This window comes from Staurois parvus, unplaced genomic scaffold, assembly GCF_062004578.1.
Source record: "Staurois parvus isolate SC_StPar_1 unplaced genomic scaffold, SC_StPar_1.0 ptg000708l, whole genome shotgun sequence".
Lineage (NCBI taxonomy): Eukaryota > Metazoa > Chordata > Amphibia > Anura > Ranidae > Staurois > Staurois parvus.
Window position 1 is genome coordinate 164,587 of NW_028318504.1, and position 60,948 is coordinate 225,534.

Consider the following 60,948-nt stretch of genomic DNA (forward strand, 5'->3'; position numbering starts at 1 on the left):
ATTTACCAGCCCCTTCCTTTCCTGAATGAACACAAGGAGTGATTGGTACTGATCACTCACTGTGTTCATTAATAACTGAAGCATAGTCAACTGTTTTGTTTTTTTTGTTTTTTTTTGAGGGGGGGCTGTCAGGTTGGCTATATGGAGTCCCGTGGCTTCTAACAGCAGCGCTGTCTAAATCACTGCTGAGACTTGTAGTGACACAGGGTTCCGAAGGAGGAGCCAGCACATGGCTGGGAACACAGACCTCCAACAGTTCCAGCACTGCCTAATGGTGAAGAGGCTGTTGGAGGCTGTAGTGCTATAATGGAAGAGGTTCAGGAGAATTGGTTTGCCGGAGAAGGGGGGTATACTCTGTCTTCTATTGCAGAGGAGTGCAGATCTTTAGAGACCTCAGAGGGTCAAAAAAACTATAGCATACACCTGTACGGGGGCCCTGATTGCCCATCTGGGGATGCTCAGGTGTTTTGTGCTTCCCCCATGCAGGCAGTCCAATTTATTTCAATTGGGACACAGAAAAAATGTCAAATCCTAGAAAGGCTTTAAGTTTAATCTGAACCGAATATCGGTGAACATGTTAAATTGTGGACCTTCGACTGTCCTTGAAGCTATAGTTCCCTAAAAATGCGAACAGAAATTTCCCTATTGATGATCTATGATGGCTATAAACCACTTTCACTTTCAAGGCATTTCCTGTTTGCTCGGCACGCAGACTCAGCCGGTTTGGCAAGAATAGGAAAGGGGAATTCTTTTGGAATTTCCTGCTGACAAAGCCACCTCTCTGGCACATCTTCAAGCTCCGGTTGCCTCATATGTCTCCGATCATTATAAGCTACAAATCACAGGAGTGCATTACCCAATGACCTCACTAGTTCAAGTACAATAGAAGATTTTTCCAAGAAAAAAAAAAAAAATGTTTCCAAGCCCTGTCTTGTAACCTAAAAGCTTACTTAAAGCTGTAAAATCAGTCTGTATATGCAGTAAAGCATGCTTGTTATACTCAATGTGGAACCTAAGGGGTTAATCCTCTGCATTATGTAAAAAGGCTGTTTGATCCTTTCTTATCTGCCCCTCCTCTTGCTCAAATGTGAGCACTGATAAGACAAACTAAACCTGTAGTCCTTCTGCACATGCTCAGTTTAGTGTGTATTGCTAGAGGGTTTTTTTTTTTCTTGGGAGAGTGCATGTGATTAGGACTGTCCGGACAGAGGTCAGGGGTTTCACATCCTCCTAGAGCAGAAAGAAAACTCCTCCTACAAGCTTTAACCACCGCTCTGCTGAAGTCACAAGACTGCTAAATAATGCTGATGAGAAAAGGTATTTAGCAGTTTATATTTACTAAAATAATTGCATTTCCATGTTCTGTGTACTGTGGGAGACCGGATCTAGTGAATGCCGGGTCCGGGGGGACCGGATCTAGTGAATGCCGGGTCCGGGGGGACCAGATCTAGTGAATGCCGGGTCCGGGGGGACCAGATCTAGTGAATGCCGGGTCCGGGGGGACCGGATCTAGTGAATGCCGGGTCCGGGGGGACCGGATCTAGTGAATGCCGGGTCCGGGGGGACCGGATCTAGTGAATGCCGGGTCCGGGGGGACCGGATCTAGTGAATGCCGGGTCCTGCGTTTAGTAACACTTTAAAGGTCACATGATTACTAGTGGATTTGTGGGTGTTTCCTGACATATAAGACTGCAGAACGATCTGTTGCTTTCAGTCAGACAGACTCGGTCTGCTAGGCTATCTGTAAGACCAGAAGGGTTATTTCTACAGGAGCTACTTTATTCCTGGGCATCTGTTCTATACTTTTTAAATGTTTCGGTTCTGTTCCTCATGCACAAACACATCAAAAACACATGTAAATTGGGTGCCGCATTTAGCACTTGGCCCTTTTATTTATTTCATTGGCCAGAGTACTTGCCATTGAAATAAATAAATGCCCAAGCCCTAAGCGCAGTTAGTGCTTAGGTGTGTTTTGACGCGTTAACATATTTTTAAAGCGTTTTTCCCAAAATGTTCCTCTCCTGAACTCGATTCTTCTGCATTCAGGGGAGGGACGTTTCTCTGGCTCTAAACTCTGCTCCTGTTAAACTCTGATAAAAGCCTATGTGGGCCTGGACACCTAGGCTTTCATTGACTTGTGTTCAGGGGCTTTGGCAAAAAAAAACGCCAAAACACACTTGAACTCGCGGTTATGAGCAGCAGGGTATGTGAGGCCTTAGTGTAGTTATATTCCTTGTGGTGGTTTTTTTCTTGCCTTGTAATGATGGGTTTTGCCCCCACAGGGCCCTGATCATATCTCGGAGTCTGTCTGGGATTACATGAAGAGACAGAAGGAATTGAGGCTTTGAGAAGATCTGTGGTTAGTCCTTCAAGATGTTTGGAACAACCTGCCTGCCGCGTTCCTATAAAAACTGGATAACTGTGTACAAGTGTACTTAGAGGAATTGATGCATTTTTGAAGGCATAGGGTGGTCACACCAAATATTGTTTTGGTTTGGATTTATTTACTTTCCATTTTGTTAACCACTTGCCCTCCAGAAGATTTCTCCCCCCCCCCCCCCCCCCTTCCTAAACAAGCAATTTTCTGCAATACGGCGTTGTGTTCCTTTAACTGCTAATTGCGTGGTCATGCAACGCTGCACCCAAATCAAAATTGCACCAGAAAATCAAATTTAGGCCAAAATGTATTCTGCTACGTCTTTGCTAAACAAATCCCAATACATGTAAATGAATTGGTTTACGTGAAAGTTATAGCATCTACAAATGACTGGGTATATACTGGAATTTTTTTTTAATACTAGTATTGGCGGCTATCATCAACTTATAGCGGGGCTGCGGTGGGCATTCTCACACTGGGGAGAACTGACTTGGTTCCACCAACATTCCCAGTGACACCAATACAATGATCAGTGCTAATAAAAAGCACTGACACTGTACTAATAGCACTGGGCAGAAAGGGGTTAACATCTGGGGTGATCAAAGGGTAAACTGTGTGCTGAGTTTCACTGTGTAAGCACATTGCTTTGTAGGGCTCTGCCTTGCAGAGCCCTACAAAGCAGTGTGCAGGAGCTACCTGCGTTCCTTTAACCTTCCTAGCGGTATGATTGTCAGTATTTCTGTGCTCAAAGTGGTACTTTTTCTTTGCATTGAAATATGTTCTTTTTTTTAATTGTAGGCCTGTAATTTTTAGGAATAACTCACTGAAATCTGTCCGAACAAGAGTCTAGTAAACATCCCTGGTATAAAAAAATTTGAAACTCAAAATCATAAATTATAATTTAATAAATAATATAATTTAATTCAATAATATAATCAAACCAAAAACACTGACATTTGAAATATAGCGCCAAGTTAGCACATCACTGAATAAAGTCGCAAAATCGTTTTCAGTGTCTGATGACGAGTTTTCCCCATGAATCATCACTCAATTCTGCAAGTGGTTCTGATTTACTATCGCTGTTCTCTAACCGGTCTATAACCACTTTTGACCTAAAGGGACGCTTTTTGGATGCCATGGACGTTTCTCAGTTTCTAGGCAGAAAGAACAGTAAAAATGCAGGCAGGGCGCAGGACAAAGCACTCGGGACAAAATGTATGTGAAATGGTTTGATACAGGAATGTTTTACTATGTGATTGTAGTGTATTTAGTGAATGTCACTTTTTAAATTTCCCGCCGGTTACGTCTCCCGTACGTCCCGACGTCGCAGAGAACGGAACCCAAAAGACGGATGCCGGCATCGGCTGGAGGAGATGGCCGGGGACACTGCAGGAGGGACATCGCGGGAGCGAAGGACAAGGTAAGTGCTGGAGGGATCCCGGAGCAACACTGCAGTGCATTCCTGAGTGTAGCTCGGGGTTACCTCTTGTGGTGCTGAAACTTTACCCCGAGCTACACTCAGGAATACCGCCAGGGAGGTTAACTGCCAATTGCGCGGTTATACAACACTGCACTCATATCAAAAATGCACCAAAAATTTAATTTAGGACAAAATGTAGTCTGCTACATGTCTTTGCTAAATAAAAATTTTTAAATCTCAATACATGTAAATGAATTGGTTTATGTGAAACTTACAGCGTCTACAAATGACTGTGTATATACTGGGATTTACACACACACACACACTTATAGTGAGGCTTTTGGGCATTCTGACACTGGGGAGAATTGACTTGGTGTCACTGACATCCCCAGTGACACCAATACAGTGATCAGTGCTAATAAAAAGCACTGACACTGTACTAATGGCACTGGGCAGGAAGGGATTAACATCTGGGGCGATCAAAGGATTAACTGTGCTGTGTGTTTCAGTTTCAGCACATTGCTTTGTGGGGCTCTGCCATGCAGAGCCCTACAAAGCAGCGTGCAGGAGCTGATAAGGGTGAGATCTGTATTGTTTACATAGTGTACTAAAAATACACTTTGCAAAGAATACCCAATCACATACAAGAAAAGGAAAAAAAAAACGTCTTTTTGCTTGCACACGTTTGGATGATGAAAGTCAGCAGAGCTTCACTTAATTCACTAAAGGAAACTTCCCTTGCAAAGCGAATCATCCTCAATGGTTGCAAGAGTTAACAGAGATGACTTTCACGCAGATGATGCAACAGCCAATGCAAAGCAGAGGGTTGGCCATGCAGGGCAGACTAACCAATCCACTGCCAGACTTGCATAGTTGTATAGATAGCTGTGCAGGAAGAGTGTTATTCACTTGGAGGAGGTCTGGACGGCAGGCGTGGTGTGTGACCCGGCTCAGCCAGAAACAAGTAGGTGCAGGAAATGTTTTTGCTATAAATTTGTTTTTCAGTACTCGTCACTGATTCTATGCTGCCCTTCCTCATACTGCCACTGACCTCAATCACCAGCCTCTTGAACAGACCGAAGGCTAGTTATGGACTGCCAATAGTTATGGTGGACGCTGAATTATAATACAGCCCAAGTGACACATAGGGAGTTGATAAAAAGCGGCCTTCCATCCATGGATTTTTAAAGGACATCTAATCTTACCCTAATGAATGTATAACAGTTGCAAAACGTTCCCACCGGAGATATTCTTCATTGTATCTCGTTTTCAGAGTATCTTTACATTTGAAAGGTCCCGTGAAAACGGCTAATATGTTCTGTGCTTCTGGTTTTTTTTCCGGGAGTAGCATTAGGCCAGCTGAAGCACTGTGTATCAACAATTACAATAGTGGCCAGGTTTCCAGATTCTTGTTTTCACCCTCCTTTTCATTCTTTGTTAATCTTAGTGCTGCTGATCTCCTGAAGCTGCTTTGCAGCCACATCCTGTTTACCAGCACTTGCGTTGATTGATAAAATGCTAAACCGTGTAGTTGGATGACATTTCTGCTAAGGCCATGGTGTTCTGATACACATACATGCCAGCCTGTGACACAACCACTATGGCCCTGTCTAACAGTTTGTGTTTTATTTGCAAATGCATTCATAAGCCACAGTCCCACGTCAAGGGTCCTCTGTATACTGTGGACCTAACTAAAATTTTCAAAGCCTCCATAGTAGGACCACATATATCAATGCATAGGTCAAGGGCATGTGTGCCTTGAGGAGCCCATCCATCCTTAACTGCCTCTCCCTGCCATAGGAGAAGTGATCTCAGAGTGCATGCGAAAGAGGACCAATTTGATGGAGAGTGTGCTGAGGCTGAATTATGGGTGGAACGGCACATGGGGGTTTGTACTACAAAGGTAATCAGTGGAGTTTGTTATAGGCCTCCCAGTGTTAATGAGGCGGTGAAGACTCAGCTCATTGCACAGATCGAAAGGTCTGGGACAGTGATAATAATGGGGAATTTTAACTACCCAGAGTAATGGTACTGCAGAAACAGTTAAAAGGCAAAAATGTATAAACCTACTACAGGACAATTTTATGGTACAGTTCATAGAGGCCACAACTAGGAATGATGCTGTGCTGGACCTGGTAATCTCAAACCATGCAGAGCTTATTATGAATGTCCATAGAAAAGAACATCTGGGTAGCAGTGACCATAACATGATTTAATTTATTGTTAGCTGTAAATATCAAGCCCATATGGGAAAAATAAAAATGCTCAATTTTAAGAGAGCTAATTTTACAAGGCTGAGAGCTGCTCTCCAAGACTTGGACTGGGAGGGAATATTGGCATTGATGAACACAACACAGAAATGGGAGTTCTTCAAAAAGACTATGTGAACACATTGCAAAACATATTCCCATGGGAAACAAGTTTAAAAGGCTAAAAATCAAACCTACAGTATGTGGCTTATGGCCAAAGTTAAAAAAGCTATAGATAATAAGAAAAGAGCATTTATTACATATAAAAATGAAGGAACACTATCATCGCTTAAACATTACAAAGAATATAACCGAATATGCAACAAGGAAATAAAGACTGCAAAAATTGAAAATAAACGACAGATTGCAAAAGATAGCAGGACCAACCCCAAAAAATTCTTCAAATCTATTAATAGTAAAAAGGTCCGGTCCGAGCATGTAGGCCCTTTACAAAATAATCTAGAGTGGGTGACTGGGGACAAAGAGAAGGCAAATTGTATTAAATACCTTCTTCAGCTCTGTGTATACAATGGAGCATGGGGGGGCTCTTGTCCATAATGGGCATGGTATTGACACAGCTCCAGATGATCCACATTGGCTCACAACTGATATGATCCAAAAATATTTAGACAGAATAAAGGTGAATAAAGCAGCTGAACCGGATGGCATCCACCCACGGGTCCTTAAAGAATTGAGCTCTGTCATTTCAAAGCCATTGTTTCTAATTTTTAGGGGCTCTTTAATGACTGGCATAGTACCACTGGATTGGCGTAAGGCCAATGCGGTGCCAATATTTAAAAAGGGGTCAAAATCTTTACCAAGTAATTATAGACCTGTTAGTTTAACTTCTATAGTTGGGAAGATACTGGAGAGTTTAATAAAAGACCACATAGATGAGTTCTTGCTGGAAAAAATATTTTAGGCAACAGACAGCATGGATTCATGAAAGACAGAAGTTGTCAGACAAATCTGATTTCTTTTTGAGGAGATGAGCAAAACCTTGGACAGAGGGGTGGCGGTGGACGTGGTATACTTGGACAGAGGGTGGCGGTGGACGTGGTATACTTGGATTTTGCAAAAGCATTTGACTCAGTTCTCCACACACAGCTAATGTGTAAGGTAAAGTCTACAGGCTTGGAAAAATCTGTATGTAAATGGATAGAAAACTGGATAAAAGATTGTATTCAGAGAGTAGTGGTTAATGATTCATACTCTGAATGGTCTGGGGTCATCAGTGGTGTACCCCAAGGTTCAGTGTTGGGACCCTTACTTTTTAATATATTTATAAATGATATAGGGTCTGGGATTAAATATCCCATTTCAGTCTTTGCAGATGACACCAAGCTGTGCTGTGAAATAACGTCCTTACAGGATGTCTCCAACTTACAAGCCGACCTCAATGCACCGTGTAATTGGGCAACTATGTGGCAAATGAGGTTTAATGTTGATAAATGTAAGGTTATGCACTTGGGGGCTAAGAATATGCATGCATCATACATACTGGGGGGGGGGTACAACTGGGGGAATCAATGGTGAAAGATCTGGGTGTTCTGGTAGATCACAAGCTTCATAATGGCATGCAATGCCAAGCTGTCCAGGTCCTACCTTTTCTCAGGGCTTGTGTTGCTCCATGTGCTGGCATCCATCTTAGGTGTCTGCAAAGCATTGTGGGATCTTTTACGCTTTCAGCCCTCTGCGGCTCCTCCCCCAGAAGGTGCGGCTTATCACATTTAAGTCTGCTGGTTGCAGCTGTCCATTGCATTCGTGTCCTGTTTGTTGCCCAGCAGCAAGCTCCTGTTTAGCTACTCATTGCTTTCCCGGATACCGACTCGGCTTTGGCTAAGACTCCTCCTGGCTCCTGATCCCGGCTCTGGCGACCATTCTTCCTGGCTCCTGATCCCGGCTCTGGCGACCATTCTTCCTGGCTCCTGATCCCGGCTCTGGCGACCATTCTTCCTGGCTCCTGATCCCGGCTCTGGCGACCATTCTTCCGGGCTCCTGATCCCGGCTCTGGCGACCATTCTTCCTGGCTCTTGATCCCGGCTTTGGCTACGATTTCCGCTGTTGGACTTGCATAGACTCTTGTCTTATTTTTATATTAATAAACCTACCTTTTAATTGCACCTCCTTGTGTGTCTGGCTCCTCACTCCCTGACACAAGCTGAGGCTTCTAAACCGAGCAAAATCCTCTCTTGTATTAAAAGAGGTATAGACTCCAGAGAGAGAGAGAGAGAGATAATTTCCCCCGGTACAAATCATTAGTAATACCTCATCTGGAATATGCAGTTCAGTTTTGGGCTCCAGTTCACAAAAAGAACATTGGGGAACTGGAGAAAGTACAGAGAAGGGAAACCAAACTGATAAGAGGCATGGAGGAGATCAGCTATGAGGAAAGATTAGAGGAACTGAAGAGGAGATTAAGGGGGGATATGATCTCCATGTATAATACATAAGGGGGGATATGATCTCCATGTATAATACATAAGGGGGGGGGGATATGATCTCCATGTATAAATACATCAGTGCTTCATATAGTGAACTCGGTGTAGAGTTATTCACCCTGAGGTCATCACAGAGGACAAGGGGGCGCTCTTTGCATGTTTGGAGATTAAATTTCTTTTTCCTCCAGACGTAAAGGGTTCTTCACAGTAAGAGCTGTGAGAATGTGGAATAGACTCACTCAAGAGTTGGTTCTGGCCAGCTCAGTGGATTGCTTTAAAGTCCTGGATTGTTTCTTAGATACACAGAATATAACTGGATACTAACATTTATAGGAAAAGTTGATCCAGGGAATATCCGATTGCCTCTCGGGGAATCGGGAAGGAATGTTTTTTTCCCCCTGCAGGAGCAAATTGGATCATGCTTTGCTGGGGTTTTTGCCTTCCTCTGGATCAACTCTGGGTGTAGGATTATTTTTATTTATATATATATATATATATATATATATATATATATATAATATTTTTTTTTTCAGCCAGACTATGTATATAAGGAAATGGCGGGCAGTGGCTCTCTTGTGCTGGGAGGCCATTATGATGCCCCCCCCCCACTCTAACTGCGCATGCGCTCCCCTGAGGATACGTGATGCGGCAATTGGTGGTGAGCTGTGTCCCTGGGACACAGTGGATCACCGATCACAGTAAAGAGCCGATGACACAGGCGCTGTCATGTGATCAGCTGTGCCCAATCACAGCTGATCACATGTAAACAAGGAAATGCTGGTTATCTGCAGTCCTCTCCTCAAACTGACAGTGTGTGAAGAGAGGAGAGCTGGTAAGCATCATTCCTCAGAGGAAACATCTACACCGATCATCAGGGCACTGATCAGTGCCCTGATGATCAGTGTAGCCTTATCAGTGCCACCTGTCAGTGGCCATCAATGCCACATACCAGTGCCTACCAGTGCACATCAATGCCACATAGTACCCATCAGAGCTGCTTTTCAATTCCACATATGAGTGCTGCCTTTCAGTGCCCACCAGTGATGCCTGTCAATGCCCATCAGTGCCGCCTATAAGTGCCCATCACTGCAGCCTCATTAGCGCACACCAGTGAAGGAGAATAATTACTTATTTACAAAATGTTATAACAGAAACTAAAACTTTTTTTTTTTTTTTTTTTCAAAATTTTCAGCCTTTTTTTTAGTTTGTTTAGCAAAAAATAAAAAACCCCAGTGGTGATTAAATACCACCAGAAGAAAGCTCAATATATCTAAAAAAAAAAAAAGATAAAAATTTGGGTGCAGTGTTGCATGACCGTGCAATTATCATTCAAAGTGCGACAGCACTGAAAGCCTAATATTGGCCTGGGCAGGAAGGAGGTAAAAGCGCCCGGTAGGCAAGTGGTACAGGGACAAACGTGACGCCCAGCTATAACAAAATAACAGAAAAGGCATGCAGTGCATCCCTGCTTCTAAGTTGGCCAACTACACAAAAAATGGCAACTGTCCCAGGCTTCGCAGTAAGATGCACATGGAAGGGCAATGCACATCGCAAACAAACAAAAGATTTCCCAGCAACACTTACCAGCCTGTTTTTAACGCAAACTGTTATACAGGGCCAAATTTGTTGATTCGCAGGCTGGCTGGTAAGTGTTGCTGGGAAATGTTTTGTTTGTTGGCGATGTGCATTGCCCTTCCATGTGCACCTTTACTGCTAAGGCTGGTTACACTGTTCAACAAATTTTTATTTTTTGCCAGTTTTGGAAACAAAAGGATCCATTTCTTAATGAATTTCACATTCTGAGTTCAAATATAACAATGAAATTTGTCAATTGGCTCTAGTTTTTCTGTAAACGGAAAGTTTTCTACTATAGGCGTAATGACTACATAATGCACAATAATTATATAGATAGATGTCTTTCCACAAATATAAAGCAAGTGATATTGACTACATAACAAAGCCTAAATGGCATAATATATTGCATAGGATTACCAAGAAAAATTATAGCCATAAGCTAAGTTGAATCATTTTAATACTTAGGATTCTCACTAGTTTTGTCTTCAGTTTGTGTCGGTTTTGCTTCTCTTGGCTTTTCTCTTGTATTCGAGGAAAGGGCTATCTCTTACAACTGCACGTGACTACACGCTTCAGGTTCTTCCTCACTTGACTCAACCACGAAGGATTCTGGCGCTTTAGGAATTGGTAGCCCCTCTCCATGAGGAACTGGACGTATTGCCGATGGAATATTTGGATAGTGCACAGATAACTTTTTCTTCTTATTTAGCCCTTTTACAATTGGAGGCACCATACAAAAGTAACAATTACTAACATGATCTGTTGGCTCTCTCCAAATCATTGGCACAGCGAAAGGCATAGATGCCTTTTTTCCATTCAACCATTGCTCCAGTGCCATCCCACAAGAATTGCAGCATATATGTGGTGCCCAGCTCTTGTCCTGGTCTCCTATCTTGCAGCCAAAATACAAGTTGTAGGCTTTCTTAATCATTCCTGTTATCCTCCTTTTTGTGAGATAAAAGTTATTTCACCGCAGATATAGCAGAAATTATCTGCTTTATTCACACAAGTTCGAGGCATTACTGAGTAGCCTATATAAGCATAAAACGAAATGTAAAGACGCTGTCGAACTACAATCAGCTACAGATACTGCAGCTTTTATGCAGTGAAGTGATGCAATTAAAGGCTAATATTGCATCATCTCAGTATACATGCAATTTTCTGTTGGTCACCAGTATCAATTGCGCAATATGCAGCTGAAGTTGCATCATAATTTTGAATGGCTTACGTCATTAGATGGGTGAATATATCATGGAAACTAGAGCCAATCAACATTTTTTAGGGTCATTTTCGTTTTCAGCACCCCAAAATTATGTAAGATTAGCTAATTTTATGCCCAAAACTTTTTACCTGTTGAACAGTGTTATCGGTTGCGTCGGTTGCCATTTTTTGGGTGGTTTTCTGACAGTTGGCACTGGCGGCTGTCAGAATACACTGGGCACTGTTTGACCAAGGACTATCCGCCTGGCTGTTTTGAATTTTGGATCAGATGTCAGGCTGTAGGGTGGGTGAGCCATTCGCTGCCTTAAACCAGCCATAGATGGGACCGGCTGAGATTTAAACCATCTATGGGCAATCTGAGTGTACCCAAGCCGATCCATCGATCATCTTTGGTACAACCAGCATGTTGGATATTTACATGCAATTATTTCCAATGGCTATAGCTGCTAGTAATAATCATGGGGGTGCACAAGCCCCTGGGAGAACACAATCGCTCTGAGGGAGGGATTCCTCCATCAACACTGACTGTTGATGAGGGAATCAAGCGATTATCTTTCCTGCAACCCATGGTTGCAGGGAAGAAAATCACATCCTCCATGGCCTACCTTAATTTCATCAGAAACCAGCCGAAATTGATCAGTGTATGGCCAAAGTAAGAATAGGCAGCAGGTAAAACTTATCCATGTAATGAAAAAGTATAACGCAGAGACCCAGATCCAGTGGTTGCTCCCCTAATAGAGAAGATATGGCTATAACCCAGTCCTAGACAAAGATTGAAGCAAATACCACAAACCAACAAACTGCAGGGTGAGTAAGCCTGTCCCATACTAAGGAATGGTATACTGTACTACCAAAAAATGTTCCTCCACAACGTGTCAGTGACCTAGCAGGTCATGCTGTCAACCTCCCGGGCCCTCTCTGCGGCAGAGGGAATCGATTGGGAAGCAGGACACTGGCGTGTCCACAAAACGTTGACCTGATTTAAGAGACACGCCATGTGTGTGGGTCTATTCCAGTTTATTGCACAAGTCGGCCTGCACTTGGCCCTATCTGGATGCAGTGGCCTAAATTCCAACTGACTTGACACCTGCCGGCCCCATTTCAAATACTGACCGTTGACTTTCTTACAGAGAACATGTCAGAAAAGGATTACCATCATATCCTAGGCATGGTGGACCAGTTTGCCAAGTTTGCAGTGGAAGTACCTACCCCTGTTCAGCCTGCTAAGACCGCCACTCAGATGGTGTTACTTCTTCCTTCCTCATGGCTGTCTGCAGAGGATACATTCAGGGATCCTGTTCTGAAAGCGAGGTTTTCCAAGAGTGGTGCCACACACTAGGCATACAGAAGTTGAACACTACGCCATACCGCTCACAAGGCAAGGGGGCTGTGAGAAGTTTAGTTGCACATTGATACAAGTGCTCAGAGGCTTAATTTGTGAGGAAAAGAAGTAAATGACCCCAGTACTAACCAAGAGTGATCTAGAATTACAACCATACAGTACATTTCTCAACAGGCTCTTCACCCTACTATACTGCTTTACTGTACTGTCGGGGGGGCCCACAGAGCTATGGGCCACAGTACCCACAGAAGAGCTTCAACATTCTCTGGCTTCCTGAATTCAGGAGTGGAATTATGACTATCTAATCACTTTTGTTAGACTTGTCATTGGTAGGGTAAAGATAATTGCTAGTCTGATGTAAAGGCACACACCAACAAGAATTGAAAACACCTGGAACAGCGTATCCCAGGTGATCCATTCAATATCCAGAGAGAAGGAACCCAAAAAAACTGAGCACCATAAATCCCTCAAACACGTTTAGACCCACAGAGAGAACCCTAATGGGATTTTCAATGCACCTGTCCAAGCCTGTGGACTACAAACGTCTCTGCTGCCAGTAGTTCCATGGTGGCTGTCTTTTTGGTCTTCCAAAATTATCTCCAAGACCCCCAAGAGAAGCCAATGATCCTGGTAATAATATTCATCCAAATGATCACTCATCTCAGGTCCTTGTTCCTCATGTGGAGCCCTCTGAACCACCATCTACGGATGCACCTCAAGACAGAGACCTAATGGGGTTTATTTACTAAAGCTGGTTCACTCAGAATCTCATGCACTTCTGCATAGAAACCCATCAGCTTCCAGGTTTTATTGCTAAAGTTTAATTGAACAAGCTGAGGTTAGAAGCTGATTTGCCACCATGCGCTGGTGCACAAGATTCTGAGTGAACCAGCTTTAATAAATAAACCCCAATGCCTAGGAGATGTAACTGAGGTGCTCCCAAAAACCTTACTTTGGGAGACCCCCTGTCCTTTTTGCACAGGATGAGCTTGAATGCTCTGCAGACTTACCAGGAGACAGCAAAATCAAGTGGGGTAGAGTGTAGTGGAGTGCCCACTTACCATGCTCCAGTGCAAGCACAGGACTCTATAACTTCTTTTTCCACAACTTCCTGTATTTCTGGGCACCCCCAGGGAAGATACAATTCTTGCCTTCTTTCCCGCAGCAGCTCAGGAAGGCCACACCTGATGTGGCAGAGGTTGCTGGGCAAGTGATCTGCAGCCAGGTGAGAGGCCCTCCACTGGTGTGTGGGCAGCCTGGCCAAAGCTTTATAGCATGCAGGTTCTCTAGAAGGCCCAGCTACTGCGGGGAGCATGATTGCTACTGCTGTTCCAGTGTTATGGCACTTCATCCTTGGGCTTTGGATCCTTCAGTTGGTCACTTGTGTTACCATAGCTACCCTGGACTTTCTTGTGCGGGTTGCTGGCTATAAGGATTCTCAGTTCTCATGTTAACCTGACTGAGTCACAGAGACATTGCAGTAAAGAGTCCATATTTGTGCAGCTTTCATAATGCTTGTCCCCAGTGGTTGCCCTGACCTTGCATGCCTCCCATCACCTCTGTCACTCAGACATATTTCAACAGTATAGAATATAAATGCAAAAGTCTATATTAGACTTGTTCAAATTCAATTGTTTAGCAACACATCTATATTACACTTGTTTAAAAGAGTAGGCTACAGGAAGAATGGGTTTAGGATATACAACCCCAGTTAATGAATAAGAGCAAAATGCTGGTAAAATATGAATATTCTTATTATATAGGATTTATATAGCGCCAACAGTTTGCGCAGCGCTTTACAATATAAGGGAGACAGTACAATTACAATACATTTCAGTACAGAAGGAATAGGAGGGGCCTGCTTGTGGAGCTTACAATCTAAAGGAAGGGGGAGGTGGTACAAAAGGTGATAGCTGCAGGGGATGAACTGGTGGAGGTGATTCAAGTACAGTTCTTAGGTGGAGATGGGGTTGGCTTCCCTGAATACGTGAGTTTTCAAAGATTGCCTAAAGGCACACAGGGTAGGCGCTGACCGGGCATGCTGTGGTAGGGAGTTCCAGAGGATGGGGGAGGCTCTGGAGAAGTCCTGGAGGTGAACGTGGGAGGAGGTGATGAGGGAGCTAGAAAGGAAGATATCATGGGAGGAGCGGAGTGGGCGATTTTGGCCGATATCTGCGGATGAGGTTGGTGATGTAGCTAAGGGCAGTGTTGTGGATGGCTTTGTAAGCTGTGGCTAGTATTTTTAATTTTTAAATTGAATAATCAATTTACAACGTTTAACAGGTTATACAATCATGAGTAGTAAGCTTCAACTATTTAATTGCACCACCAGCAGCAAGAGGGGAAAGAAAAGGTTTGTTGACTTATCAGCAAATTCCATACCACCAGCTCCGCAATGGGGCATGCAGAGATTTCTGTAAATGTATACTTCGGCATAAATAGGTATAAGTACCCTAAGTCGAATAACAATGGCCTTAGAAGAGGAAAGGTGCGATGTATAAAGTTCCTGATATGGTGGTATCAACTGTCTTTTGCTAGCAATAATGGAGCCCATAAGCATTAGCGAATACCTATAATTCAGTTAAGTTAAACAGATAAGTGTGGCACTGCTCAAAGCAAAGGTCTCCTAGTACTGAGGTGTAAAGGTGTTTACATGCAGTGTCTCTAGAGTGATGACAAAAAGAGGTTGGGCATCCACCTGCTCACCAATCCTATAGATAGCACAGCCTCCTAGGAACAAGAGTTCTTGCCCAGGCTCTTCGCTGGTTGCAGGCATTTGAAGAGTTACCGCCTGATGGCTTGTTGACGCGGTGAACTGAGATGTCTGTGTGAAGACAGTGACAGTCCCGATTCAGAAAAGCTGATGTGATCCCAGTGTGGCGATCGGTGTCACTGCTGTGCTGAAGTGATATGCAGAGTCCTGCAGCAGTAAGCCAACAATCTGTCTCTGGAAAAGAACAGTAGTCCCCCTCTGTTCAGCTCTGCATCTCGCACCAAGAGAGAGCCAGACCCCTGCTGTAGAATACAGTATATCTGTTTTCCTAGCATCCTCCTCGTTCGCCAGCTCTCTGGTAGTTGTAGTTCAATCAGCACTCAAAAATGCAGGATGTTATTGACTATAGGACTACAGGTCCCAAGATCCTCTACTGTCTGAAAAACTGGATCCACTCTACTAACAGGAAGTGATGTAGCAATGCCAGTGCTGGGCACTAGGGGGGGAAAGGAGCAACCATAGTCTCATCTGTAAATGTCCCTGAATGGCATAATGATATAGCCGGCACCTGGCTACACATAATACATATTTTGCAGAGTATGCATGTTTTTGGCATCCAGAACCTGTTTTGCATTATTGCTTCTAATATTGTACCTGTTTAGTAAAGTGCAAGTTATTTATTCTCTGATTACTTACCCACTCTGTTAGTCCCTTACAAGGACTGGACATAGCAGTTACTGGTCACCAAGCTTCTCCACACTGACTTATTTATCAGTTAGGTGTCCGCATAAGTTGGCTTCTGCTTTCTCTCACTCTGTGTCATGTGACTTGAAGGTTTGTATCTGGCTTCTGTAACAGTAGCATCTATGCAGATGACTGGTGTAGGCAATTGTGGAGGTCGAGGGGCTGATAATATGGTAGTGTAGAGCAGCGTTTTTCAACCACTGTGCCGCGGCACACTAGTGTGCCGTGAGATATTGTCTGGTGTGCCGTGGGAAAAATTCCAATTTCATCTGTAACATGTGGCTTCGGCTCACAAATAGACCAATCATTAGAATCTAATGATTCAGTGGTCGGCAAGCCGCGGCTCGCGAGCCACATGCGGCTCTTTACCCAGTCTAATGCGGCTCTTCTGTGTGCCGGGCGCCTGCTCCCCTCCCTCCTCTCGGTCGGCCGCTCCCCTGCCTCCTCTCGGTTGGCAGCCCCAAAAGTCCGCGCGGACCTTTTAATCCGGCTTGCGGATGTGGCTGTCAGGATGTGTGTAGGCGGGGCAGCGTGCCGAACGTGAGGGGAGGGGAGCTAGGCTCCTCTCACAGTCCGCCCTGAAGACCCGAACGGCGCGGGAAGACAGCGAGAGGAACGCAAAAGGTAAGTGAATTGACACGGGGGACTTGGCTTACTAGAAGGGGGGGGGGGAATAGTACTGTGGGGGATGAAATACTATATGAGGGATGAATTACTTTATGAGGGATGAAATACTATATGGGGGGATGAAATACTATATGGGGGATGAATTACTATATCAGGGATGAATTACTATATGAGGGATGAAATACTATATGGGGGGATGAAATACTATATGGGGGGATGAAATACTATATGGGGGGATGAATTACTATATGAGGGATGAAATACTATATGGGGGGATGAAATACTATATGAGGGATGAAATACTATATGGGGGATGAATTACTATATGAGGGATGAATTACTGTATGAGGGATGAAATACTATATGGGGGGATGAAATACTATATGAGGGATGAAATACTATATGAGGGGATGAAATACTATATGGGGGGATGAAATACTATATGGGGGATGAAATACTATATGAGGGATGAAATACTATATGAGGGATGAAATACTATATGAGGGATGAATTACTATATGAGGGATGAAATACTATATGGGGGGATGAAATACTATATGGGGGGATGAAATACTATATGGGGGGATGAAATACTATATGAGGGATGAATTACTATGGGGGATGAATTACTATATGGAGGATGAATTACTATATGGGGGATTAATTACTATGCTTACTATGGGGGAATATTACTATACTTACTATGGATGACACATACACATCATTCATCTACTCTTGGTCCGGCCCCCGGGTCCAATTATAAAATACTTTATTATTTCATAATAAAGTAATTATAAAATAATTTCTTTGTGTTTGATTCCTATTCAAGAGAATTACTTTATATATAGTCAATATAGGCACAGAGGTAAATTTTTTTAACATTTTCTAATGGTGGTGTGCCTCGTGATTTTTTTCATGAAAAAAGTGTGCCTTTGCACAAAAAAGGTTGAAAAACACTGGTGTAGAGAGACTCAATAAATTGCTGTGTGGAGCACAGTACAGTGGATATAAAAAGTCTACACACCCCTGTTAAAACGTCAGGTTTCGGTGATGTATAAAAAATTAGACAAAGATAAATAATTTCAGAACTTTTTTTCCATCTTTACTGTAACCTATAAACTGTACAACTCAATTGAATGACAAACCAAAATCTTTTGTAGGTGGAGGGAAGTAAAAATAAAAAACTAAAATAATATGGTTGCATAAGTCTGCACACCCTTAAACTAACACTTTGTTGAAGCACCTTTTGATTTGATTCCAGCACTGTCTTGTTGGGTATGAGTCTATCAGCATGGCACATCTTGACTTGGCAATATTTGACCACTCCTCCTTGCAAAAACACTCCTAATCTGTCAGATTGTGAGGACATCTCCTGTGCACAGCCCTCTTCAGATCACCCCACAGATTTTCGATTGGATTCAGGTCAGGGCTCTGGCTGGGCCATTCCAAACTTTTCATCTTCTTCTGGTGAAGCCATTCCTTTGTTGATTTGGATGAATGCTTTGGGTCGTTGTCATGCTGAAAGATGAAGTTCCTCTTCATGTTCAGCTTTCTAGCAGAAGCCTGAAGGTTTTGTGCCAATATTGACCGGTATCTGGAACTGTTCATAATTCCCTTTACCTTGACTAAGGCACCACTTCCTGCTGAAGAAAAACAGCCCCAAAGCATGATGCTGCCACCACCATGCTTCACAGTGGGTATGGCGTTCTTTTGCTGATGTGTAATGTTGTTTTTGCGCCAAACATGTCTTTTGGAATTTATGGGCAAAAATTTCAACTTTGGTTTCACCAGACCAGAACACATTTTCCCACATGCTTTTTGGGAGACTTCAGATGTGTTTTTGCAAAATTTAGCCGGACTGTTTTTCTTCATAAGAAAAGGCTTCCGTGTTGCCACTCTACCCCATAGCCCAAATATATGACGAATACGTGAGATTGTTGTTACATGTACCACACAGCATGTACTTGCCAGATATTCCTACAGCTATTCCTACAGCTCCTTTAATGTTGCTGTAGGTCTCTTGGGAGCCTCCCAGACCAGTTTTCTTCTTGTCTTTTCACAAATTTTGGAGGGATGTCCAGTTCTTAGTGATGTCACTGTTGTGCCATATTTCCTCCACTTGATGACTGTCTTCACTGTTTTCTGTGGTATATCTAATGCCTTGGAAATTATTTTGTACCCTTCTCCTGACAGATACCTTTTAACAATTAAATCCCTCTGATACTTTGCTCTCTGCGGACCATGGCGTTTGCTGTAGGATGTGACTAAGAAAATGTCAGGAAAGACCTACTAGAACAGCTCAACTTTATTTGGGGTTAATCAGAGGCACTTTAAATGGTGGCAGGTGTGTACTGACTCCTATTTAACATGATTTGAATGTGATTGCTTAATTCTGAACACAGCTACATCCCCAGTTGTAAGAGGGTGTGCACACTTATGCAACCACTATTATTCACATTATTTTAGTTTGTTTACCTATCCCCCCCCCCCCCCCCCCCAAAAAAAAAATTTTTTCAGTTTTTCAATTGAGTTGTACAGTTTATAGGTAATGTTTAAAGGTGGAAAAAGTTCTGAAATGATTTATCTTTGTCTCATTTTTTTACATCACAGAAACCTGACCTTTTAACAGGGGTGTGTAGATTTTTTTAATCCTCTGTATATATGGCTGCTGTGGGAATGGAGAGTGTATGTATTATAAGGCTCTGTTACAGGACAGGCAGTGGTTTTTGTGTAAATTAAAGAATGAAAGCAGTGTTTTCAGACTTTTTTGATAAATGTATTTTAACGATATTATTGCTAAAGTGTATTTAGATTAGTCCTTTTATGTGCAGATCATTTTACCTCTACATAACAGTATATTTTTAAATCCCTTTTGGCCGGTTTTAACTACTAATTAACCATGATAAGCCCCAGTCAATTCTTTCCTCTTCTATTCTATTCTACATTGCTATTACTGTTAGTATTTTTTGTTTTAACCTTTTTTTTTAACCAGTTATATGCAAACTTATCTTTTGTATATGTTCAATTATGTGTTCATTTTTGAAGCATCACAATAAAAAAAAATATACTAAACCAAGCAGACCAACCCCGGGCCCCATATCCGTTGACACCCTCCATGATTACCACCCTATGGTTTGACCTGTGAACATTACTCCAAGCTACCTGTCTCTCCGAATGCCCCTGTCACGGATTCACCCACACGCCACGCCCACAGCGACTAGCTAACCGAGGCGCACGTGCGGCCGTGACTTGGGGTACGAGGGAATAAAGGGGACTCAACTTTGAATATATAAAACCGTATATAAGCTCAGCTGTGATACTTTCACAGCCCGCACTACCTCTGGCCACCACCAGAGGGAGACTCCACTCCAATCCAGCTGGTCGACCACACACACTGGCAGATACAAATCTTATATCCAATCTGGTGTACTGATTAGAGTTGAGGACCAGCTTAGTAATGACACACTCTTATAGAGTCCCTCCAGCTATCCTACAGTTTGAACCCCGGTGTTAATCACTCTTCCACTGTCCACACACCCCCACACCAAACACACCACAAAAGGTAGCCTGCCACCGCCCAACAATTTATCCGCAGAATGGTCTGCTGGGACACCACACACACACACACAGATCTCCATCTGGCCGTTCTGTTACCTTTTACAATCTGCACGCAATCTGCCCACAGATTGGCAGTGAGCTTGACCAAGCGTTTAAAGGCACTTAAATACAATACAATCGAATCTCTCCGAAGATATGAGCACGTGCTTAAATACACAGAAGTCACTAATTAATTTTAAGATTTAATTTCCCGAAAGTGGGCAGTGCATAAAATATGTACAAAATATAAAAAGATACAGAAATACAAGAAGACACACAAATGACTATTCACTATAAAATAAAAAGGGAATAAAAGACAGAATAAGACTTTACCAGGATTTACCCTGCGACTGGAGCAAGTCAGAAAAGTCAGCAATCCGTTGGTCGATCAACCAGCTCCATACGAATCACCATGTCCCAATGTCCGGGTACTCCATTTATGGGGATATGGACGTAGGCGGGACATTAGTCTTTGGCCAATTGACCCTGGGGGGTGTTCCTGTACCTGCCCACAGGATGTTCTGGGTGCTGACCTGCCCAAGTTCAATCGGGCCAAACTGGCTTGAATCACCAAGTCAGGGATTGGATTTCCGGCACCAGCGCATCAGTCCAATCGCAACAGTACCAAACACTGTTCAACTGTCGCACTCCAGCGCCACCTAACCATTTCCTGCCTTTTCCTGCCATTCTACCTAATCCACAAATATGGTTTTCATACGCCGGTGTGGCGCACAGCGTGCACTATTGGAAGAAAGCATTTCTATCTCTCTTCAACTAATATTTTAGCTTTTATGAGAGATGAAACATACCCCTTTGATGTATGTATATTCCTTAAAGCCCCCAAACAGATCGAAGCCCCCCTGCTGTCATGAAGCCGAAATGGCTGGAGCCATTTCCTCTAAACCAGTTCCCCCAGAAGGTGACAAAATCTTATTAGCACTCAGGTGTCCCATCCAGAGGAAGCTGGCTTTTCAGACGCTAATTGATGAGCTAATTGATGACCCTCTGTGTCTGAGTACCTATAACTGAATACATCCTTAATGACAATGGAATGCAACTATGGTTATGATTACATATTGCTACTGATCACATCTTATCTACTCAAATCTGTACGTTACATCATGTCACATGTACGTTACAGCCCCATTATGGCTTAATCCTACCCTGCCCCATATATTCATGTTACCTGAGTCCCACGCCTGGACCAAATTTCATATAAAATTAATCTCACAAATTGTCACTGGATCCACCCTTTCTCCTCTGTCTTCCCTTTCTTCTACTTATAATGCTCCTGCCTCCTATTTATTCAGATATATATTTATTCTACCCTTCGGCTAACTCAATCGGCCCTAGAAGAGGTTCTGCTGTCTGATTGTTCAGTGAAACCTACTTCCCCTCTGTACTCACACCTGTTATGGGTTTCCTTACCTGCTCTTGGCGGCCTGCGGGTGAGGTGGTTGCGGGATGTCCCGGAATTGGATGATGAGGACTACGATGTCAGGAATAGGCTCAGCACAGGTGGTGCTGGGGCTCACCTGCCTTGTGGGCTGCAGTACCAGTGCTGGCCAGCGGGTGCTCTCAGCAGCCAGAATCTCACTCCTGCAATCAAGCCATCACCTGAGGCTGAGTGCAGGAGGTGTATTTAAGCAGGACCAGGCCTGCAGTCAGTGCCTTGGTGTTTGTTTCCCATGAGCCCTTGTACCTGTTCCTGTCGTCTGCCTGCCTGCCTGTTTCCCCTGTTTGACTCTGACACTGATCGAACTCCACCTGCACTGATCTCGGCTATTCCTGACCTTTCTCCTGCCTGCTCCGTTTGTACCTTGTCTGCCCGATTGTTCCTGACCCGGCCTGCCTGACCACTCTACCTCTCCAGCCTGACTATGCCTGTCTGTGTTCCTGAACATACTGACATTAGTTGGAGGTTTGGTTTTGTTTGTACTGTGCGTTGTATACTTGTGTAGTTCCTAATAAATTATATTCTTATACATCACTCCTGAAGCCTGCGTTTCCCTGTGTCAGTCCACACACCTCTGGTCATACCTGGGGCCCCGACAGATGATATTTGAAATTTTGCCTTTTCCGTTCTCTGGTCTCTCTGTGGGACCATTTGATCCAATTCAAGATAGTAGTACATCAGGCCTATTACACCCCATATAGGCTTCACAAAATGAGTTTGACACGCTCCCCTGAATGCTGGTGTTGTGGGGGCTCACCGGGAGATTTTGCCCATGTGTTTTGGCACTGTTCTGCGTTGTCTGATTTCTGGAAGGAGGTAATATCCTTGTGCAATAAGTTGACCTCGGTTCCCTTACACCCTTGCATGTTGGTTTGCTTTTTAGGTCTGGTTAGTGATCTCCTGCCCACTGTAACTGAACGTACCATGATTAGCTTATTATTGTTCTATGGTAGAAAGGCTATAACTCTGAACTGGAAATAACCTGCCCCTCCATCTATTATGTCATGGAAGCCGATAATTCATGATAATTTATCACTTTATAAGGATACTTGTATGCACAGAGGATGCCCCAAAAAATATGATTAGAGTATGGTCCAAATGGCTGGCCAAACCCTCCACTGCCTCTGACTTGTCGTCATAACCTGAGTAATATTGTATTTCACGCCATTTCTGTATTTCCTACTGGTCTTTGGGACATGATATTGGCTATAATGTGCACTAGTATGGGACAATTAATGTTCACACATTTATTTCTTAGTTGGTAGTGATGACCATGTGGACGTCTCAGAGCTTCTTTAGATGCAGCCTTGCTATATTTTCTTTGAATGTTTGATTTTAGCTTCTCTACCCCTGCGAGGGTTGGACACATGTGAACCAATGTTTTATGTTCTTGTGAATGTGTTCTTTGTTTGTCAAAAAGTTAATAAAAAGATTTAAAAAAACAAAACAAAACCAAGCACACCATCTTTCTTTTGCCCTTTTTTGTAACAGAAATGTAAATTTTGGTGTCATTACAAAATGTAATATCCACACTAAACAAGGTCTTGGGGGTAGCTAGTAATATATAATCAAATTCACTTAGACTTGCTCTTATAATGTGGAAGATGTTTCATTTCTAATTCTAGTAGCTTCCTTGGTTCTATTGAGAGTGCGAAACATACTCCAATATTTATAGTAACTCAGTCTTTTTATACTAGTTGCCATGGAATTTGTCAAGACAGATGTTGATTGTCTAAAAATAAGATGGGGGTACGAAAATGCATGAAACCGTCTTGTACTAAATCCATAACCCAATCCCATGGTGCCATGAACTCTGGGGCAGATATTAATTGTTTGAGTTACATAACTGAGGCTGTGAATTGTCAGATCATTGAGGTAGAGATGTTAAAATACCCAGCTGTATTTTCTGTCTGAAATGCGCACCTCACTAGCAATGCCATCTTAATAGCATCATGGGCCCTTGGTCAAAGTAATGCACTTGGTCCCATACCAGCTTCCATCCGGTGTCCCTTCACAGCACCCCCATGCATCAGGTGTCCCTATTGCAGTGTCCCTCTCAATCAGGTGTTCCCATCACAGTGATCCCATTACAGTGTCCCTAGACATCAGGTGTCCCCCATCAGTGTCTCCATACATCAGGGGTCTCCCTCACAGTGTCCCTATATACATCAGGTAACCCCATCACACTGTCCCCATACATCAGGTGTCTCCATTAGAGGGAAAAGAAAAGGCTTGTTGACTTATCAGCAAATTCCATACCACTGGCTTTGCAACAAGGCATGCAGAGATTTATGTAAATGTATACTCTGGCATAAATAGATATAAGTACCCTAAGTTGAATAACAATGGCCTGAATGAAGAGGAAATGTGCGATGGACAGTGGATACCACAATATCAGGAACTTTATGATGGACAGTGGATACCACAATATCAGGAACTTTATGATGGACAGTGGATACCACAATATCAGGAACTTTATGATGGACAGTGGATACCACAATATCAGGAACTTTATGATGGACAGTGGATACCACAATATCAGGAACTTTATGATGGACAGTGGATACCACAATATCAGGAACTTTAAACATCACACCAGCCAGCTGCTGCTGCTTCTGACAGGAGTGACTTTGCAGTTACTCTTGTCAAAGAGCGGTACAGGCAACCCCCCCCCCCCCCACCACCACCACACACACACACACACAAGGTCCCCCCTTGTGTGTGTCCTGATCATGGGGGACCTCCTGCACCTGGGATCCCAGGTGTGCCCACTCATTAAGATGGCCCGGTTTAATAGTCTAAAAATTTCTATTTTACTTAAAGTACTGTATATGTGCAGGCATAACTTAAATGTAATCTTCAAACCTCCCTCTCTACCTCTAAATCATATAAATCATACCCCAAAATGATTATCTCTTTGCTTTGTTCCTGTAGCAAGAAACCTCTTTAGTTACTCCCTGTGACAATATCACCAGGCTTGTATAATTTGGGCAAGGGCAGGCAGCTCAGTTCCTATTAAACTCCCCCAGAACTACATCTTCTGAAAATCCTTTCACTATGTGGAGTGTGTGGGTAGATTCTTGGGAGTCAAGGCAGCAATAGGTGGACTTGTAGTCCAGTAGGCAGGTCTGACAACACTGGCTGGAAATTTTTGTGCAGCAGTGGCATTGTCAGCCCAAACAAGAAGTCAAGAACACAGATTTCTGGCAGAGCAACAATTTTTTTTAGTACATATAATGTTTTTAAATCGGTGAACATGGAAAAATATCAGTGTACTTAAGAGATGCCAGGGAAAAAAAACAAGTTCTAGAAAAATATCTTGAGGGTTAAGTGAGGAACTCATGATTAAGATGACAGCAAGTGCCTTGCTTTGCGTATTGCTTCCAGATGGTGGACAAGAGGCAATGAATAAGAGCTCTGATTCTGTTTAAATGGAAACCCTGATGGACACATGACTGCAATCCTTCACCTGGCCCCTCAAGTCCAGAACAGATGCTCCTTCTGGAACAATCACATAATTTACAGTGAAGACAAACAGTTGATTTGGTGTCCCAGCTGCTACCAGTGGAGGTGGCTTAGTTAAGTACATAGGCAGGCTGTTCCTTACAATACACATGACCAACACGTGGAACCAAGCATCCTCCCCTACATCCAGAGCTTCAAGCCAATGATTGGTTCCTGCTCCAATTTCACACCTTGTCCATGTACACAGATGCAGGCCATAGGCCACATTCTCTCTCATTCTTCTGGTCACCAGTACATTAACCCCATAATGCCCGGAGTACCTCTACACACAGGCCTGTGTTTTCTGTGGTCCAGGTTAGGGCTTTGGGAACCCATCTGACCACCCGGGGCCCATGTTACACAGGGACCTGGATCACCTGATACACGGTACCTGAGGGGGTCTTCTCACGGTCAGGAGGTTGGTTCTGGTTCTCAGACCACCACGCACACCTGAGCCAACCAGGTTTGCACAAACTGTTCAGTTTATCTCTTCTCCACCCTAAGTTTGTTTTGCTTAAACTATACTGAAATTCTTTGTAAATTAACAACTTACAATGGTCCACAGTTTGGAATTTCTTTAGTGCAACAACATGTTAACAGTCCAGAGCATTTGGTAAAGGCAATTACATCTCCTCCTCATCTAGAATTCTGAGTAACCATTTCAAAGGATGGCTGCTATGGTGCTACTTACATTTCAGGGCACACTGCTTTTTTCTATTTAGGCCATACGCCTATACTGGTCACACATGGCTTCCCCCAGGGGAAGGGGTGCCAACCTTCATTGCCGAAAAACACTTCACCTCACACTGGTGGCATTCCCCAAAAGACCCTGGGATGACTTCTTCCAATCCTTCAAGTCAAAGTCCAGTCCAATACTGTCTAAGCTTAAACTTACTCCCACCCCATTCTAAGTCCTGTACTAACTACCCTGTAAAGGAAAGATGTCTATACTTACTTATTCTGTGGGCACTCTTGTAGGCAGGTGTAGTCAATTTTCTGCACTGCAGGTGGCGCTCTGCTGCAGCGGCACTGCAGTTGGAGAGGAAACCAAGAGGAACAGGGTTCCTCTATGGACTTCTGGGTCACTGGGGAAGCTATCCCATTGGATGCTGCTGCCCCATGTGACTCTAGCAGCCATCATGGGTCAGGCATAACATTTTAAGCCCTGGTTTAAACTTGTGCGGACCATGCAGCCCACATTTGCACGGGTAGGCCGCCCATTCATCTGTATGGGCTACTGTTTCTGCAAAAAAAGGTGTATGCACCTTCTTAAAACAAGGCCACAGGGAAATCATATGGTCTTTTTGACCATGGGATTTCCCTATGGTCCCTGCATTAGCAAACGCGCTGCACGCTTAGATGCATTGGGGTGTCATTCAGAATATAAGAGCAGCACACTTTGACTGCAGGTGTGGGAAGAGATGTGATTCCTGCACAGTATGAACCGGGGCTTAAAGGGTAACTTCACTTTTGTGGGAAAAAATGTACAAATAAAAATTGAATGTTAATAACTGAATGTTATTGAAAATTATGTTTTTTCTCAATCTGCAGTGCATTAATTTTATGTAAAATGAAATAAATATGGCTTCCTGGAGGCATTCTGTAAACAGATGGAATATGTACCGCCCCCCAGAATTGTCATTTCCTGCTTGTGTGATTGGCCTACTGATTTTTGCAGAAGTCTGCGCTAAGATACAAATCAGATTCTGAGCATCCCCTGCAACAATAATTTCATTTTTGGTGAGATACTCCCAAAGCATATCTAAAGAGATGCAAACCCTGCCACTTTCCTCATTAGAGCCCTGCATGTGCAGCAGCTAACTGATCATTTTAAAACCACTCCCATACAGATTCAGTGACTGCACATGAACACAGGCAAACAAACAGCTATTTCTTCAGAATAACAAAAGCTATGAATCTGCAACAACATTTGTTAGAATCCTTGTAAAGTACATAGATCAGCCAGAGGGAATATTTTTTCTCAACAAAAGTGGAGTTACACTTTAAGGCCCTGGCTTTCAGGTTGGGCGTGTATTCTGAAAATTGGTAGAGTAGAGACAGGTGGCCAGCCTGGGCAGAACATGTTATGGGGCGATAAAAAAGTGACAAATGAACCACGCATACAAGTGATTGTGGCTGAGATTTTAAAGCCCAACACTGGGACAATTGAAGGGATGCAAGGGTTAACACCTTGTGTTGGCTAGGGCAGGGTAAAACCTGCATTTATTTACCTGATCCTCCTGTTTTCCAGGGGTGGACAGTTCCTCAGCATTAGCATGTCCAGTGCAGTGCTATGGACCCTGCATCATTCTTGATGTCAGAACCGTGGACCACTGCATCTTGGGTAAGAAGATGCTGATTTAGCAAAGCGGAGGATAGGTTCATCTACTTTCCCAAGACCAAATGAAGCAATTAAAGTGGTTGTAGTGGTAAAAGGTTTTTTTTTTTTCCTTAATGAATTCTCTGCCTTAAGATAAAACTTCTTTCAATAGTAGCCCCCCCCCCTAAATACTAACCTGAGGTCAATCTGGATCTAGCACTGTGCACTTCTTCAGCAGCTCTTCTCCCCTCTCCTGGTTCTACCAGGCTTGGCTGAAAGTAGTGGGAGCCACTGCTGTCAGTCGAAACCTGTGAGTAGAGAGCGGGTGGTGAGGCTATGTGTCTGAATAGACGCAAGCAACCCAACTCAAGATCAAGCATGTATGAGTGCCCCCATAGGAAGCGTATGTTGACCCATGTCCACAACCAAAAGCCCCTACAATGGGCACGTGAGTATGAGAACCAGACCACAGAGCAATGGAAAAAGGCGGCCTGGTCTGATGGATTAAATTATGGTTTGAGGAACACAACAATGAGTTTGAGGTGTTGATTTGGCCTTCAATTTCTCCAGATATCAAACCAATTGAGCATCTGTTGGATGTGTTGGAAAACAAATCTGACCCATGGAGGTCCCACCTCGCAACTTACAGGACCTAAAGGATCTGCTACTGACAGCTTGCTGCCAGATGCCCCAGTATACCTTCAGAGTTCTAGTGGGGTCCGTACCTTGACGGGTTATGCTGGGTGGTCATATTGTTATGGCGGATCGGTGTTTATCGTATAAATTCATTTGTGTAAATGAAGTTCTCATTTAATTAGATATGTACAGTGCCCAAAGGTTCTTACACACAGGCTGTCTGAGCGTGTTCAGTGTAATTTCTGGCGAATTTCCTCCACTCAGACAGCCCAGTTGCCGTGTACAGCCTGTCATTGACATGAATAGCTGTGGGCTGCTGTACTCCTGTATATGTCGGCACTTTTGCCAACACGAGTTCAGCGTAAGGGTGTAAGCAAAAAAAAAAGGAAGTTTTGTAGAATTTTTTTTTTTTTTCCTTCAAACTAGGGATGCACAGATACCTGTTTTTTATCAGCGAGTGCAAGTACTGACACTTGCACTCAAGTACTCGCTGATACCAATTACTATAGTAGCAACTTTGGGAATATCAAGTAAAACTCCGGACATGAACTTGAGGAAAACAAACCTTTTATTAATCAGCGCTGAGTGACCTAGCAAGGACTCATGTCAACAAGCTAAGTGGCTTGAAAAACATCTCATAGAGTATACATATTAGCAATTACGTCACAATACATATATTTCCTCTTTCACTTTCTGTACATTCAAAAGACTTTCTAAGTAATTCAGAATATGGCCTTGCTAGATAATTTATCTTCAGCTACAGATAAAAATACCAGCTACAGACTGGAACACATTACTTCACAGGAACTAAGAGGGGGGGGGGGGGAGTGAGCTGATGCTTTTCAAAAAGATGCTGTTGGAAATGTTAAAACAGAAAGGGAACTCTACAATATTTGGGTGCTGCCACATTACCAATACCTTTGCATTGCAATTTAAGCCCATATAAAATGAATGGGCTCAAACTGCACTGCAAAGAATCCCATGCGATTTGAACAGGAATGCAGTGCAATTCCTGCTCAAATCACATGTGATTTCCCTCTCTGCTCCTGTGGGAACCCAGGCTGAAGTCACAGAAAACAAAAACAGGGCGCACTCTTTGTGCATTACCGTGGTGAAACATGAGTTTATTAAAATGCTAAAAGTGCATACTCACAAACCAAGCAGATGTAAAAACAGAGACAGAGAGCCAGTGGGATCAGTCCCAAATTCCTTGCGGCTTCACAGCCGGGTGCCCACTGAGCATGCGCGAGAAGTGGTGTGCTTTGTGAATAGCACCTTAGTCTTGTGGGACCTGTCATGTGTCCCGGAAGACTATGGGGAGGGAGGGGGGAGGACAACTCCGGACGTGGGAGAGGGTACCTATAAAATTCAGGTACCTGCCCCCCTCCCCAAAGGTCTGCAGTCTCTGGTCATCTCCTGTAGTCTGTCCGCAGTCTGGTCATCTCCTGTACTGTGTCTGCAGTCTCTGGTCATCTCCTGTACTGTGTCCGCAGTCTCTGGTCATCTCCTGTACTGTGTCCGCAGTCTCTGGTCATCTCCTGTACTGTGTCCGCAGTCTCTGGTCATCTCCTGTACTGTGTCCGCAGTCTCTGGTCATCTCCTGTACTGTGTCCGCAGTCTCTGGTCATCTCCTGTACTATGTCTGCAGTCTCTGGTCACCTCCTGTCCTATGTCTGCAGTCTCTGGTCATCTCCTGTAGTCTGTCCGCAGTCTCTGGTCATCTCCTGTACTGTGTCCGCAGTCTCCGGTCATCTCCTACACTGTGCCTGCACTCTCCGGTCATCTCCTGTACTGTGTCCGCAGTCTTCGGTCATCTCCTGTACTATGTCTGCAGTCTCTGGTCATCTCCTGTACTGTGTCCGTAGTCTCTGGTCATCTCCTGTACTGTGTCCGCAGTCTCCGGTCATCTCCTGTACTGTGTCTGCAGTCTCCGGTCATCTCCTGTACTGTGTCCGCAGTCTCCGGTCATCTCCTTTACTGTGTCCGCAGTCTCCGGTCATCTCCTTTACTGTGTCCGCAGTCTCCGGTCATCTCCTGTACTGTGTCCGCAGTCTCCGGTCATCTCCTGTACTGTGTCCGCAGTCTCCGGTCATCTCCTGTACTGTGTCCGCAGTCTTCGGTCATCTCCTGTACTGAGTCTGCAATCTCTGGTCATCTCCTGTACTGTGTCCGCAGTCTGGTCATATCCGGTACTGTGTCCGCAGTCTCTGGTCATCTCCTGTACTGTGTCTGCAGTCTCTGGTCATCTCCTGTACTGTGTCCGCAGTCTCTGGTCATCTCCTGTACTGTGTCTGCAGTCTGGTCATATCCTGTACTGTGTCCGCAGTCTCTGGTCATCTCCTGTACTGTGTCCGCAGTCTCTGGTCATCTCCTGTACTGTGTCCGCAGTCTCTGGTCATCTCCTGTACTGTGTCTGCAGTCCAATGGTTCAGAATTTTTTTTCTTGTTTTCCTCCTATAAAATCTAGGTGTGTCTTATGGTCAGGTGCGTCTTATGTAGTGAAAAATACAGTAATTAGCCCTGGTGCATGGAGCTCTGGTGTTTAGGTTGCGAAGCGGAAGGTACAGGCGCACCACCCAGCTCTGCTGCCGGCAGCCAGTAAAAGTCATTGAGTGGCTGACAGCTGCTGCGGCTGAATGGGGCTGTAGTAAATCAGGCCCAATGGGGTGCATTTACTAAAACTGGTGCGCTCAGAATCTGGTTCATCTATCCATGGTAGCCAATCCGCTTCTAACTTGTTTCTTTTTCGTTTCCTTTTTGTTCATCTCAGCAGTACAAATATGTCCTGATTTCCTGATCTCTGCCCCATGCCCTGTAAATGAAAGTCTGGAAATACTAAAAGTGTTTGCAGGTATGTGGAGAGTCATAAAGATAAGGATTGATTGACTATACAATGAGGGTGTGGTAAGAATCAAACGTAAAGCAGATCTAGAAATCCAGCCATTATGGAAACTCGGTGGTTAGCACTGTTGTTGTAGCACTGATGTCCTAGCACATTCATCAATGCCCGGTAACAGGTGGAGACTGTGGTCATGTGAAAGTCTAACATTAAGGCAATTGCCTAACTTAGAGACAAGCTTATATTGTGTGCAATGAATTATAGAGTTCCTCTGAAATGTGGTGTCCCATATCACTACACACTTTCCTTCCATAATTGTATTAGGAGGGATACAGTGAGCCTGCACCCGCTCCACCTGTCTAGCGAACCTCTGTTGCCTCGATCCTAGTAACAGAATGGAGTCCCAACAAGCCCATAGCGTGGACCTCATCCATACTCACTGTTAACTCCTCACTTCCTATACCTTGTGGCCAGGTCATGGATGTCTTCAACGCTGGTCTGCTCACAGTTGCTGTGGGAGGAAGACAGACCGCTCGGGAAGGAGACAAATAGCAACCCCCTCGTTACCGAAGAAACTGCCACCTTACCAGTTACCACACCTACAACTAATTGCTTCATGCCTTGAACCTGTGCTTGGTTACTCTTAGCAGTGGAATTACTCTTACTTGACTTGCTGAGTTAAACCTCTGATGTAGTGTAATTTCATATAGTGCGACTTCATACCCCATATGTGCTTTTCATACCCTGGTTCTTTTGGATATGCCAGAACCAACATGCAGCCCTTTTAATAACTTAAGACCTGGCTCAGAACAGCTAATGGAATTACAGTCCAATATGAACAGTTTTCCCTAATGCTACCTATACATGTGTGTGGCTGCCCAGGCATACCTCAGGTGCTAGTCCATGTAGGTAAAGCACATTGCTGCAGAACCATTGGTGTCTTCAGCGGACTACAAGCCGCAGCAGTCCTTCTCCAAGTTGAATCAAGAGTGGGAAAAGGAACTCTCGGACCTCAGTCTTCCCCTTTTTTTGTATCACAGATGGGACAGCTAAGACCCAAAAGCCTGGAAACTGAGAATAGGTTGCTTAACCTTTACTTCTCCAACCTGGGCCAGCCACTAGCTACCTACAGCAGTGTTACAACCTGCTTACAAATATGCAGTAATCTTCATATAAAATCCATTGGACTGGGTACATTACAGCAAAGTAACATTAGTACAAGAATGTACAAGATATGTGGACATCTTATCACATCTATATGTTCTTGTTAAATAACAGGAAGTAGTAGAGGCACATACAGGTCTTGAGCAGGAATATGTGTCTAAAGAAGAGGAGTATATTCTGTCCAAGTTTCTATGGATCGCAGTCCATCTTTGTCGTCATCAAGGCCAATTGCAATCCATCATATGTTTAGACAGAATGTACTTCTTTTGTTTTGACACCTACTCCTGTTGAAGACCTGTGAGTGCCTCTATTATTTTCTATTTTTCCAGTGATGTTATTTGCCGGAATGCACCTGGACCAGTGGATTTTATATAGAGGTCACTGCACATTGTCCAGGGAGTACTTGTTTCAGTGCATAGCAGCAAAGTAGCATCAGTAGATAAATAGAAAGTCGTAGAGGTACTCAAGGGTCTTGAGCAAGAATACATGTCCAAACAGGAGAAGTATATCCTGTCCAAGTTTGTATGGATCACAGTCCATCTTCGTCAAAGTCATCAAGGTGGACCGCGATCTAGCAAAACATTGGGCAAAATAAACTTCTCTTGTTTGGACACACGATGAATGCAGTAGAGGCAATCACAGGTCTTGAGCAGAAGTGTGTGTCCAAAGAAGAGGAGCTTATTCTGTCCAAGTTTCTATGGATCACAGTCCAGGGGCGGACTGACAACTCATGGGGCCCCCGGGCAATAGGGGATCTTGGGGCCCGTGTCCTTGCCCAAACTCAAAAAAGCCTATGAAAAAGGTACCAGGGGCATCTCATGGGGCCCCCTACTGACCCAAGGCCCTCAGGCAGTGCCCAAGTTTCCAAATGGTCAGTCCGCCCCTGTCACAGTCCATCTTTGTCAAGGTCATTAGGGCAAACTGCAATCCATCAAAATGTTGGACAGAATGAACTTCTCTTGTTTGAGAACATACTTCTGCCCAAGACCTGTGAGTGCCTCTATTACTTTCTATTTATCTACTGCTGTCACTTTGCTGCAATGGGTCAATGGATTTTACACGGAGGTCTCTATATTTTCTGTAGTTCTCCATGGGCTTCCCCTTGCTTCACCCCGCAGCCAGGCACACACACACTTTTTGGCTAGTTATCTTCAATGACAAGTCTAGAGGATGTTATGTTTTTGGAGTTTTATTGTAGAACTGGGGATAGGGATAGGGTAATTGTAGTAGGATACTCCAAAATCAGAACTATTCACACTGAGGACATCTGAACGTATCTCTCTGTTGAACAAGGCAGGAGTCCTGGCTAAGAATAGATAGCAGACTTCTCTGTAACATATAGCAGCAAGTAATTTTATGAGTGAGCCAAATCCCTTTAGCTGTAGTAGTAGTAACAGGGTTGAGCTCCTCGGGTACAGGCCTGTTACAGCAGACTGCAACAGTCTAGAAGTAATAGCAACTGAGCAAAGTCCTTTGCAGTAGCATTAATTGGACAGGCTCCTCCCTTTCCTTTTTAGACCCATGCTGACTTTAAGCCCCAGAGGGGTAGGAAAGCACACAAGTTCCCAAGATCTCTCAGCCTGTATTCACAAATCCAAGGACAGAATAGTTGCCTCCTTCCAATCTTCCAAGCGACTCTCTCCAGTGATGGCAGACAGCTCCCCTCAGTCAGCTTACTGAAGAACCAGGGTTACCCTCTCTAACTTCAGGCCATCAGGTTGACCCACGTGAGGCCGCATGGCAGCAAGTGCCAGGCGAGGCAGCCTGCCTCCAACCTTGGTTGGTGCAATCCACTCCTAGGAAAGACACTAAACCCATGTGCTCTCAGAATATAAATACCACTCCCAGCATGCAATGGGACTGCACTCCCCTGCAATTGACCAGGGCTGTGTCCATATTCATGCTGTGCATTTGCCTAGCCCCTACCCATGTTCTGGATTGCTCTCATAGCTTCCTGAAGGTGGGCAGAACTCAAACCCTAACACACCAGAGCAGCATGAGCAGACCTGACTAACCAACCACATCGCTCTGTTAAGCAGAATACCACACTGAAACACAGCTATGCTTAACCAAACTATACACATCCTAGCACCTAATTAGGGGGGTGCTACATATGGAAGTCACTGCACACTCTCCAGGGAGTAACTATCTGGATGCATTGCAATGGAGTAACATCCGTGGATAAATAGAAAGTAGTAGAGGCACTCATTGGTATTGAGAAGGAGTATGTGTCCAAAGAAGAGAAGTTTATTTGGTCCAAGCTTTTATGGATCGCAGTCCATCTTCATTAAGGTCATTACGGCAAATTGCAATCTATCAAAATTGTGGACGGTATGAACTTTTCTTGTTTGGACACATACTTCTGCCCAAGTAATAATGAAATAAATAGAAAGCAGTAGAGGCACTAACAGATCTTGAGCAGAAGTACGTGTCCAAACAAGAGAAGTTTATCACAGTGCACAACAGGATCATATGCATCCAACACAACCAGTCAATTGTTTATGATCCTTCGCCTAGTGTAGAGTGCAGATGAGTCATTTGCAGTAATATGAAAAATTTTGATGATTATTATTATTAATATTATTATTATTATACAGGAGTAATATATTTCCAACAGTTTACAAAATGAGGGAGACAGTACAGTTACCATACAATTCAATAAAGGAGGGTTAGGAGGGCCATGCTTAGGAGAGCTTACAATCTAAATGGTAAATAAAACACTATTATAGACAGCCAAACAAAATACAGGGAGGATATTAATGACATATTTCTCTTTCCTATTAGATAAGAATGGGGTTTGCTGAGGATAAGTTTTTCGATTTCTTGAGGAAAAACATGGATTTGCTGGGGTGTATAAATGTCAATGAGATGCTAAATCATCTAAGAGGAGTCTTTACCATCCCCACTGGGGTAAGAACCATTTCTACTTACAATGCCATTGCTATATATCATGCTGGATTGTTCGAACTGCAATGAGGAGAACAATTTCTTATAAACAATCAGCACTGCTCTTAATCAAAATCCATACTCTTCCACCGTGTCCCCTCCAGTGGCTCACTTACCTGGACTTCAGAAGGTTATAATGCTCTTCCAAGCTCTCAATGCTCTCTGTGTTTCGACACTTGTGGCACCATCCAAACCTATGTCCTCCAAGACAGTTGACAGCTGTTGCAAACAGGGAGTCTCTCTGTATTCACAACTTAGTTGCAGGAAAGATAGATACAGAAAGAGCTACTTTGTGTAGCATTTTTTTTAATCATGGCAAAAAAAAAAATCTTAACAGTGGATAAAATTACACCCAGAAAACATGGGAAGAATGCTGAGAGAACAGTGATCTATGTGCAATAAGCAGCTATCATTGATAAATCAACTAATGATCAGGAACCAATAAGCTTGGTTCCCCATCATGTGATCACCATGACAGCCAATTATGGCTATCAAATGATATTTGTTTACAAACAAACCATTCAGCATTATCGCACTTTGCAAACTGGGCAGGACAGGAAGGCACAGACATTCAACGTATTTCATTGCAAGAACGCTGGAAGAACCTTTGTTTGTTTGGTTTGTTCTAATTATTAGTGGGGTCAATTCAACGTTCATTTTCGACTGCAGTGACAAAAAAATTTGAAGCAGAATGGAAAATTTTTCTCAAACGTACACATTTGTTACATTAAATGTGGTTTTCGTTCAGTAAAGTCCATTCATTCCAAAACGGAATGTTAAAAGCAAACAAAATCTTTCAAATGACATTCAAATGTACTGAGACTTTTCTTACAAAATTTCTTTAAAATTTCTGTTTGAAATTTTTTTAGTGTATTCCCAGCTTTCTAACCCTTTCTTATTCTACTTTCTGTCTATGTCTCCATTGAGGAGATCCTGAATATATCCTCTGCTAGAATCCAGTAGCAACGAGTGGATGGAGCTAAAGGAACAGAAGAAAAAAATGTCACCAGCATACCATATCTTGAAGTAAAACTGCCTTTATTGGCATTAGAACAGCATGTCACAAACAGAAGTGGAACCATACAGGGTCCCTTCATCATTTCACTTTGCCTGATGAAGGGACCCTCTGTGGGATGGAGAGACCCTCTGTGGGATGAAGGGACCCTCTGTGGGATGAAGGGACCCTCTGTGGGAGGGAGAGACCCTCTGTGGGATGGAGGGGCCCTCTGTGGGATGGAGGGGCCCTCTGTGGGATGAAGGGACCCTTTGTGGGATGAAGGAGCCCTCTATGTGATAAAGAGACCCTCTGTGGTTCCGAAGCATCTCCACTTCTTTTGGTGCCATGCAATTCTAGTTGGATTATTTCGAGAAGCTCTTTGTGGGCTGACAACATATTTTTCTTCCATTGGAGATATTTCCATTCACTTTCAGAGCTGACAGGAAGTGAATGGAATCCCCCAATAGTTCCACAGATAACAATAAAAACTGAACCTTCTCTTCTCTATCCAAAAACGTTTGGCTTGAGTTGGACTTTAATCACATTTGTTATGCTTTTTTTACCCACTTAATGTAGAAATGGAAAGTATCAACTGAGTTTACAGATCAAATAAAGGTTCTTTTTTTTGTAAACAAACCTCATGTAATCACCATGATTGGCTGTCATAGTGATCACATGATTAGGAGCCATGCTGGTTGGGGTGTGACTGCGGGGGTCTCAAAACTAGGAGCGCACACAAGCGAGTGCTGATAGTTCTCACATGCTGCATAGATTAACATTCTGTTAGCATGGGGGGGTTGTACCCAAGAACATTAATCTCTGGCCGGTGGGGTAGGGCTCGTTCACACAAGGTGTTCTAAAGTGTATATCTGTAAAGGGCGTTGTGTACCGTGTGGGCGGGATGGACGAGTGTTCATCCCCAGGGTGCGTTCAGGGCCATGCAACCGCACCCACCCCACACGGGTGTCACATTGAGAGCGCTGCCTGTGCAGCCATACAGATGGTGAGTCCCAACTGACATGAAGAGGACTGCCTACATGGGGATGCACTTGTGTATCCCTGTGTGGGTAAATACGGCCCTCCGCAGGTGTACACTTTAGTATGCCCAGTGTGAATGAGGCTTTAGAGTGAATCTGTACTTGGTGCATACAGGGAAAAGCAGCAGGTGCATTGAAATTCTGTCCCAACTGCTATGTCTTTATACTATCTGTCTATACTCACCTAAAGCAGCCCATAGATGACTTGAGTTTCTTTCCTTTCCACAAGGATAGGAGCAAAGACAATAGCTCAATTCCCCCATCAACACGGTCAGTTTTGATGGGGGTATGCCTCCCGCAGTGCTTTTTGTGTTCTGCTGGCAGGGGGGTGCGTGGAGCCTTCCAAACTGGCAGAACACAATGACTACTGTTAGCAACTATTGCCGCCGAAATTAGTCGAATGTAAAAAATCCAACATGCTGGCTGTACCTAAGTTAAATGATGGATCAATTTAGGTACAATCAGCCTGCCCATATATTGATCAAACCCATGTATGGTCGGATTTACTTCTGCCGGAGCAAACAGGCAATACCCTATGCAAGCTCCATGTCAAGTTGGCTGAAGCTAACACTGGGCCCAAGACCTACATGGCAGCGATCACACTTATGGATTGATTTACTAAAAACAGACTGCGCACTTTGCAAATTGCAGTTGCTCCAGAGCTTTGTAAATAAGCAGCAGCTCTGCTGACCTCCATCATCCAATCGCGTGCAAAAATGCTGTTTTTTCTACTTTCCTTGCACGTGATTGGGTGTTCTTTGCCAAGTGAAGCTTCACCTCATTTACTAAGCTCTGGAGCAACTGTAATTGCATAGTGCAACTATACTTTGCAAAGTACACAGTCTATTTGCCTTTTGTACATCGACCCCTTAGTGTGTTGCACTGCATCGGTGAGACAGTCACATGATTGCCCCTAGTAGCCAATTAGAGAGGTGGGAGAGCAAATGCAATTTGGAATAAAACCTGTCTGATTATACTTTCTCTTCAAGGAGCAACTAGAGAGAAATTTGGATAGAGAAGGCAATACAAACGCGGTGTTTCATTTTCTGAATAACCTGAGGAAGAGAGATAATTGGGTGAACCATTTATTACAAGCACTGTGGAAGTGTGAGCATTTTGAACTGTATGGTACGCTTCGGGATGAGTACAGATTGCACAGACCTAAAGGAGGTGAGTAAAACCTATTCAAATAACATCATCCTATGAGGTATACTGGATATGATGCTAAAATATAACTATAGGGGGTGTTCAGAGTGCAGCTACTTCTGGGCCCATGAGGATATGGGGCCCACCATCACTGTTCCTTCGCTTGTTTACTGTCCATTCACACTGCATTCTGCTAGGTGGGTGGACCAAATGTCCAGAACAGGTAAGAGAGGGAAGCAAAGTTAAGAAAAACGCCATCTTCTGGGGATGATTTGCTAAAGGAAAATAGACTGCGCACTTTGCAAAGTGCAGTTGCTCCAGAGCTTAGTAAATGAGCAGAAGTTCTGCTAACTTCCATCATCCAATCATGTGCAAGCAAAAATGTTTTTTTTTTTCCTTTTACGTCACTGGGTATTCTTTGCAAAGTGGACCTCATTTACTAAGCTCTGGAGCAACTTTGCAAAGTGCACAGTCTATTTGCCTTTAGTAAATCAACCCCTCTGTCTGAAAGTATGTGCTGCCCCCTCTAAATCTTCCTTTCTAAGCACTGGCCCACAAGTGCCATTATAATAAATACAGCCCTTACTACTACTGCTAACCTCCATTTGAAAATACTACGGGGTTGATTTGCTAAAACTAGAAAGTGTTTTAGTGTTTTGAAAGTAGTGCATGCCCTACTTTTTGCAAGTTCAGGTACAACTTGCATAGACATCTGTGTCCTGCAAGTCGCAGATGTCTTGCAAGTCGCACCTGAAGTCGGATTGACATCCGACTTTGCAATCGTGCGACTTCACTTGAATTGGATTAGTGTGACCGGAGACTAATAGTTAACCACTTCCAGACCGGACACTTTTACCCCCTTCCTGACCAGGGCAATTTTCAGCTTTCAGCGCTATCACACTTTGAATGACAATTGCGCGGTCATGCAACACTGTACCCTAATGAATTTTTTACCATTTTTTTTGAGACAGATAAAGATTTTGGTGGTATTTATTCACCACTGGGATTTTTATTTTTTTTGCTATGTAAATGAAAATGTCCAAAAATTTTGAAAAAAAAGTGTTTTTTTAAATAAAATTTTGCAAATAAATAATATTTCATCATAAATCTTTGCCAAAATGTATTCCGTTATCTTTTTAGTAAAAAAAAAAATCCAAATTAGTTTATAACCAAAAATTATAATTTTTAAACATTTTTTTTTTACATTTTTATTTTATTTTTTTATATTATTTTTTTATTTTCATTTTTTTTTTACATACTGTCACCTTAGCAGTACAGTGTCACCATGGTGACACTGTACTACTAGTGGGGGGTGATGAAGATTTTTTTTTTTTTACACTGATTGCTTTTACACCCATATAGGATGTAAAAGCAATCATTTCTCTTTCTCTCTGTGTGCATTCTTGCACTCATTGAGAAGCACTGAGTGAGCTGTGATTGGTCACAGCTTGTCACATGGTACAAGGCTGTTGTGAATAGCCTTGTACCATGTGACCTCTGTGATCATTCACAGATTTCACACGTAGTAAGCAATGATGTCACAAGTGACATCTTGCTTACTACTTTGCATGTGATGACTGAGTGGCCAATCAGTGATCACATGATTGGGACCTCGTACAGAGGTCCCGTCCGACGATCGGTGTTTCACTGTGTCCGGAGGACACAGCGGGCACCGGATCGCGGTGCTGCGCGCTCCAAGGGAACGGCCGGTCGGGAAGTGGTTAAAACTGGCAACTTTTTGTTGATGATTGTAACGGACCCCAGACACCTATGGCTGGGTATCTCTGTCAAGGCTCTGGAACACGAGAGCACTGACTCTCGTTATTGTTACCCCAATATCCAGACGACACCAGATTTGAAGTAAGCCAGAGGTAGGCTAGTTTATTTGAACACAGATACAAAATACTAGAAGGCAATCCGCACATGCTTTATGTGCATAGCTCCCAACTGTCCTTGATTTCGAGGGACTGTCCTTGATTTGGAACAAAGTCCCTCTGTCCTTTCCTCTTCATTTGTCCCTCATTTTGGTCTGATCTGTAACAAAATTTACTTTTTTTCTTTCAAACAATGTTTCACAGTGCTAAACCTTTCATTCAAATTCTAAATTGCTACATCTGTAAATTTCAAAAGATAATAATGAATAGTAGTGATAAAAAAGAACTTGTGGGTTTAATTAATATTTTTTTTGTAGAATGCTCCCTTAAGGGGGCGTGGCAGAGGGTGTGTCCTCTGCCTACATACTTTTGCTAATAGGTGTCCCTCTTTCCCATCTCAAAAAGTTGAGAGGTATGTGTTTGGTGTGTTTTGCTAAAGAGTTTTTTTTTTCGTTTTTATTTGGAGAGTGCATGTGACAGAGAGCCTATCAGCACAGTCCAGACAGAAGTTCAGGGTCCATGCAGCCTCATAGGACAGTTGGAGGAGAATGAAAATTCCTCCTACAAAATTAACCATTGCTCAGGTGACACTGATAGAAGGCATAAGACTGCTATATAATGCTGATGAGAAAAGGTATTTAGCAGTTTATATTTACAAAAATAATTGCATTTCCATGTTCTGTGAACTGTGGAAGACTAAACATAGTGAATGCAGGGTTCAGGGAGACCAGATATAGTGAATGCAGGGTCTGTGGAGACTGGATATAGTGAATGCAGGGTCCAGGGAGACCAGATATAGTGAATGCAGGGTCCGGGGAGAGCGGATATAGTGAATACTGGGTCCGGGGAGACCAGATATAGTGAATGCGGGGTCCTGGCAGACCAGAAATAGTGAATGCAGGGTCCGGGGAGACCAGATATAGTGAATGCAGGGTCCTGGCAGACCAGATATAGTGAATGCAGGGGCTGGGGAGACCAGATATAGTGAATGCGGGGTCTGGGGAGACCAGATATGGTGAATGCGGGGTCTGGGGAGCCCAGATATAGTGAATGCAGGGTCCGGGGAGACCAGATATAGTGAATGCGGGGTCCGGGGAGACCAGATATAGTGAATGCGGGGTCCGGGGAGACCAGATATAGTGAATGCAGGGTCCGGGAAGACCAGATATAGTGAATGCGGGGTCCGGGGAGACCAGATATAGTGAATGCGGGGTCCGGGGAGACCAGATATAGTGAATGCAGGGTCCGGGGAGACCAGATATAGTGAATGCAGGGTTCCAGGTTTAGTAACCCTTTAAGCATCAACTATACCTAAAAAGTGTATAGAAAACCTTACAAGGTGCTATGAGGAAGGCTGTAGTAGCCGAAACGCATTAGTAAACTGTACACTGTGTTATTGGATATGTAGCCAATAAAGATTTAGATCATATAGTTTACTGAGTGGCTGGCTTTACTTTTTATTGAAAACTCTATAGGTTGTGCTGCAACGTGTCTATTAAAGGTTCTGCCTTGCTCTAGCTCACCCAAGATTTTCATGTAATGCTAGTATTTTGGCAAAGGTTTGAACTCAATTGAATTTTTTTTAGTTTCTCCAGCCAAGTTTGTACATTTGTATACTTTCAGTAGTTTGGGAACCTGATCCTCCTCCCTACTCACCTCCTTCTCTACCACCCAATCCTTGTGACAATTCTCAATTGGACAGTCTACGAGGTTGCATAAGTCTTCCAATTCAGCTGAATCCCAGCTCCCCGGAACCACTGCCAGTTCCTCCAGTAGCTCCATCTCCCAGCCAGGTCCAGCCTGAACAAGTGTCAAGAAGGAGTCATCAGCCCCAAGAAAGTGGTGATCCATCCACCCAACCTAGGGCTCCAACTTCACAAAGCCTTCCAGCAGCACGTGATGTTGCACTGCCTGATGAAGTGGACACCAAGACATCAGCAGATAGCATATCTAAGGCACCGGTACCAGAAACTTCACCATTTCCATCAGTTGTGGACAGCAATGGAGTTTTAAGTGAGGTGAGTGCTTTTTGAGCTCCTTTTGCCTGTTTAAGTTAAAACCTCCAATGCATTTTTTGTTCCTGTATTTTTTTTCTCTGTGTCTGATTGGGGAGGTTTTCCTTCACTTCTCTCTAGACACAACAGGGTTTGAGTGGAGGTCATTCCGCGTAATGGAAATCCCCTAAACAGTTGTCACCTTAACAAGAGTCCCCATTAAAACATTTCCCTACAACTGAGCCAGTGACTTGGATTTTTCCTTCCCTTTTAGTTCTGTGACCATGGTTTTTAGGACAAATAAAGAGCACAAGTCTACCAAGCAGAGACATGGAGATCAATATAAACCTGACCAAGGTTCTAACTCATCCTGACTCCAAAACTAAATTAAAATGTTTGGTTTTATATACAATGCCATTAAAGAATATCCATGCTCCGCCAAACTCTCGTCCTTCCCCTTGACTGTGGGCCCAACAACCTCAGAAGCCTGTCCCCGCGCCTTTTGAACTCCACACAAGTGGCGAAAAGTTGGACTCCATTAACATCTTTTTTTTTAAAAAAACTTCAGCTCTTGCAAAACCCCATGTCCCTGCCTTGAAATCCCCACTTCTAATGTATTTAACCCATCTTTGGGCTTAACTGTTGAACCTCAAGGAGGGTAAAACGTGATAGGGGAGCAATCTCAAGGTATTGGCTTGCAGCATGCAAGAACTCAAACGTTTTTTGAAAGGACTGTGATGTTGATGGAGCGTTACTTTTTATTGCTGATGACGCCCATGGCATTTCAGGTGAAGGTTCATAGATTCATGCATTGCCCTTATCTCCTTGTAGTCTGTGCTGAGATCATGCATGCACTCTGGTTATAGAGAATAATCAAGTAGGAAATAGATCTTGTTGGCATAGGAGGTCTGCTTATCTACATACAGTTTTCATCAATAGGGTAAATGGGGTAGTCAAAGGGTTTTTTAGTGCCGATTGGTTTGTCAATGTGCTTTGTGTGTTAATGTGTATTGCAATCAGGAAGCCCGTTCATTATGGATTGCACAAGACCCTTTTTTTTTTCTTTTTTTTTTTTTTTTTTTTTTTTTTTTAGCAATGCAGCGCACCACAGCACATGGTATGTGCTTAGTAGTGCATCATTTGTTGTGTCTTCAGTACAATGCATTGGGGTGCAAATCACAATGAATAGCACTGCCACACCACACATAGGGATGATTTACTAAAGGCAAATAGACTGTGCACTCTGCAAGTGCACTTTCTCCAGAATTTAGTAAATGAGGTAAAGCTTCACTTTGCAAAGAATACCCAATTAAATGCAAGGAAAATAAAAACATAACCACAATTTTTGCTTGCACATGATTGGATGATAGAAGTCAGCAGAAATTTTGCTCATTTACTAAGCTCTGGGGCAACTGCTCTTGCAGAGTGCACAGTCTACTTGCCTTTAGTAAATCAACCCCATTGAACGGGTGCACTGTGGGAACAGAATTTTTAATGGGCTCTTAATTATTTAAGTTTTACTTTAAATGAATGTGTGTTCTTTTTAAGTCATTTTCATATTTTAATTTCGGCTACTAATCCTCAAAAACAGTATCCACCTGTTGCATCCTCCTTCCCTGCAAGAGAGGACATTGCAATGACACTCCAGGAAAAGGCAGAGAATCCAGAGGTAAGAGAAGATAACAGGACATATCAAAGCTGAATCCTAGGCAGATAGAAAAACATTTTTAATGCAGTTATTTATACATTCTAAAACCATTAAATATATTTTCACATGAAACTTAGCTTAAAGTGGAACTGCACCGCATCTGATCTCCACAAATTTTATTTTTATTTTGCTGACAATTCATTTTGCATCCCCCCCCCCCCCCCCGGTATTTCTGGCCATGGCTATCCTCCTGACTAAGGGCGGATGGTTCATGTAGCATTTACTTCCTGGAATCCATCAGCCCTTATGTCAGGCATTGGCTGAGCTGAGAACCCTCCCTCCCCTCCAGGGATGTATGACATCATTTGCCTAGGCATGGAAACCAGGAGGTAACTGAAGAAATGTAACAAAAAAGTTTAAAACAAGTAAATATGATATACTATCCATTTACTAATGCTAGCAGCATAAGGATTAAATTTAGTCGATATTGATTGAGAGAGTGAAGTTCCACTTTAGGTGCTTAAATCTGTATACTCCAGAGCTCAAAAACATACAGAATAGTCACAAGTATTACCTGCAGTCTCCTTGAAGCTGATCTTTAACCATTACTGACTGTGTAATGGGTGTAATGAGTGTGGCCATTTTGGTAGAAGCAGGGCTCTACTTTCTCATGTCAGCGCCTCCAGCAAGTAAAACAGTGAACAGTACAGTAGTGACCAAATCTCAATCCTAGTCTCCTGGGAATAGCAGTCAGAGACAGCAGTGCCATAGGTCATTAAGGCAGGCTGCCTACTGCAAGTTAGTTATTACGGCTGCCGTAGCCCCAGAGAATGAGGTTCATGTTTTTGTCGCTGTTTCCAAGTCTAAGTTGGCTGGCTTTTTGGGTCCGTCCCCCATGGTCCTGTGATCTTATAAAAAGGAACAGGGGTCTTGGTTGCGAGAGGAGTAAGAGAAGGAGGAGGGGGGAAGCCTGCTGCAGTTGAGGCTTTGTAGCCATAAGTTCCTGTCATTAGGGTCTGCTGCTGAACTCTGCAACCACCACCATGTAGGGGGACTGCCAGGAAGACACCAGCATCTGGGATACCACTGCCATGGCGCTATGCAGCGTTGGGGGCTCAGTACTTTCCTGCTACAGAGAGGTTTATGTAGGTAGCAAAGGAATTTGGCAAGTACATTTGGAAAAGCTGAATGAACTGTATTTATGATTTAAAAATCAGAATGCATTTAGCATAGTTATATCACTCGCAGAGCTCATAGGACTTGATGTTTCAATGATAAGTCTGCACTCTTGATGTAATTATTAGTGTGGTACATCATTGGGGTCAACATTTCATTGATGGAACAACAGGGCTAGCATGTAAGCAAGGTGCAGTGTGGTGTAGCAGGCAGTAAACTCACAGAGTCCAGTTAGTTATTCATGATATATTATAGAAAGGTCCAACACAACTCAACTAGGCCTGGCCTGTAGGCACACCCATCTGAAGCCACTTACAAACTTCAACAGCGGTCTGTAGACTTAGATGCTGACAGCATCTGCAATGAGGAGCAGAATGCGGCCTGGCTGGTCTACACCCAAATGTGAAGGCTTCCTGAAGCAAGGAAGTCCCTACATTGTCTCCACTTCTCCAGATCCTTTCCCTATCTTTAAATACTGTTCCTGCCAGACAGGTAATCTTTTCCCATGCTAGCCACTCACATAAAGTGCTCCAAACCCGGAAGCTGGAGTCTTAAATAGACTATGCCTGACCAAAGATGGCCACTGCAGTCACGTGGCATGCGAGTGTCTAATTTGACAGCTGTCTCTTTGTAACCGCAGGAAGTCATAGAGGAACCACATTCCTCACAACCTCCTTCCCCTTCTGCAATGCCACTTCGGTTGAGCGCCACCTGCACTGGGGAGTACAGACTGCACCTGCCTACAAGCAGAACACTGCAGGTCAGGGTTAAGGGCCTTTTACTAAAACCAGGAAAAGATACACATATAAAAGGGGTAAACCACTATAAGGAAGTTCCATCCCTAGGAGCCCCTCTGCTCACCTGCATCCTGTTGCTGTAGCACCCATCTTTGGTGACAGTCCAAGTAAAAAAAGCCCTATTAGTGTTTGTGTGAGCAAAAATAAGCCCCATTGTTGGTGTCAGTAGGCATTAACATGTCTCATCATTGGTGGCATTAAAATAAGTTCCATCATTGGTGGCAGTGTAAGTAGAATAAGCACCGTATTATTGGTGTCAGTGGAAAATGAGTCCCCTTGTTGGTGACATTAAAATAAGTTCCATCATAGGTGGCAATGTAAGTAGAATAAGCACCATATTATTGGTATCAGTGGAAGTAAAATGAGTCCCATTGTTGGTGGCATTAAAATAAGTTCCATAATAGGTGGCAATGTAAGTAGAATAAGCACCATATTATTGGTATCAGTGGAAGTAAACTGAGTCTTATTGTTGGTGGCAGTAAAATAAGCTCTGTCATTGGTGTCAGTGAGAGAGATATAAGCCCTATTTTTTGCCAGTGGAAGTAAAGCCCCATCTTTATTGTCAGGGGGAGTAAAAATAAGACCCTCATGGGAGTAAAATAAGCCTAATGTTGGTGTCAGTGGGAGTAAAATCAGCCTAATATTGGTGTCAGTGGGTCCTATGATTTCAAGGTGTTCAGTATTTACTTACTTGATTACATGCCCCTGAGGATCTGTAGTTGGAGGTGGAACTATGCTGTCACTGTTGGGCAGGAGATCACTCTGGCTTACAGTGCTGTGATAATCTGGAGTGTCTGACACTGGAGCATGAAACATTCCAGCACTTGGCACTCCGCAACCACTCTGAGGGCCACAAGAGGAGGTTCTGTGGGCTGCCTGTTGGAAATCCCTGCACTAGAGACTGCCATAGAGAAGGGTAATACACGAGGAGAGGCCTGAATGCTTTTGATATGGGTCCATCACACATAGTTACGCCCTTGGCGCCACACATGCACTCCTGAAGGTTTGTTTTGCTGGGGTGCAAAAAGCTACGAATGGTAATTTGCCCATGTTACATAATGAGAACTATGATACGTACATTCTTGGCTGTGCTAAACTGTTCACCCACTATCATTTTTCTGAATAGAAGTTATATGCTGTCATTTCGTTCTAGGTGGTTCATTCTGTGGAGCAGTATACCTCCGTGGTAAATGCCGTCAATGATCTACCGCACACTCCTATGAATCGAAAAGTAAGATATTGTTACCTCTCTCTGTAAGGCAAGCCAGAGATGATGCAATTTTTTTTCCTGCAACCACGAGTTGCAGAAAAGAAAATCACTTGATTCCCCCATAAACACAGCCAATGTTTATAAGGTATTCGATGAAGAAATTAGCGAGCGCTCAAGATTAAGATTAAGAGTCAGCAGAAAATGCACTAAAAAAGAACCCAAAACACCTTCAATAACCTATGCGATCAATAAGTGCAGTGCTATAAGGTTAATGATGTGCCAAATATAACATAAATTAAATTCAAAAACAATAATAACTGTGTAAAGTCCTTTGTAAAGATACTAGGCACTGTAGGTTAAGTGCAACTATAAAAGTCAATCCACGCAAAATAAAAGTTCATGTGTTGGTGAAAATCTGACATCAGTCAGATAATGGTGCTATGTGAAAATCCCGTGCTCAAGTGATTTCAAATGAATTCCATGTGATATTAATCCGTTCAGCAAAGTGCAGGGGATATGATAAAAATGCGCACTCACCAGATGCACATAATAAATGCACAATATGTATAGGTGGTATGATCTGCCAGAGGTCCCCTCTCTGGATCTGGGGCTGCCCTGCAGTTGTCCTCCAAATGGGGTCCTGAAAGTTATGTTGAACACTCTTGAACATGACAGAAAAAAGAAAGTCCCGTGGAGTCATGTAATACTCTCCATCATACTCCAGCGAAGCAAACTGCAAGAAACGTAATTTCCAGAGTGACTCGTGAAGAGTGCAGGTCGCTTGGCCGGAGTGGCGGTGACTGGAGCGGTGTGTGGAAGGCTGTGGCTGCTGAAGGGAAGAGGAGAGCCGACAGCCAGGCTAATGACAGTCTGTGCTCAGAAAGAAGAAATTGTAGATGAGGTGCAAGAAATTTCCGGAGTGACTGCTTTTCTTGCACCTCATCTACAATTTCTTCTTTCTGAGCACAGACTGTCATTAGCCTGGCTGTTGGCTCCCCTCTTCCCTTCAGCAGCCACAGCCTTCCCATCCCATGATCCCGCGTTGCCCCCGCCGCAGCCCGTTTAATCGGCCATCCTGTATTCCAGGCTCCAGCATCTTCAGTGTGGACACCTGGATGTGACAGCTTGCAGCTTCACAGCCGGGTGCCCACTGCGCATGCGTGAGTTGCGCTTAATTTCCTGAATGGCCCTGTCGTCTTCGGGGACCTATCACGTGTCCCACAAGACTTTGGGGAGGGAAGGGAGTCAACTTTCACTTCCGATCACCTAGGCAGAACCTGTGGGAGCGGGTACCTGTCAAATTCTAGTACCCGTTCCTCCCCCACTCCCCAAAGGTGCCAATCCTTAAGGGGGAGCGGGGGACCAATCTTTAAAGCAGAACTTCCCTTTTTGGGTGGAACTCCGCTTTAATGTATTTTTTTGTTCCAACTGAAATCAGTAGAGCAGAATGAGGAGAAATGATTATGTGCTAAGAAGGGAGACCCCCCTAACAAACAGGAGGGGCCAGTAGGAGGGCCAAGGTTGATTGCCACGGATATAATTTGATAATGACATCATTATTCTTTCTATAAAGGTGGTTGGAAGTGATGCATCCAGTCCATCCAGGTCTCTGAGTGAAGATGACAAAGCATGGACAGCACCGCAGCAAAGAGAAGTGCCCGGGTACTCACAGGTAAGACCTGCAACATGAGAGAGCCTACAAACCTCTGAATAATTCCTTCTTCTACAAGGTGCTACAACTCAGGGCTGTGCCATGCATGAGCCGTTCCCCGGTGCTTCCCCACGTCTTCTTAACCCCTTTACATCTGCGTCATGTTACATTGTTTTTCTATCAATAAGTAACTACTGTACACAAATGTCTCTATTGGTTCTACTTGCAGGATACCTCTAACCCTCCTCCAGGCCAGCAGTATGCCGCAAACGCCATTAACAAACACTACCCCAAGGAATCTGTCCCAAATCCGGTAAGATCAGTGTCATTTCTGCAATCATTTACTGCAAAACAGCCAATGCCACATTATAGTTTTGTTAATGCAAATGTAGATCCTTTTCACCTTTCCTTGCTGCTCTTATGCATCCTCTTTGCAGCCACTTCCTGTCTGCATGCAGCAAACGTCAGTCTCCCCCCTCGGTGCCACCATCATGGCGAATGCACAGATGTGCGGAAGGGATCTGCACACCCTTCAGGTTGTGAAAGATTCCTTTGGCAAATCTGTGCATGCACAGGTGATTTTCCGTGTATGCACAAAGATGGCGGAGGTTTGGGACTGTCCTAAGCATCTCCGCATGCATGGGGTTTCTTTGCACCTTTTATTGCTGCTTTTATACATCCTCTTCGCAGCCACTTCCTGTCTACATGCAGCAAACGGCAGTCTCCCCCCTCGGTGCCACCATCAGGGAAAATGCACAGATGTGCGGCAGGGCTCTGCCCACCCTTCAGGTCCTGGAAGATTCCTTCGGCAAATCTGTGCATGCACAGGTGATTTTCCGTGTATGCACAAAGATGGCGGAGGTTTGGGACCGCCCTAACAGCCATCTTTGCGCATGCTCGAGGAACCCCATGCATGCAGAGATGCTTAGGGAAACCTGATTTGCCACAGGGCTCACTCGGGACCTGAAGCTCTGCAGCACATCTGTGCATGGGATGCGGGACAAAAACATAATTCTCGACTATGCAAGAAATGATGAAGTGCCAACTACAGCAGAAATAAATAACATCAATTTTAAAAAAACGTATGTCTAATTGTAAGAGAGAGAGGCGGGAGGATGCAGGGCAACAGGACATACTTTAGGGTAAGGTCTGCTTTAAAGTGGCCGCTTGTAATCTTCATCAGAAGCACATGTAATAAGATGACAACGCAGGTGTACAAATGGGAGACAGAGACAAAGGGTTGTCATTCTATAACAGGAAGTGCCTGAACAAGGACCTTCAGATATTATTTGTTTATCAAAACTGCAGATTTACAAAAATTAAAAATTATTTGAAATTATTTTACCCTGTTAAGGCTCATAGAATCACAAATTTGGGAACAGAAGCACACTTTTATTTAACCACTTGCCTACCAGGCACTCATACCCCCTTATTTACCAGGCCAATTTTCAGCTTTCAGCGCTGCCGCACTTTGATTGACAATTGTGCGGTCATGCAACATTGTACCCATATGAAATTTTGATAATTTTTTTCTCACAAATAGAGCTTTCTTTTGGTGGTATTTAATCGCCACTGGGCGCTTTACTTTTTGCGCTATAAATTAAAAAAGTGCAAAAAATTTGAAAAAAAAAAAAAGTTTCTTTGTTTCTATTATAAAATTTTTCAAACAGGTAATTTTTCTCCTTCACTGATGTGCGTTGATGAGGCAGCACTGATGTGCGTTGATGAGGCAGCACTGATGGGCACTGATAGGCGGCACTGATGGGCACTGATAGGCAGCACTAAAGGGCACTGATAGGCAGTACTAATGAGGTGGCACGGATAGGCGACACTGATAGGCAGCACTAATGAGGTGTCACGGATAGGCAGCACTAATATGCAGCACTGATAGGCGGCACTGATAGGTGACACTGATGATGGGTACTGATAGACGGCACTGACTGGCATCACTGCTGGGCACTGACTGGCGGCACTGACTGGCACAACCGCTGGGCACTGACTGGTGGCACTGACTGGCAGCACTGCTGGGCTGCACTGGTGGGTGGCACTGGTGGGCAGCACTGGTAGGTGGGCACAGGTGGGTGGCACTGGTGGGCACAGGTGGGTGGGCACAGGTGGGTGGCACTGCTGGGCACAGGTGTGTGACACTGCAGAGTGGCACAGGTGGGTGCACTGCTGGGCACAGGTGGGTGCACTGCTGGGCACAGGTGGGTGATCTGCTGGGCACAGGTGGGCGGAACTTGTGGGTGGCACTGCTGGGCACCGATCATCAGGGCACTGATCATCAGTGTCCTGATGATCGGTGCCGATCCCCGCTCTGACAACTGCCGGTTCTCGGCAGTACTTTCCTCACGATCTGACAGCGTGAGGAAAGTGCAGCCGAGAACCGGTACTTGCATTTCCCTGTGATCAGCGTGTCATTGGACACCGCTGATCACGTGGTAAAAGGCCGGTATGATTGGCCTTTTACCACATCACGTGATCAGCTGTGTCCGTAGGACACAGCGATCACGGAGATCGCCAGGTGCGCGCCCCCTGGGGCGCGCAGGAGAGCGCGTTCTGGGGGGACGTTATATGACGTCCACCCAGAACTGGCCGGCCGCAGTGCAGCCGTCATTCGGCTATCTGCGGTCGGCAACTAGTTAATTGAGGTGGAAAGAGTTAGGGTTCATATACACTGCAGCTGATAAACTCACGTTTAGGAGCTGTTCAGCGTTTTTTCCAGAAGCCCCTGAACTCTCCCTAATGTTTTCCGATGTGTTCATGTACACATCGTCGTTTACAGGCTTTTGAATTTACAGTCGTTTTTTTGAACGCACCAAACTTTCATTCAGCAGTCGATTTTATCAGCTTTTCAAACGCAAAACGCTTGTAAACGCGCCAAATCGCATTTATAAGTGTTTGCAATTGAAATTTTTTTTTTAACTCTTCCAGTTCCCAATGCTCTCCAGAGCCTTTTTTCATCATGAAAAATGTATGCAAAGCATTTTCAATGTACTCAGATGGACAAAACACCGAACACAGGATGTTCCTACCAAGTTTGTCACACCTTGCAATGACCAATTCACACCTCAGACCTCTCCCACCCTTCGAAACAAAAGATATGTTAATGACCATTCACACTGAAAATTCCTCATGAAGACCCCCTGTCAGGTGGCCTTAATGACTCCCTCCACCAGACACCTTTCCCACCCTTGGAAACAAAAGAAATGTTAATGAGCAACTCACACCTACGCTAATCTCAACACATACTGCTGTCTCTGCTTCTACTCTCTGTATTTCTCTGAAACAGTCTGAAATAGTTAGAAATTTACCACTTTTCAGTGCATTCTGGGTGTCTGGGAGGTTCTCCTGTGCTTATCTTTAAAAAATGCTTCTAAACGCAAACACACATAAACGCTGTATGCAAACGCGGCTAAACAGACGTTTTTTCACCTACGTTTTCCAGTAGTCAGTTTCCAGTTTCAGAAGTGTCCCATGTACATGGGGCCTTAGAACCTCTCTCGGATTATTAGGTCAGTGTGTATCTAGTTTTTTTAGGGCTAATTCACACCAGAGTGCTCACATTAAGGTACACATAATGTGCCAGCTGCTTTATGTTGTGCATGTACCCATCACAGTGCTTTCTTTTTTTAACGTTGACTTTATATTTGATTTAACATGGAATGCGATACTATTAGATTGTAAGCTCTTAGGAGTGTGGCCCTCCTAACCCTCTTGTTTTGATTGTATTGTAATTGTACTGTCTCCCTTTATATTGTAAAGCGCTGCGCAAACTGTTGGTGCTATATAAATCCTGTGTAATAATAACAATATGCAAAAATTAACCACTAGCGGACTGCCTACTGTATGTATACTTCTACAGGGTGGCTACTGTGCGCTGGATCTTGTATATGTACATGATCCAGCATTTCTGGGTAGGGGGCGTATACTCACCGCCCCATTTGTGCTGTCATTCAGTACAACACAAGCCAATGATTTATAGCCGGGACTTGCTGATTGGCTTAGCGAATGACAATACAGAGCCTGGTGTTTAATAACAACACAGGGCTCTGTTGTTGTTAAATTAAATTTCCAGTATATTATTATTATTATAGGTACTTATCAATGTACGCAGTGCTTTACATATATATATTGTACATTCACATCAGTCCCTAACCCTCAAGGGGTGTACAATCTAAGGTCCCTAACTCACATTCATACATACACATACAAGGGACAATTTAGACAGGATCCAATTCACCTACCAGCATGTCTTTGGAGTGTGGGTGGAAACCGGAGTACCCAGCGGAAACCCACACAGGCACAAGGAGAACATGCAAACTCTAGGCAGGTGATGCTGTGGGTGGGATTTGAACAGTCTATACAGTATACCATAGTTTTTAGACGGTATACTTTCACACAAACCAATCAATATACACTTATTGGGTTTTTCGTTCTTACCAAAGACATGTAGCAGAATACATTTTGGCCTAAATTTATGAAGAAATTAGATTTTTTTTGCATTTTATTAATGACATGTTTTATAGCCGAAAAAATATAGTTTTTTTTTTTTTTTTTTTTTGAATTTTCAGTCTTTTTTCGTTTATAAAATAAAAAAATAAAAAAACCTAGTGGTGATCAAATAACACTAACAGAAAGCTCTATTTTGTGTGAAAAAATATAAATTTCATTAGTGTAAAGTGTTGCATGACCTCGCAGTTGCCAGTTAAAGTGGTAGTAAACCGCAGGAAAACATAAAAAAAAATAGTTCCCTGCAAGGTAATGTCAATGTGCTAGTATGCACTGCAATGCAATGCAATACATTATGTAAATGTAAAATGAAGCCCTTCAGCGGCACGCTGTCATCGTTGTAGACACTTACATCTTCGCCCGTCTTCCTTCTTGGTTCGCGAACTCTGGCCGTCCGACAGGCCAGACCGCGATGACGTCACTCCTGTGCATGCGCGTGGGTGTCTAGGGCCTGATGAAGGGGTCCTGCGAGACTCCGAAACGTTGCCTTGCTGTAACTATGTGATCGTTTATTAAAACTTTTGGACCCATATTGGTGATTTTCGGTGTGCTGGTGACATTCTGAAGGAACGGCTCAGGTATGGCATTCCTTCAGAGCACATGCGCCAGCTTTATTAAACAGAGAATATCTCCTAAACGGTGTATATTTAGGAGATATTCGTATTACCTATAGGTAAGTTTTATTATAAGCTTACCTGTACCTAAAATTAAACAAATGAGTTTACTGCCACTTTAAAGTAGTGCAGTGTCGAATAGCAAAAACTGTTCTGGTCATGAAGGGGGTAGAACCTTCCAGATCTTAAGTGGTTAAACATGTCCTAATTTTTCTTTGTTAGTGTACACCAATTCGGCACATTGGTGTGAACTGAAGAAATAGGACATAAGGCAAATTGCTTTGAGTATGCTTTGGGACGGTGCTGAAAAACTCAGCCCAATAGGCTGATGTAATCAAGCCCTTAGTGACACCCCATAATCCATGTCCTGGTAGCAATGGGATAACAAATGATAGAAATTCTCCCCAGTGTAGTCAGAGAGAATACCTTTCCCCAAATTAATCAACCTTTTCTACTGTATCCAACATTGCAAAGTAAGTAGTAAGAGTTCTGCCTGCACTTGGACTTTAACTCTATTTTCTGCTGTGACTTTTAAAATATTGTGATAAAGGTGACAAGCGCTCCATCCCAGCATCCATCGGGGACAAGTTCGGAGTCTGGAGTAAAAGCTGCAGCGGGACCCCAGCACAGGCAGCAGCCTACATATGAGTCGGTAAGAGACTCTTCTGTCTCTTTTCTTTCTATATACAAACACATATTAGAAAAAAAAGTACCCACTCCCTACCATGGTGAAAAATGAAGTCTATCCATGTTGCAATACTAAAAGCATACTCTATCCAGAATTAGAATTTTAATGTTTTGGGTGGTACCAGGAAGATAAAGCCCTTTTTATTAACCACTTTAGAGCCCTTGTGCCCAACCTGCGGCCCTTTTGGCACTTGTTGTGCGACCCCAGTAGTCTATGTTTTGGTGCTTACTCAAGCCAGTGTAAAAAGTATTCTTTGACCTGGCATCCAATCGTTCTTATTATTGCAGGTACATATATAGTGCCATCAATTTACGCTTTACACTGTATATTGTACATTCACATCAGTCCCTGATGCTCAAGGAGCTAACAGTCTAAGGTCCCTAACTCACATTCATAAATATATATATATACAATATCTCCCAGAAGTGAGTACACCCCTCACATTTTTGTAAATATTTTATTCTATCTTTTCATGTGACAACACTGAAGAAATGACACTTTGCTACAATGTGATGTAGTGAGTGTACAGCTTGTATAACAGTGTATATTAGCTGTGTCCTCAAAATAACTCAACACACAGCCATTAATGTCTAAACCGCTGGCAACAAAATCAAGTCCACCCCTAAGTGAAAATGTCCAAATTGGGCCCAAAGTGTCAATATTTTGTCTGGCCACCATTATTTTCCAGCACTGTCTTAACCCTCTTGGGCATGGAGTTCACCAGAGCTTCACAGGTTGCCACTGGAGTCCTCTTCCACTTCTCCATGACGACATCACGGAACTGGTGGATGTTAGAGACCTTGCGCTCCTTCACTTTCCATTTGAGGATGCCCCACAGATGCTCAATAGGGTTTAGGTCTGGAGACATGCTTGGCCAGTCCATTACCTTTACCCTCAGCTTCTTTAGCAAGGTAGTGGTCCTCTTGGAGGTGTGTTTTGGGGTTATTATCACTGAGAGATCATGCAAACTCCAGGCAGGTAGTGTCATGGTTGGGATTTGAACTGATGACCTTAGTGCTGCCATACAGAAGTGCTAACCACATAACCCCTTTTAGGTGCTGTGTGTTGCTTTTTTTTTCTTCTAGTCTTGTATATTCTACAGGAGCTGTTGGGTGCACAGATGTGAAAGCATTTGTATAGAAGATGTACTAGCAATGATCTCTAGAAGCCTCATGTACCATATCTTCAGTCCATTATTGTCTTCTGAAGTATATCCCTAGTTTCCAACAACTCCAGTAACATGCTTGCAGCCTCTGACTGCTTTCTGTAGCCATACATTTACTGAATTTTATGTGTGGCTTTTTAAAGACCTAATTCCCCTATATCAAGTAAGTTAACTATCACTGCTTTAGAGACTCCATCTATGTGAATTCCCCAATGTATCAAGTATGACTCTGCCCTATCCTATATGGACACAATGAAGATGCTCCTCTCTTTTACCTGGACATCCTAACTGTTGGTATGTTCTACATAATTGAAAAACCATCAGGAAAGTGTAACACCATCATTTGGATTTCTAAAAGTCACTTCCATTATAAAGGGTACTGTCCTGGAGATATCTTGCCTCTAGACACAAGAATCATCAAGTCACTGATCAGCAACACATTTGCAAGAGTCAAAGAAAAGGTTGACAGCCTTTATCTTCTTACTGGCTCCAGGTCTGCTACTCAAAGTATTAAAGAAAGAGACTAAATATGGTAACCAGGGTAGAAACATTCTCAGAACGGTTCAGTAACTGCAGCCTGAATATTTCTATCATGACAGGTAAACTTTAATAGTAGTTGCTGTCCTTGGTGTAAATGGTAGAAGGGATTTGTGTGGCCACAAAGTTGCCAACGAGTTCACAAAATGTTGTACTGGTGCTGGGTGATTTTGATGCAGGACCTTCATGCTTATATGATATTTACTCAAGTGAAGGATAGGCTGATCTACACTCTTTAATATTTTTTATTCATGTAGCTCATATGATCAAATGTCTAAGATTTTGGTTATATCATAAGCACTGCAGAGAGCCTGGAGCAACATTTTCACCCAAAAAACATAAGTATTTCAGCCTATTTCTCTAATTATGTACTCTAGAAAAACTGTCATATCTTTATGTTACAAGTAAACACAGATCTGGTTTAATTGGCTTCTGTAATGTTGAGATTTGCTCATGAAATTGTGTGATTCATTTGCAGAGTGTGCAACACTCATCATGTAGACCAACAAATGATGTCGAAAAACCAGGAGTTTTGGTGTCCGGTGCTGGCTTTGCAGATTTCACAAGAGAAACTGACCAAGCCCCTGCGTTATCGAGGATGCCTGAACTTGAGATAAGTGTTGATGAATTGAGTAATAAGGGTTCCCAGTTTCCAGGTTCTTCTAAATCACCCGCCACAAGGGCCAGCAAGGGAAGTCCCACTCCACTTGATGAGCCAAATACAAGCACACCTAAGAATTCAAGCTCAGGCAGCTCTCCTAAAAAGAGGCCAGAGGAAAGTGAAGATCCTAGAAGAGCTTCTGGCTCTGTGCGTAGGAGAGAACAAAACAGGCAAGAGCCAGAAGAGAACAGCTTCGAGCTTTCCAATGATTTAAGTTTCTACAGACTTCAATTCAATGAAAACCCATCAGTGGACCTCATGGATGGAAACAGTGCGCCTCAACAGAAAACAACGAAAACCCCAGAAACCAGGGAGACAGGTGACAGGGAGGCATCTCAACAAAAAGAAAAGTCCAGGGAGAACAACCTGCATGATCCCCTTGTTATCGCATCAGCTGTTGTTGTTTGCATTGGTTTATACATAATATGGCTGAAATACAAAAACTAACACTCCAAAGGAACACCCCACTTTTTACCTTCGTTTCTCATGCCACTCCAGAATTCTCTAAATCAATTTACTATATATATGATTCTTGTCAATGTAATATGTACTCCTACACTGCTTTGTAGGCCATGTCACTGTGATGGACATGGCCAATGGTGGAGGAGGGGATGCCTATGGCTATGCAAATAGTGACTTTAAGGAAGTTACTGTTTTTCATACATTCTTTGGAAGGGCTGTGGGTGCTATGAAACGTAAAAAATCAACGACAGGTTTGAGCTTGCAGCTTCTGCTGTTACAATAGCACTTCTAACACTTTTAAAGGTACTTCTAAAGGTAGCAGCAGCAATGATGAAGTGTTGGAATCTAGTGGTGCTTGCTAGCATCTGTGTTAATCTGTGTGCAAATCTTGTAGAGACCATTTGGATTCTCAGCCCAGGCTGTACATTTGTCCTTGACTTTTGCCCAAGTCAGGATTAAGCTCCACCTTGTCCCTGTCATTCAGCTGTCAAATGCCAGAGCCTTTACCGCCTTACTGAAGTTTGACAGTTGATTGACAGAGAGTAGGACTTAGCATTATGAGGAATTTGAGTTTAATGTCGACTTGAGGTTGAGGACTTGTGTATAATCTGACACAGGGATTGAAGACTAACTCGGACACCGCAAGGTACCTGCACTCTAGGTGTTTTGTTATCTTAGAAATAATTTAGGGCAGATCAGGTTCGCTTTATGCTGTTTGTTTGTAAAGAAGTTCAAAAAAATAAAGCCATTTGATATCATTGCTATCTCTCTGTTTGTAGATATTATATTTTAATAATGGCAAAGTTTATTTACATAAAAGATTTAACCTATCAATAAACAGGTTAATGATTTTTTCCTCTTCTGTCTAATCACTTTTGTTTGTAATCAAAGGGAAATTAACTGAAGATGGAGAAGGAAAACTCCTCAAAATTGATTTTTTTGCAGTGTGCTAATGTTCAGCGGTGTGACATCGGTGCTGTTTTCTATGTGCAACCTAAAGGGCTTCCCTCATACTAACCCTTTTGGTAATCCTATCGCTTAACTTAACACTAACCTTCCCACTAATTCTATTCCTCGCCCTAGAACTAACTCTTCTGCTGACCCCATTCCTCTCTCCGAACATTAACCCTCCTGCTAACCCAACCCCTAACATTAACCCTCCTGCTAATCCAACCCCTAACATTAACCCTCCTACTAACCCTATCCCTCACTCCTAACACAAACCCTTCCGCTAACCCTATCCCTTACCTGACACCAACTCAGTCCTTACATTAACCCTCACACTAACCCTCCTGCTAACCATATCCCTTGCCTGACACCAACTTAGTCCCTTACATTAACCCTCACACTAACCCTCCTGCTAACCCTATCCCTTGCCTGACACCAACTCAGTCCCTTACATTAACCCTCACACTAACCCTCCTGCTATCCCTATCCCTTTCCTGACACCAACACAGTCCCTTACATTAACCTTCACACTAACCCTCCTGCTATCCCTATCCCTCACACTAACACTAACCCATAGATATGAGCCGGTATCAGGGGCAAACTGACAACTCATGGGGCCCCCCGAGCAATAGGGGATCATGGGGCCCTGTGTTTTTGCCCAAACTTCAAAAAGCCAATGAAAAAGGTACCAGGGGCATCTCATGGGGCCCCCTACTGACCCCGAGCCCTCGGGCAGTGCCCAAGTTTCCAAATGGTCAGTCCGCCCCTGGCCGGTAGTTACTTGATCCATCCGTTCTTGATATGTCAGATGGTTGCTATTGGGGGGAACAAATGATCAGGCAAGGCAGAAGCTAGACAAAAGGACCACCACTGTCCCACAGTCTACTCAGGAAAGACAGCCTGTCAGCAGGGATGAAGCCAGCGAAAGGCCTGAAAGCAGCTGCAACCCGTTAAGTTACTGGAACAGGACAGTGTGGGTACTTCTACACCCTCTGGGCCAAAGAAGTGAGAGGGCGGTCAGGTGCAATACTCAACTAGTTCTCCCTGGGACTCCTTAATTTGTATGTCTCGAAATTGCTTGCTCAGGGACACTGTCAAGACAGCCAGGTGGATGAGAGATTTTCATCTGGGGTCTGAGTAGGTTCACTAAGGGGCACAAGTGCTCCTTGCAAAGACTTTGTGCTGCTGATTTTTGTCCTTTTTGTTAAGGAGTTTGTTCTCCACAGTTGTACAGTTCCATTGCATATCCCATAAACCCATAGACCCTGTCAAAGTTAAATTTCCTAATAAAACAATAAAAATCAAGCTCAAGGACTGTTTTACTCACTTTGGATGAAAGCGTGGAAAATGTGTGTTGTCTGGCTGTGCAGAGCTTAGGGGGATTCAAAAACTCAGCGGCCTTCAAGAGGGTCACGCTACATCTATAAATTGGCCACTCACTTCTGAACCCCCTGGTCTCAATGGACATCCAAGATGCCTTCCTCCACATCCCTATATCTCTTTTTTCAGTGCTAACTGCATTTAGTGGTGGGGGAACAACATTTACAGTTTGTGGCTCTGCCCTTTGACCTAGTGACAGCACTGCTAGTGTTCATAAACATGCTAGCCTCAGTTTTGGCCCTTCTGGGAGTCAGAGGGATCCCCGTTCTGGGGTAAATGGAGGATCTACTTCTGCAGGAGTAATTGAGAGAAGGCCTCAAAATCTATGTGCAGCAGATCGTGCAACTCCTGTAGGCTTTCACCTGGGGTCCTCAATATCAAGAAGTTGACTCTGGAGCCATTGGCTGGGATATCTAGGCCTAGTTTTGAACACTGCCATGGCATGAGTTTTCCTTCCCCAGGAAAAGCCTTGGACCAAGGTGCGGGATTTGAGTTTCCTTAAACGCATTTCCATTCGCTTCTGCATGAGGCTGCTGTTTCATTCAAGGTTGTTGCAACTCAACATTCTGACAGTGTATGACAAAAGAACTCTGACCTTGGATCACCCATTGTCTCTGAACACCAAAACCAGGTTATCCTTGGAATAGTGGCTAACCAGTGTGGCACTTTCTCCCCATGGTGTGGAAAGATGCCCCATAGTAATTCTGTGGGTGATGTCATAGGCCAGGCTTTGCAGCTGTTGTCTTTGCCCTTGCCTCTCCGCTGAAGCCAGACGCAGGGGAGATTATGTAACCAGACCAGAGGTCCCCTTAGATTAGATAAGCATACATATCTTTCCTTTACAGGGTAGTTAGTGTAGGGTTTAGGATGGGGGGCGGGAACAGATTTAAGCTTAGTTAGCTTTTGATTGGACTTCCACTTATGCTATGTACAATGTATAGTTTTATAGGCATCTGTATACTAGTCTATGGGCCCATCACACAGCTGTGTATAGAAGCCTCAGGCATGCAATTGAACTATGTTTTACCACTCCTCAACCACTCACTTTTAAGCTGCAAAGGCAGAGGACAGAGGTGTACAAATACCACTGCTGCAGTGATGATGTATCACGACATGGCAAAATGATCCCCCATCATGTTTGGGGGGTTTATAAATATAGCGCCCTCTGAGTCAGCTAGGGGGAGCTAAGAGCCTGACTGTTCGCTAGGAAGGCTGAGTAGCAGCCTGAGTGTGATAGCTAGCAGGGGTCAAACTTTGGTCAGAGCTGAGAGGCTCTGCAG

General features: G+C 43.6%; 1 protein-coding gene across 5 annotated transcripts; it reads left to right on the forward strand.

Moving 5' to 3' along the window:
• The first annotated feature begins 4,676 nt into the window (after positions 1-4,676).
• MAVS (mitochondrial antiviral signaling protein) lies at positions 4,677-59,593 on the forward strand. 5 transcript variants are annotated; one of them, XM_089653347.1, is made up of 10 exons: positions 4,677-4,761; positions 35,010-35,135; positions 38,195-38,375; positions 41,849-42,243; positions 43,811-43,888; positions 46,994-47,071; positions 48,624-48,722; positions 48,931-49,014; positions 54,378-54,479; positions 56,696-59,593. In XM_089653347.1, exons 2-10 carry the CDS (start codon positions 35,016-35,018, stop codon positions 57,323-57,325), a joined length of 1,767 nt encoding a protein of 588 aa, XP_089509473.1. In that variant the 5' UTR covers positions 4,677-4,761; positions 35,010-35,015; the 3' UTR covers positions 57,326-59,593. The 5 variants fall into 5 exon arrangements, with proteins under 5 accessions (XP_089509473.1, XP_089509471.1, XP_089509472.1 ...); XM_089653345.1 differs by having other exon boundaries at positions 41,849-42,242; positions 43,789-43,888; XM_089653346.1 differs by having other exon boundaries at positions 41,852-42,242; positions 43,789-43,888.
• Positions 59,594-60,948: the final 1,355 nt, after the last annotated feature.

Bases quoted from the DNA above. Each gene is read 5' to 3' on its own strand.
- MAVS (XM_089653345.1), top strand. From the start codon at position 35,016: ATGGGGTTTGCTGAGGATAAGTTTTTCGATTTCTTGAGGAAAAACATG. The intron at 38,376-41,848 runs GTGAGTAAAACC...GTATACTTTCAG, and splicing joins ATTGCACAGACCTAAAGGAG to TAGTTTGGGAACCTGATCCT. The intron at 42,243-43,788 runs GGTGAGTGCTTT...TATTTTAATTTC, and splicing joins AGCAATGGAGTTTTAAGTGA to GGCTACTAATCCTCAAAAAC.